At 34.7% G+C, this 72,089-nt stretch overlaps 5 protein-coding genes across 5 annotated transcripts; 4 read left to right on the top strand and 1 right to left on the bottom strand.

Moving 5' to 3' along the window:
• The first annotated feature begins 42,912 nt into the window (after positions 1 to 42,912).
• Positions 42,913 to 44,830, top strand: LOC141707273 (UDP-glucose iridoid glucosyltransferase-like). Its single transcript, XM_074510334.1, has 2 exons — positions 42,913 to 43,531; positions 43,875 to 44,830. Exons 1-2 carry the CDS (start codon positions 43,039 to 43,041, stop codon positions 44,741 to 44,743), a joined length of 1,362 nt encoding a protein of 453 aa, XP_074366435.1. The 5' UTR covers positions 42,913 to 43,038; the 3' UTR covers positions 44,744 to 44,830.
• A 1,506-nt stretch (positions 44,831 to 46,336) lies between these two features.
• Positions 46,337 to 48,229, top strand: LOC141707274 (UDP-glucose iridoid glucosyltransferase-like). Its single transcript, XM_074510335.1, has 2 exons — positions 46,337 to 46,931; positions 47,212 to 48,229. Exons 1-2 carry the CDS (start codon positions 46,445 to 46,447, stop codon positions 48,081 to 48,083), a joined length of 1,359 nt encoding a protein of 452 aa, XP_074366436.1. The 5' UTR covers positions 46,337 to 46,444; the 3' UTR covers positions 48,084 to 48,229.
• Positions 48,230 to 50,032: 1,803 nt separating this feature from the next.
• Positions 50,033 to 53,329, top strand: LOC141707272 (uncharacterized). The gene is made up of 2 exons (XM_074510333.1): positions 50,033 to 52,613; positions 52,736 to 53,329. Exons 1-2 carry the CDS (start codon positions 50,241 to 50,243, stop codon positions 52,910 to 52,912), a joined length of 2,550 nt encoding a protein of 849 aa, XP_074366434.1. The 5' UTR covers positions 50,033 to 50,240; the 3' UTR covers positions 52,913 to 53,329.
• Positions 53,330 to 54,362: 1,033 nt separating this feature from the next.
• Positions 54,363 to 57,137, top strand: LOC141707270 (serine/threonine-protein kinase BSK5-like). Its single transcript, XM_074510330.1, has 10 exons — positions 54,363 to 54,507; positions 54,585 to 54,799; positions 54,891 to 55,026; positions 55,395 to 55,528; positions 55,617 to 55,722; positions 55,807 to 55,892; positions 55,971 to 56,159; positions 56,228 to 56,392; positions 56,532 to 56,645; positions 56,747 to 57,137. The coding sequence occupies exons 1-10, from the start codon at positions 54,423 to 54,425 to the stop codon at positions 56,999 to 57,001; spliced, it is 1,485 nt and encodes a 494-aa protein (XP_074366431.1). The 5' UTR covers positions 54,363 to 54,422; the 3' UTR covers positions 57,002 to 57,137.
• Positions 57,138 to 57,500: 363 nt separating this feature from the next.
• LOC141707271 (pectin acetylesterase 8-like) lies at positions 57,501 to 62,353 on the bottom strand. Its single transcript, XM_074510331.1, has 13 exons — positions 62,196 to 62,353; positions 60,781 to 60,913; positions 60,589 to 60,671; positions 60,228 to 60,357; positions 60,063 to 60,142; positions 59,736 to 59,822; positions 59,535 to 59,659; positions 59,367 to 59,427; positions 59,163 to 59,216; positions 59,005 to 59,082; positions 58,501 to 58,606; positions 58,164 to 58,309; positions 57,501 to 57,883 (listed from the first exon to the last, which is right to left on the bottom strand). Exons 2-13 carry the CDS (start codon positions 60,899 to 60,901, stop codon positions 57,776 to 57,778), a joined length of 1,179 nt encoding a protein of 392 aa, XP_074366432.1. The 5' UTR covers positions 60,902 to 60,913; positions 62,196 to 62,353; the 3' UTR covers positions 57,501 to 57,775.
• Between the last annotated feature and the right edge of the window lie 9,736 nt (positions 62,354 to 72,089).

Here is a 72,089-nt window from a genome sequence, read left to right as displayed (position 1 = left end):
TTGCTTTGTAATTCAGGTGACAGAGTTTCTTGTGCCACAACTTGCTTTGCTCAATGGATGCCTTGGTATAGAAGTAGCAAATTCCATCCTTGTTTGCTGAACTTAGATCTGCAACAAACATTTTTCCTTTTCTTACTCATTTCAGAGCAGTTTCACCAGTCTTCTTGCTGATAATTGAGCAGTCTTCTTTTTCAAAATTCACCTTGAATCCCTTGTCAGTAAATTGGCTGACACTTAGAAGATTTACTTCAAGTCTAGCAACTAGTGCTATATCATCTATGACAACATGTCCTGAAACTAGCTTGCCATTTCCCATTGTGAATCATTTGGTGTTGTCTCCAAAAGTCACCAATGGGCCAGCCATTTCCTCAAATTGTGATAGCAGGTCTTATCACCTGTCATATGTCTGGAGCATCCAGTATCAATGATTTATATGACTCTCTTCATCTTGTCCTGCACACAATAAGGATTAAGTGTGTTTAGCAACCCAAGCAGTGTTGGGTACTTTCTTCTTTTTCACAGAAGTTGCAGAAGTAGAATTTGATGATTCAAAAAGAATAGTGTTTATTGATTTATTTGCATTTTCCTTTTTAGATGTAGATCCAAGATTAACTTCTTAGAGATATACTCTCAATTTATGACAGCTTGTCATTACTTCCATATTACAAGGAATGCAATCAAATTTATCACAGAATGAATAGGGGTCTTCAGTCAATGCCTCATTGTATTTGCAAGCTCCCAACTTCGGCTCACTAATAGCCTTTTTACAAAGGTGAGTTAGGTGATTTGTTGAGCCACATTTTTGACATAGCTTCCTGGGAGCATCTGCAACAAAAGCATAGTTGTTGATCTTGTTCACACCTATTTTTCCATTCCTGTTCTTTTTCTTTTTCCCAGCATTCTCAGTTTTGACCTCCTTGGTTGGTGTCTTGATAACTTGATTGACTATTGGCTTCTTTTCAATTTCATTTATTGTAGTGGTTTCTGCATCCTTTTTTCACTGTCTTCATTTGCAAGTTCTTGCTTGATGACCAACTCAACCTCACTGAAATTAATTTCGCATGCCTTGAACAAAGGTGCATTTACTTTTCTCAGCACAATTGGGACATCTTGATCTACAATTTGTTTTCCTTTGTCACCTTCATTTTTCTTGTTTTTGTTCAAGGCATTATAGTCCAAACCAATAGCTATATTAGCACTTGTTTTTCTTATTGTATTGTCCAACCAACTGAGATGCATTTTTAAAAGACTTCAATTTTACTTCATTCTTTTCCAATTTTTCCCTCAGCACTGCTTCAATTCCACTTGCACACTTGAGCTTGTTTTTCAGATATTCATTTTCTTGCTTGACTGTTTCAAGCTCAACAAGTTACAGCTCTAACTCTAACTTCTCAATCTCAAGCTTCTCATTGATTTTTGACAGTCTAATAACTTCCTCAGTAGCTTCCACCATGCTAGTGTGGATATGAAACATCTCTATACTCATCTTTTCAACAGTTTTTTTTATATTGGATTGTATTTAAATCAATTTTGGTTAGAGTTGGTACCTCTAATTTTGATATGGATGATTCTCCTTGATCTAAAACCATGAGTGCATAATTTCTAAATTTTTCATTATCATCATCTTCATCACCCAACTCTTACCTTCAGCTACGTACACCTTTCCCAGTTATTTTCTAAAGAGAGCTTCATACTTTCCTTCCAACTCCAAGTAGGCTTTATCTTTCTTCACTTTCTTTGGGTTCCTACACTCAGTTGGAAAGTGGCCCAACTCATCACAGTTTAGCACCTAATTTTTGATCTGTCAACAGATCCAGTTTTGTGTCCACCTTTGCCACCTGAGTTGTACTGAGTTTTTCTTTTACAATTGTTGTTATTTGAGGTTTTTCCCTTGCTCTTAAAGTACTTTAGCTTTTTCACCCTAATGTTAGAAAATTTTCTAGCAAGGTAAGCCATTGATTGATCCAATATGACTTATTTCTAGGGCTCCTTATTCTTTTGCTCAACAACATGAGTGACCGGAGTTTGAGCTTCTTGTTCATCTTCAAGCATTGTAGTGTCATTGACCATCAAGGCACTAGATCCATCAACCACATATCCTTGGTTTGCGTTCAATGACTTTCTCTGCAACATCTCAAGCTCATATACTTTTAAAATCCCATATAAGACCTTAAATATCATCCTGCTTAAGTCTCTTCCTTCTCTAATAGCAGATATCTTATGTTCAAGATAGTCAGGAAGGGTAAGAAAAAATTTTAGGTTAACCTCCTCAGCTTTAAAATATTTATCATGAAGTTGCAAGTCATTAATAAATTTGTTAAATCTTTCAAAAACTTCAGTATATCATTCTTTAGGTCTATCCATGAATACCTCATACTGAGACACCAGTATTCTCCTTTGATTTGATCTGACTTCCTCTGTACCCTCACACAAAATTTCAATTTTCTCCAAAATCTATTTGGTTGTGTCACAATTGACAATGTTGTTGTACATTATATTGTCAAAAACTCATTACATTGTATTAATTAAGTTTGTCTTGCTAAAAATCTGTGTTCTTAAGAAAATAAGAACTCGGCTTCTATCTTGAGAGAATACAAAAAAATGTAGATCTGTTTGTTACTTATAAACTAAGGACCCGTGCATGCTATATAGACTAGCAACACGGATTTACAAAACTTGCACTAAAATATACTAAACCAATTTCTAAAGCAACCTAATCTATTTCCTTTTCTGGTGTTAGCAAATCTGTGCAGAATCTTACAGGTCTGTGACCATCCTTTGTCCAGTAAATCTTGGCCCTTGATCTTATATTCTTCAAGCTGCTTTTGTAGACTTTCCAACTCAGTGAATGAATTATTTTTTGACTAATAATATTGAATCTTGAACTTGTCTGTATTCTGAATTTGAGATAGTATGTCGAGATGTCTTTTTGGTTCTGTAGAGAAGTGACATCTTGATAAGTAAAATGACTTATCGATATGTCTGAGTTCTCGACATATATAAATGACTTATCGATCTATCTGAGTTCTCAACATATGTAAATGACTTATCGAGGTCTCTAGTTCTCGACATGTAGAATAACGTCGACATCTTTCAGTTCTTGATATAAGCTTTTGACTTGTCGACATCTCGAGTTCTCTACATGAGGAATTTAACTTATCGATATCTCTGAGATCTCTACATGCAGAATTGACTTTTCAATATCTCCAGTTCTCTACATCTTCATTTGACTTGTCGATATCTCTGAGACTTCTCTATAGGTCATTTTGGACTTCTCTAAAAGTCATTTTGGACTTCTCGAATGACTTCTCGATAAACCTTGATATGTGCTTTGTTGATATTTTGACTTAGAACATTTTTTTATAAAACAACAATATTCAATTCCAAGCTTCTACATCTTTTCTCTGAGGCATGATCATGACTTGATCTTCTTTCAGAGTTTATTCCATAGCTTGAAACTGTTCATAGAAAAATTTCCCAGTCTAATCTACTAATCATTTTTACAGACTCAAGGAATACAATTACAGAATACAAATATTAATTATCATACAACTTAATCTTAGGGTTATCAATATGATTTAGTCTTATTATACAGGCATGTCTTGCACAACACACAACACCTAGACCAGTCAAAAACCAAGCAAAAACCTTGCAAAAACCTGTATTAAAATAGTGCGAACATAGTACCTAGACCAGCCAAATTCACCCAATAACTACAACACAATCACTTCAAATGGTTCCATTATACAATCACTTCACCCAAAATCACAACCAAATTAAATGTAAAATCCAAATTAAAATCCAAGTACATAATTCAACTACATAATCAAAATTTAAAATCCACCTACATAATCCAAATTCAAATCCAAGTACGTAATCTAACTACATAATCGAAATTTAAAATCCATCTACATAATCCAAATAAAAATCTTAGTATACAATCCAACTACATAAACAAAGTACCAGAAATTGGAAATGAAGTTAACTACTACAAGTTTCGTGACGTTTGCGCATACAAATCCTAGATACCCCCTTGCCTTCCCAAGTTTAAGCTCCCTCGCTATCTGGTACGTATAGGTGTCCACCTTCTCTTATGACCAATTCGCTACCAAGGCTAAGTAATATCCTTGTATGAAATAGTCCATGAATTTCATCACATAAATACCACAATCATTAAAGTTTCGCTGCTCCGGTCTAGATGGTAGAGGTATGACCTCAGCTAAAAAAGGGTCACGTCCATCGACTGGCTGTATCATATGCAATAGTCTCAGCAACAACCATGACTGCAATGGAATCATGATCAAAGCATTAAAAATATTATAGAATTATTTAGGACTGTATAAAAGACATTAAAAGGTTAAATGACCATACCATAACTCGTATTTCCTCTCGATATGGCGGCTCGTCATTCAATGAATCTATGATAATCCCTTCAAATTATCTAGTACTGAACATGAACAAAATCCAATACACATTTTCAACACAACATGGGAGGAATATGTAGTCCGCCTCGAGAATAGAAGGCCTAACAATCAACATTAGCAGTGGCAAAACCAGTAAAACTACGTTATGCTTTATCACATGCCTTCTTCAAGCTATCTCCACCAATCCTAGATGTTCTTCTAATTTTCTTTATATGTGATTTCCCAAGTACTATGAAGTAGGGATCCATAAAATAAACAAAAAAAACACAAGTTGTTCACATTATGTACACTCACCTATGATAACACATAATGACTTTTGTAATAACTCCAATTTTTGAGACTTTGTAAAACGCTTAATGAATAGTAACCCTGAGAGACGGGAAAAACTTTTTTTAGCCCACACTATGTTGTGCATGAGAAATTGAGTTTCGGAGTCGATAACATGATTATACGTACCAAATGAGTGTATGTAAACGCTATTAGTTTTCGAAGAAAACGAACTTTGAAAAATGACCATATCTACGAACCATCAAGGATTATGGGAATCACAATATAGTTACAAATTTAAAATCCTACAAATTCAAATCCAAGAACGATACTTCAAAACGTAAAGAACGTATACGAAAGGATTTACACCGCGAACCGTTTGCGAGAATTTATTACGAAAACGAATAAGCGACCGAGCGAACGCGTAAACGAATAAATAAATGTATCAAACCAAGATAACTAAACTAAATAACTATGATAAGAAACTAACCATGGTTAGGTTATCAAATAGTAACCTAAACTAGATAGCATGATGACCTAAAGGCTAGAATAGTAAACCTAGAATTTAAACCAGATAGATTAGCTTGTATACCTAGGAAGGTAGCTAAGATATGCATAGATTCTCTAGTAATAGGTTATATACTAAATCATATGTTCAAAATCTTCCAAGAGAAGCATTCAAGAAAGCAAGAAAATCTCTCTCTCTCCCCCCCCCCCCATTCTTCATTCCATTAGGCCAAAACAAAGAAAAGCAAGAAATCAAATTCAAAACCCTCACTTCTAACCATGGAAAAAATCCACCATTAATTCCCAAGATTCATACATCCTAAACTAAGGTAAGATAAATTTTTGAGCTCATTTTATTAAGGTTTGATGGGTGAAATAAATTTAAGAAAGGTGATAATGAATAGTAACTTTTCTTTGGTTTCGTGATTTTAATGGTTGATTAAGGTTCCAAAAACCCAACCAAGTATTGCCAAGACTCCACCATCATCAAGAAAACATCTCAAACTTTCAAGAAAGGAATAAATCTCTGACCCATCTTTATTTAAGGTTTAAGTTTCAAGAACATTTGAAATCCTAGATATAAACTTAGTTTTAGTGGTTGATTTGTTGTAATCTTGATGTTTAGTTAATTATTTCTAAGGTTGATGATTGTTGCCTAAAAAAAATGATTTTCTTGAGAGGAGTTAGTTTTGGGATGATGATTTGATGATTTTTGGTGGTGGTATAATGATTTAAGACGTAAACGAAACTCGGACCGTAATCGTAACCTCGCTAAAATGAACAAAACTCAACATAAAGTTTATACAGAAGTTCCCGAATGTAAAAACTATAGTTTCTTGAAAAGTATGATTATGATATAAAAGGTTATAAGGATCGTTTAGGCACTTGAATCGCTTGATTCCGATTTACGGATCAAAATTTATGACCGTTTTGGTAAAAGTGATTTACGCAACAAAAACTGCTACGAAATACGAACTTTGGGAATGGAAATGCTTGACTTATAAATATTTATAAATCATGAAATTTTTACAGAGAGTAATAAATAGAGTTCATTAAATTCTATCAAAATTTTAAGTGAAAATTGGGATTTTTCAATTTTATAAAAATATCGGAACCGAGACCACGCGATTAGAAAACCATTAGAAATCATAACCGGAGCCGACGATGGAAATGAAAATGGATATAAAGGATTTCGAAAAGAAAGAGACCGTGACATAAATGAGTACTTAAAGGGGTAATAAGAATAAAATGAGTTTCGGGAAAGATTAATAAGTAGCGCGTATGTACGAGTCTCCATAAATAAGAATGGGATCTAACGAAACGGTATTTGTTTATGATTATAGATTTCCGAGCGGACCCTAGAGCATCCTCCACCTCAAAGTACCTAGGCAAGTTTACGAACCCAACTTCATATACTGTTGTGCTGTGAAAGGATTGTTTTACTATCTTTTGCATAAATGTCATGCTTGTTATGATGCTAAGCATTTGAGTTTTCGCATAAATAGCGATTCTGTTACGATATATATAGATGTCGTAGAATATTTTAACTTCACCATGAGCGTGATGTATGATTATAAGATCGAGAGTCGGTCGGAGTTTTTAAATAAAAACCAAGGAGATATTCCGGAGATGTTTTTGACGATTAAAGTCCGCAATTATTTTATTCCAAAGGACTCGATGTCCACTTGTGAAGTATTAAATACCTCGAATTTATTTAAAACGATTTTCAAAGATCGTATTCCCTCAACTATATTTAATTACATGAACAACGAATATTATTTCGGTTATTCATTTAATATAGGAGAAGTATTCTCCAACGATTATTCATTTCAAACACGATTAATTATATTATTAAAGATTACTTTAATTATCTTGTTAGATATATTTGATAATGTCATGGCTAATATGTTTTATGTTTAGCTTTCAGATCTTACTGAACAGGATAAATCAGTACTTAACTGTTGATCAGTACTTATACTGGAAGTCAGGACTTAAGGATATCAGTACGTATGTTATCAGGAGATAATCATCAGAAGATAGATATCAGAACTTAAGTGCTGAAGGATAATCAGATAAGGACAGTAGCTGATTAAAGGAAAGAAGATTGAGATAAACATAAGAAGAGATATGCATGAAGAAGGAATTCCGTGAAGAATGGAATACTTGGAAGAAAAGATATCTGATTGATATATTTTAGGAAGCAGAATTATATTCCATATCAATTAGCGATTATCTTGTAACTGTGTAGTATATAAACACAGACATAGGGTTTACACTATAAGTGTTATCATTATTAGAGAAGATTATTCATTGTAACCCTAGCAGCTCTCGTGATATTTGTTCATCACTGAGAGGTAACAGTTTCATACTGTAACAGAGTTTATTGTTTCAATAAAGTTTGTTTTCTGTTACTTAAGTTCTTAAAGTTCGATTTGAGTGTACTATACACTGTATTCACCCCCTCTACAGTGTGTGTGTGACCTAACAATTGGTATCAGAGCCTATCTGTTAACATACATACAGTTAAAGATCCAAACACAATCATGTCGGACACAGAAACTCCAACTAAGCCTACCAAAACTGAGGAACCACCAAAGACACAAATTCAGAGTCGGTATGAGACCATCAGAGTTCCCATACTGAGACCATCTGAATATCCCATATGAAAGGTAAGGATGACCATGTTCCTGGAAGCAACAGATCCAGAATACCTTGATAGAATCAAGGAAGGCCCTCACAAACCAATCAAGCTCGCTGTTGCAGTTGTAGGTGAAGCAGCAAAGACCGTACCAAAGGAGAAGAGTGATTATACTGCTGAAGACATAGCATCAATTGCTAAGGATGCTAAGGTACGACACTTACTGCATAGTGCCATTGATAATGTAATGTCAAACAGGGTAATCAACTGCAAGACTGCTAAGGAGATATGGGATGCTCTGGAAACAAGGTGTCAGGGAACTGACACAATTAAGAAGAACAGGAAGACAATACTCACTCAAGAGTATGAACACTTTGACTCAAAGGCTAATGAGTCATTGAATGATTTATATGATAGATTTGTCAAACTTTTGAATGATTTGTCATTGGTTGATAAAGAGTATGATCTTGAAGATTCAAACCTTAAGTTCCTGTTAGCTCTTCCTGAATGCTGGGATTTGAAGGCAACGACAATAAGAGACAACTACAATCTTGATGAAACAACTCTTGACGAAATCTATGGAATGCTCAAGACTCATGAGCTGGAGATGGAACAAAGAAGCAAGAGGAAAGGAGGAAAGTCAAGGACAGTTGCTCTTAAGGCTGAAGAAGAATTCCCCAAAGCAGCTTCCTCAAAGAAAGGCAAGGGTAAAGCTCTTTTCATAAAGTCTGATACTGAGTCATCAAGTTTTGAGAGTAATGATGACTCATATTCTGAAAGCTTGCCTGAGACTGATGCTGATGAGGAGATAATGAAGTTGTGTGCTCTAATGGTGAAAGGAATCACAAAAATTGCATACAGGAAATTCAGGAAGGGAAAGAAGTTTTCCAGGAAAGGCATAAGTTCTGATAAGAAGAATTTCAGAAGATCTGAAGGCAGAGGAGGAAAATCTGACAGAGGAGATTACACCAATGTTAAATGCTATAACTGTGGTGAGAATGGCCACATATCTCCTGACTGCAAGAAGGTAAAGGGTGACAAAGGCAAGGCTCTTGTCACAAAGCAGAAAAGCTGGAAAGACACCTCAGACTCTGAAAGTGAGGAGAACTATGCATTGATGGCAAATGCTGATAAAGAAAGTGCTGAGAGCAGTTCTGAAGCTGCTGAAACAAAGGTACCTCAGACTACTTATGCTTTTCATACTGATGATATTAATGAGTTGAGAAGATATCTTAAAACCATGTTTGTTAGCTATAGAGATCAAACTTTAACATGTGAAAGATTAACTTCTGAAAATCTTGTATTTAAGAAAAGGAATGATTTCTTAGAAAAAGAGTTAGTCATGTTCCATCAAACTCAGAAGGATAGAGATGATGCTTTTTATGTTAGGAATGAAGTGCTAAAATTAAATGAATCTCTAAAAACTGAGTTAGAAAAGGAAAGAGAGATTATCAGGACTTGGACTAACTCTGGCAAAACAACTCAAAATTTGCTAAGTAGTGGAAAGTGGAAAGAGGGCTTAGGTTATGGAGAAGATAAGAAAGATAAAGGAACTGAAGAAATTAAGTCTGTTGATAAGCAAAAGCCAAAGTTAAAACCTGTTAAGTTTGTAACTGTAAAGTCTGAAAATGAAAAATCAGAAGTTACAAAGGAATCAACTTCTGACAAACTAAAACAGGAAAAGACAGCTGAAGTGAACATAGGCTTAATGACGAAGAAGCAGCTTAAACATAAGCTGAAAGATGTTAAGAATGCAAACAAGGTAAAATCACCTAGGAAAAATAGGAATGGAAAGGAAGGTGTGAATAAAAGCAATGATTATAAACCTGTTCCTGATGCTCCTAGGAAAACATGTCATAACTGTGGAAGTTCTAACCATCTGGCTTCTTTTTGCAGGAAGAATAAGAATATTAACTCCTTACCTTCAAAATCAGGAGTTAAGAGTCAGTCTGTTAGATACAAACCACAAAATCCTTGTTTTCATTGTGGTAGTTTATGGCATTCCATTTATACTTGTAAGGAATATCATAGTTTGTACTATGATTATTATCAAATAAAACCTTCTTTGAAGAAAGTTTCCATTGTTCATTCTAGTGTAAATTCTGATTCAAAGTCTGATAGTGTAAGTTCTGATAAGAAAAATGTTAACATAAACTATGAAGCTAAATCCGCTGCAAATGTTAACAAACTTAATAAGGCCAAAGGATCCAAGCAAGTCTGGGTCCTTAAAACTAATAATTAGTGGTCTTTGTGATTGCAGGGCAACAGGAAAAATATTCTAGTTCTGGACAGTGGATGTTCAGGACATATGACTGGAAATAAGGCCCTGCTATCAGACTTTGTGGAGAAAGTTGGCCCAAGTGTTTCTTATGGAGATGGCAACATTGGAAAAATATTGGGATATGGCAATATCAATCTTGGAAATGTCATAATTAAACAAGTAGCTCTGGTCTCAGGACTTAAACACAACCTACTGAGTATAAGTCAAATCTGTGACAGAGGTTATCATGTTGATTTCTTTGAAGAACACTGTGAAATTGTGAGTAAATCTAAAGGCGAAGTTGTTCTAAAAGGATACAGGCGTAGTAACATTTATGAAGCTAAACTTTCAACAAGTACTGATGGTTCTGCAATCTGTCTGATGAGTAGAGCATCAATTGAAGAAAGCTGGAATTGGCATAAGAAACTCTCTCATTTAAATTTCAACAATATAAATGAACTGGTCAAGAAAGATCTTGTGAGAGGATTGCCAAACACAGTATTTGCTCCTGATGGTCTTTGTGATTCATGTCAGAAAGCCAAACAAAGAAAATCTTCATTCAAGAGCAAGACTGAATCATCAATTCTTGAGCCTTATCATTTAATACATGTTGATCTATTTGGTCCAGTAAATGTCATGTCTATTGCAAAGAAGAAGTATGCGTTGGTCATAGTGGATGAGTTCACCAGATACACATGGGTGTATTTCTTGCACACAAAAAGTGAAACTGCATCTATCTTGATTGATCATATCAAACATCTGGATAAAATGGTCAAAGATTCTGTGAAAGTTTTAAGGAGTGATAATGGCACTGAGTTCAAGAATTTGATAATGGAAGAGTTCTGCAAAAGCCATGGAATAAAGCAGGAATTTTCTGCTCCTGGAACTCCACAGCAAAATGGAGTTGTTGAAAGGAAGAATAGAACTCTCATTGAAGCTGCACGTACAATGCTTGAAGAAGCAAAGCTTCCAACCTATTTCTGGGCTGAAGCTGTGCAGACTGCTTGTTTTACTCAAAATGCAACACTCATTAACAAGCATGGAAAAACACCATATGAGATGGTGAAGAAAAAGAAGCCAAATCTGAAATATTTTCATGTATTTGGATGCAAGTGTTTTGTTCTCAAGACTCATCCTGAACAGCTATCAAAGTTTGATCTAAAAGCTGATGAAGGAATCTTTGTTGCATATCCACTTTCCACAAAAGCCTTCAGAGTCTATAATTTGAGAACAAAAGTGGTCATGGAATCTATCAATGTCTCTTTTGATGACAAGAAGATTACTGGTCTTGAAGATTTCATTGACCATGATCAGCTGAGATTTGAAAATGAAGACTCAAATTCTGATACTGAAAATCCTGACAGTCTAAGTCCTAATACTGTAAACTCTGATGGATTAAACTCTGATGTTATTGAAACTGTGGTGACTACGTCAAAGGAAGATGCACCTATGCAGGGGGAGCATACTCAAGATCCTACCACATCTTAAGAAACATCAGAACATGCATCTGGCTCTTCAAGTTCTGATTCGTCAAGTTCTGATAAGCCAAGTTCTGATAGTGCTGAAAATCTAAATACTGAAGAATCCAACTCAGAGAGCATAGTTTCAGGGGGAGCATCAGAAAATGAAAATGAAGATAGCATGGATCATGGGGGAGCATCCAGTTCTAGAGAAAACCTTCCATCTGCAAGGAAGTGGACAAAATCACATACACCTGATTTGATAATTGGAAATCCTGATGCAGGTGTCAGAACTAGAACAGGTACTTCAAATGAATGTCTTTACAATTCTTTTCTCTCTCAGATTGAGCCAAAGAAAGTGGAAGAAGCTCTTCAAGATGCTGATTGGGTGCAAGCAATGCAGGAAGAGTTGAATGAATTTGAAAGAAACAAAGTCTGGACCCTAGTGCCAAGACCAAAGAATAGATCTGTTGTTGGTACAAAGTGGGTATTCAGAAACAAAACTGACAGTGATGGCATAATTACAAGGAATAAGGCAAGGCTGGTTGCAAAAGGATATTCTCAACAGGAGGGAATTGATTATGATGAAACATTTGCACCAGTTGCTAGGTTAGAAGCCATAAGGATATTTTTGGCTTATGTTGCTCACAAAAAGTTTACTATCTTTCAAATGGATGTGAAAAGTGCTTTTCTCAATGGAGAATTGGAGGAAGAGGTATATGTTGAACAACCTCCAGGTTTTGTAGATACCAAACATCCAGATTATGTCTACAGGCTTGATAAAGCACTTTATGGACTTAAGCAAGCTCCTAGAGCATGGTATGAGACTTTAGCTCAGTTTCTTCTGGAAAGTGGATTCAACAGAGGGACAATAGACAAAACACTGTTCTACCTCAACCATGGAAAGGACTTACTTCTGGTCCAGATTTATGTTGATGATATCATTTTTGGATCTACAAATGACAAACTTTGCAAGAAGTTTGCCAAACTAATGCAGTCAAGATATCAGATGAGTATGATGGGGGAACTTAGCTATTTTCTGGGCCTTCAAGTCAAGCAGAATGAGGAAGGCACTTTTATTTGTCAAACCAAGTACACCAGAAACTTGCTGAAGAAATTTGGAATGCAAGATTGTTCAAGTGCATCCACTCCAATGGCCACTGCTACAAAACTGGATAAAGATACCGGTAAATCAGTAGATATTACTGACTACAGAGGTATGATTGGCTCTCTACTCTATCTAACTGCTAGTAGACCTGATATCATGTATGCTACCTGTCTTTGTGCAAGATTTCAAGCAGATACAAGAGAACCTTACTTAACAGCTGTAAAAAGAATCTTTAAGTATCTTAAAGGAACAGCTGCTCTGGGATTATGGTATCCTAGAGAATCAGATTTTAAACTAATAGGTTACTCAGATGCAGATTTTGCATTGTGCAAAATTGACAGGAAAAGCACAAGTGGAAGCTGCCAATTTCTTGGAGGCAGATTGGTTTCTTGGTACAGCAAGAAACAAAAGTCAATTTCCACATCAACTGCAGAAGCAGAGTATATTGCTGCAGGAAGCTGTTGTGCACAGATTCTTTGGATGAAGAATCAGTTACTGGATTATGGGTTAACATATTTCAAAATCCCTATTTACTGTGATAATCAAAGTGCTATTGCTATGACAGGTAATCCAGTTCAACACTCTATGACAAAGCACATCAGCAGCAGGTACCACTTCATCAGGGAACATGTGGATGAAGGTACAGTGGAATTGCATTTTGTTCACATAGATCAACAACTGGCAGATATCTTCACAAAACCACTGTGTGAAGCTACTTTTACAAGATTGGTAAATGAACTTGGAATGGTTTCAGGTTCTTTCTCTAAATCTGCTTAGACTTGTTCTGTATTATCAGACTTTATACTCAGTATTTACTGAATTAATCTCATTGTATATTCTGTGCTTAATTGATAAATGTCTTTAAGTACTGACTGTTGTCTGATATATGTTTCTAAACTCTGATAAGTGATATATCTGTTCTAGTACCTATTCAATCCTATGAGGATAACTGTGCTAGATACTGACCTAGTAGTCTTCAATAAACAAATGATTCCATGTAAGAAGTAATTATTTCAGTGGAAATCTTATGACACTAGCAAATTCTGATAATTGAGCTTAGTTAAGTTTACTTTGTATATCTTATTACTAAGTCACAAATTAGAATAATGCTACTCATTTGTTAAGTTCTGATACTAGTAAAACTGCTGAATGTACTAAGTGCTGATAAACCTCACTTATCAAAAGAAAAAGCAAAAAGATCAAAGAATAAAATCAGGTACTCCTTTGAGATCTAGAGTAAAAATGTGCAAGGGACGACCCAAGTGCATTGCTGGTATTAAGTAAATATGCATTAGAAAAGCAAAATATTTTCTTGGTGACTTTTCACACTCTATGATTACTGGAGAAATACTCTGATAATAGCATAAATTCTGATAAACAGTCGTGACTCACTTACACTGAGAAGCCACTGTAAAATAGAATTTCAAAAGATGCATAAAATTAGCACAAAACAGTTGAGGTGGCCTCAAGCATAAACTCATTCATCAGTAGGTTTCAGGACAATGACAGCTCCTTAGCAAAATTTTAGTTATGCCTTATTTCTAAGATGTACTGAAGTGAATCAGACTTTACTCTTTGTCTGTTATTTAGCTTAATGCACACACTAATCACTCCATCTGAATGATGAAAATTTCTGTGGTGGTCTATGTTATTTTAGATAAACAGTCATTGTGTCACTTTGCACTAATTCTGAGGACAAGTTCTAGTTACATGTTCTAATGATTAAGTTCTGAAGTCTATAACTCAGAACTTGTATGAGTATTTACTAAGATGGGCATTCCTTTTTCGAGTTAAGAAATTATGTTCTGATGACTGTTAAGTTCTGGTATAGGTCTAAGTTCTGATTTCTCAGTTTAATCCTTTACTTGGCTTATCTGTGAATAAAATTTGATAACAGTCTCAGTTCGAACTAGAATATGTTGAAGTGGAAGATTAATAGTCACTATGATTAGGATTAATGGTATTCGTACTTGAACAGTCCACTGTTTCTTGTGTCTTGTGCGGTTTAAACCATGATTCCTCTTTCCAATGAATGTTATTCTTTTTCAAAGTCTAGGGAGACGAGGTAGAATTAATTCTACCTGTCAGCATTCAATTTCCTTGCGTCTCCTGGCATTCTCTTGTCTATATAAGCAACCACTTCACATCAGTCTTTCCATCACATTCTTCTCACACACTTATCCTCCTTTTTCTTTCAAAAACACAATGGTCAGATACAACATGTTTTTGAACTACCAAACCTTCAATATGGAGCTAAGTTGTGCCAAGTGGCAGCAGGAATGGCATGTCACAGCCATTCCTGAGGAGATATGGGACTCTGTCCCACAAGAGGTACTGACACGCCTCCTGTTCTTCTATATGGACTACCATCGCCATCTGGAGCGATTGGAGGAGGAAAGGCTGGAAGCTCTCCGCCAACAAGAGCGAATCATCAGACTCGCCATTCTGTTTGTCGAGAGTAGGAAGAAGAAGATGACTTAATCTCGTCTTCTTCCTGTTTTTCTTCATCATCAGCTTTGTCAGGCTTCTTAGCTAAGACTAAGGCTGTTGATGTTAGGATTAGAAGCTTAGGGAAAATCTTTTATAAGTACTGATGTAATTTCCATTTCATAAATGTATTGTCTTGATATATTAATGAAAATTGTTTTTACTTCAAGATTTTGTCTCTGAGTTATTTTATCTTGTGTTGATAAATCCTGATTGATATTCTGATGACCATATAACTTTTGTTTTATATTAAGTTCTGATTCATTTTCAGCACTTACTTATCTAATTTATCTTGGTCATTTTCATGTGATGTATTTTCAGAATTTCAATGATGCAGTGAAAAATAATTCAATCAGTGCTAACGGTTTAAATTTTGAATTAAAACTGTTTCTCTTGATAAATGGAACGGTTTTTCCGTGAAACTAGGCAACTGGGTAAGTAATGATTCCTGTTTTCTCGAGCCCAGTAACTGTCTGTTATTACTGCATGTCTGACAGGTGTCCAACGGTAACATTTTTGTTCAGAGTATAAGTACAACAGAGAGAAGATTTCTTTAATCTTTTATTTTCTTTATATTTTATCTCTCTCCTTTCTTTTACTCTCTTTCTCTTTCTTTCTCACGTTGGTTTTTCATACAGACATTATCTCAAACACCTAACAGGCATACTTGAATCTTATTTTTTTTACATGGCACCAAAGGATTTAATCATTGATGGAGCTAAGTTTGTTCCAAACAACTATGCTGCAATTCTTGATCATGCTGAAGCTCCATCTGAATTGCATTTTGTGCAAGATCTTCTTGCACACAGTGAGATTGGGTACGCATTAACACAGCCTGAAGTCTTTTCGAGTCAACAAGTTCTGACGTTTTGGCGGACTGGGCACTTTGATGATGGTGGTAAACATGGCACTCCCAGTATTGTTTTTGAAGTGGGTGATTCATCTTATGTAGTCACTCCTGGTACAATACGCAAAGCTCTACATCTCCCAGAAAATTGTACTTTTTCAACTCCAGAGGAATCGGCACTTCAGGAGTTAATGGCTGATTTGGGATATGAAAAGAGTTTGGCAAAGCTTGGGCAGTTAAAAAGGGCTAATATCAGAAGAGAATGGAGTTTCTTCTTTGACTGCATCACCAAAGCTTTTGGGAACAAATGTTCGAATTTTGATGCTATCCCAATTCTGAGTCAGCACATAGGGTATGCTATTATTCATCAAACTCATTTTGATTTTGCAACTGGAATAATTGGTTTTATTGGGGATAGGATGACAGAGAATAGAAATATTGTCTATTTTGCTAGATTCTGTCAACTTCTATATACTTTTTGTACTGATGAACCTCAATTAGTCAGTTCCTCAACCCCACCTTTTAGAGTTGCAAAACGATATTTTAATGATCTGGTAAATGCTGATACTAAGAAAAAAGTGGTTAGACCATTACAGATTCCTCAGTCTGTAAAACAGATCCTAGTAAATGCTGATCCTGATACTTATAGATCTATTTACTTTGATTTCCAACCAACCACAAACACCCAAAAACCATCATCCTCAGCACCTACCACTCATTCTACTCAACCTACCCTCAGGAATTATCTCAAATCCAATCTCTCTACTTCACAGACTGTTCAACCCTCATCCTCCAAGCCAAAGAGGACAAAAACTATTCCTTAAACATCTCAAAAGAGAAGGAGGATTGTATTGAGAGATGAATCTGATTCTGAGGAACAGGTTTCTTCTCGAGAGCCTGTTGTTTCTGAAGCTGAGAAAGAGGTTTCTCAGAAGGATTCTGAAATTGGGGGTTCTAGGCTTCTCAAGAGGCTTAGACGAATGATAGTTCCTGAAACTCCCAAGGAATCCACATCAACAAGGAAGTACAAGAAACAGAGGGCACAAAGGCCAGTTTCAGATGATGAAGAGGAACCAGCTAAGGAAGGGGATCAGGAATCTCTGATCTCACAAGACAAGGAATTTGCTCCAATCACTTCTTCTCCATCAACTCCATCTCAGGAAGCTGTATCTGACAAGGCTAACTCACCATCTTTGTCTCTTGTTGATCCAGGCACAAGTGCTGAAATTGATATTCAGAACCTGGTTGTGCCTGAAATACTTTTCTTAGAAGCTCCAACAGCAAATATTCCTTTCACAACACCTGTTACTGATGCTGTTCAAACTCCAGAGTTATCAACAACACCTTCTTTGCATCAAGATGCTGATGATCAGACTTTAGGTGAGCATCAGGATTTGGCTGTTGATCAGAACTTAGTATCAGATCAGCAATTAGAGGATGCTGAAGCCTCCATTGCTACTCACACTGTTGTCTTATCCGAAGATACTGATTCTTTAAGTTCTGATGCTGCAAATGCTGGAGATACTGGTGATGCTGCTCCAACTGTAGATGCTGATGAAGCAGGTCCTTCAGGACATACTCCTCAACAGACTCTTCCTAAGTCTGAACTGGTAGAGAAGTTTGTTACTAGGGCTGCACCAGCACCAGTACCTTGGAGTGAAACTCCTGCAGGTCAGGAGTGGACTAAGGAATGGAACTCAGTTTCATGTGTTCCAAATGCATTACATCTTGCTGAGCACTTGACTAAAGCTGATGAAATGTTAAATTCTGATGATTTTAAAACCCAGCTTAGAGTCACTGCATTGAGTACTAAACATCTACAAGGTCTTCATTCAACTACTCATGCAGAGCTACACAAGATTCAGGAGAACTTTATCAAACAAGAACAAGTTTGGAAAATTGATAAGAAAAAGTTCTTTCAACCTACCATTGACAGGATTGCTTATATTGAGAAAACTCAAGAGAAACAACAAGCTCAGATTGATGACATTCTGACAAATCAAGCTTCTCAGCAATCTCAACTTACTGAAATCCAATCCTCAGTGGAATTACTTATCTCTCTTTTACTACCTGCTGATGCCAAAAAGGGGGAGAAGGTAATTAAGTCCAAATGCAAAACTAACAAGACACTGCAAAGAAAGGATGATGGAAATGATGATCAAGGATACTTTGGAATGGGTAGCGGTCATAGTCAAGGTAGAAGGTTTACATCAAGACAAGCTAGTCACAGGACAAGTTCTGATACTGGGAAAAGAATAAGTTCTGCTGTTGGTAAAAGGATAAGTTCTGATGAACTTCTAGATCTTGATGAAGAAATGTCAAGACAGTTATTTCTTCAAGAAAATCCAGGAATGGACTTGGAAAGTTTAAAGGAAGAAGAAGCCAGACTTAAATCAGAGAAAGTCACATCTAAATCTGAAGCTTCTGGTAAAAAGTCACTTCCAAAACTTAAAGGCATTGTGATCAAAGAAAGGACACATACTGAAGCAACATTGGCTAGATCACAACCACAGATAGATCCAAGATCCAAGGGTAAAGAAAAGGTTGGTGAACCTATCAAGGTTTATGTACCTCCTGAGGAAGAAGAAATTGCTGATGAAAAAGATGATCTTGCTCTGACTTCAAGAAAAGTTCTTAAAACAACCTCTGACATGGCTCAAGTTGTTCAGAGTCAAGAAATTGTAAGTTCTGATATTCAGAAGAAGCAAGTAACCTCTGACAGAGCTCAAGTTAACTTGATATCAGAAAATAGATCAAAGACACTCCTACCAGGATTAACTAAAGCAAAACAGACTCAATCTTTGAAGACTACTGCAAGTGGTTTTGAAGCAAGAGTAGTTACTGGAAAGGAAGCTAGAGATAAAACTGGATTGGGAAGTGCTGATGAAAGAAGAGTACACAACACGACCAATGGTCCAACTTCCTTGAGTGAACCAGGTATTGGAGCAACTCCTGAGAGATTGAATCAACTGGAATCTGTACAGATGGTTTACCATAACTACTTGAAAGAATATATCATGTTGTATTTCATGACAGATGGTAGGGTTTATCATATAAGACAAAATGCCATTCCATTGAAGTATTTTGAAGAATTGGAGCATGTACTTTTCTTACTTCAAGTGGATGACAGAATAACAGGGACTGCTGCAAATTACTTAAAAGAACAGATTCAGAGACAAAAAAGGCTTTATTCTGTTAAGTCTGACAGCATATATGTTCCAAAGTACAGAGATCACAATGGTGATATTGTTGATATGAAGCCTAATACTGCACAAATCAGAACGTATCTTGGTATTAAGAGACTTGAATTCAATCTAGAGTCTGACAAAGCTTATGTTATAAGACTAGATCAGGAGTTGAGAAAAGCAAAGATCAATGATCTCAGAGCTGCAATCTTTCAAACTGGTGAAGATACTGCAGAGTTTAAGATGTTAAAAGGAGAATGATTGATGAACTAAGATATGCTGAGAAATGTTTGTTGAAGAACTATCTCAGAACAACTCCTGACATCAGAGAGATCAGAAAATGATGAAGCCAAGTCGAAGATTTACAACTGCTTAAATTCTGATATTTATACAGACTGAAGTTGTTATCAGAAGTTGAAATTGGTAAAAACTTTAAGGACTGTAAGTTGTAGTTATCTAGTCTAATTCTCATGCATTTGTACTTAATGTTTTTGACATCATCAAATATCTGTTAAACTTGTATATTATGTTAATTTACAAGTTGGGGGAGATTGTTAAATATATTTGATAATGTCATGGCTAATATATTTTATGTTTAGCTTTCAGATCTTACTGAACAGGATAAATCAGTACTTAACTGTTGATCAGTACTTATACTGGAAGTCAGGACTTAAGGATATCAGTACGTATGTTATCAGGAGATAATCATCAGAAGATAGATATCGGAACTTAAGTGTTGAAGGATAATCAGATAAGGACAGTAGCTGATTAAAGGAAAGAAGATTGAGATAAACATAAGAAGAGATATGCATGAAGAAGGAATTCCGTGAAGAATGGAATACTTGGAAGAAAAGATATCTGATTGATATATTTTAGGAAGCAGAATTATATTCCATATCAATTAGCGATTATCTTGTAACTGTGTAGTATATAAACACAGACATAGGGTTTACACTATAAGTGTTATCATTATTAGAGAAGATTATTCATTGTAACCCTAGCAGCTCTCGTGATATTTGTTCATCACTGAGAGGTAACAGTTCCATACTGTAACAGAGTTTATTGTTTCAATAAAGTTTGTTTTCTGTTACTTAAGTTCTTAAAGTTCGATTTGAGTGTACTATATACTGTATTCACCCCCTCTACAGTATGTGTGTGACCTAACATATCTAAACATAAATTAGTTGAGGAATATTATTTTAAATATTCTTTTAAAACATAATTATTCAAGGTTTAATTATTTAATAATTATTATTTAATAATTATTATTTAATAATTATTTATTTATTAAATAATTTAATATGATTTAAAAATCGTAAGACCTGATTTAAAATACTTCTAAATTTCAGAAAATTATTTGAATAATTTTAGACCGTCGAATAATATTATCTCGACATATTTTAAATATTTTGAATATAGTTTCAAAAGAAACTCCCCCCATTTAATTATTTGTTGACAACGGTCAACTCACATCCTTAGTACTTCCTCCGAAAATTCTCGAAAATACATATATATATATATATACACTGATAAGATAAATTGTTCCTATCAACAAGCAAAATGCTTGGGGAACTTCTATGTGGTTCGAGTTCTCGAGATATGATAGGATTCTTTAAAGGACTTGGAGGGGTAGACTCTAGTACTATGTGTACTAGGGAGACTACCAAAGGTACCGCAGGCGAAGGTACTCTGTGTACTCAGGAACTTGTGAAGTATGTGTAGACCCAAAATGGGACACGTAGCCCGAATGCAGCAAGGGTGATAACCGGGATACGAAGGTGTCATCCTTCTACTAGTAGAAAATATTACTATTTCCGTAGTACGATTGATCATCGTATCGGTGGCTCCAGTGAATGTCCTAAATTCTTCCAATTGGAATTGTGATGCAATACCGTAACCCAAGCCTCGGTGCTGGGTTTACCATTAAGGTATTCGCAGGATAATAAATCCACTAAAGAATTGTTTTCAAAAGAAGGTGTGTATCACCGAGGAAAAACTATTTTTGAATAAACATATCTATCGTATATGGACTTATACTTGAGTTTATCATACATTCATTTCATACTGTACATTATTATATTGGTCATTATAGCTCACACTTATTTTTCTTAAATTGACACAACACAACAGTGAATAAAGATGCCTATCATGAGACTCACAACCAGGAAACGGGTAGGAAACGGCCAACTGTTCCTTAGGATGTTTGGTGTTGTACCTTAGGTAGACCGAATAAACTGGATTGGTTTTTAGTTGTTTTTAGTCCGACTTATTTACAAGTATGACTTAGGTAAGGTAATAAATAAGAAACAGATATTTGGACGACGGACCAAACTTACTTAAAGGTTACTTCTGCGGTAGGACTTAATCACTTTTGGGATTGTAATAATTATCACCTTGTGGATTGATATACTTTAGTAATGAATGGTTCATTTCCAAGACAATAACCTATAAGTGTGTGTATGTTGATAAGTGTGGGGTCGTAAAGGTGTGAGTATTTATATATTGTGGTACGAGATAAGTGTTATACAAGATTCAATATGGCGTGGCCTCCTAGATCCCTGACCCCAGATTTTGGGGCGCTACAAAAATGGTATCAGAGCCTTAGGTTATTAAATATTAGAAATAATAGAAAATAAAATACGTAGATATAAGAATAATAATAATCAATTAGAACTCAAGTCAAGTTCACCGTCGGGCTACATGGGTAGTCTTGACAGTTTTACCCTCAAGGGAATTCCGACTCTAAGTTAGTAACACCTTGCCTATTGTGTCAGGTACCAGTGGAGCCTATGGGGGAGGTTGACCCTGTTGATAATGTTATGGCCCCTGAGCGTGATTCTACTCCCGAGCCAGAGGACCCACCTATTGATGACTCAGATGATGACCCTGCTGAGGACCCCACAGAGGAGGAGACTGACTTTCCTACCCTAGAGCTGATGATGTTGAGATGTCTCAGGGCGATGGCGTAGACTGGAAAAACATAGAGATGTACCCTCTCCCGACCGTTCACCCTCCTACACCTTACCCAGGGATGCTGAGCCCTTTGCCCTACACTAATGAGGACGAGGATGACGAGATGGATGCACTGACCTATGAGGTTTATGACATATCCTCAAGTGACCCAGACTCACCTCTACCACCCCCAACGACCATACATGTAGCAGTGCATGACTGGATAGTGGCTCAGCTTAACACTGAGATCACCGCGACATCTGCCCGTATTGTGGAGCTATGACAGGCGCTGACCGCCGAGAGAGCTATCAGGCTAGGATACCCGGGGGACTTTAGAGCTGCTTCCCCGACCATAGCTCACGGGGAGATTGATGGGATTGAGCTCCATACCCGAGTACAAATGAGGATGACAATGATGGGAGGATACATCCCGGTAGTTATTGCAGAGCTGATGTTGGCAGGAGCGATGAGGAGGGTTCAAGACCTCACACGCAGTGACAGTGACTGAAAGGACAGTGAATACTTATGGACCTTGTAAAGGGCTGGGTGACTTGTCACCAATTTTGTTAGGATATCTAGTAGTAGATAGCATTCCTAGCCATTCTGGGTACTCGGTGCATATATTTGTATTTCAGTATTCAGGACCAAGTAATTGATATATTATATTCAGGATCATGTATGAACTCGGATGGTTGTTTCGTCCCCAAAATATAATCTGGGAGACCCTATGGTATATATCTATCAGTTATTAAGAAATTGATGTCCATATTTATTGCACTTGATAAAGACATGCTAGATAATATATGGCATGATTATCTATGAATAAATTAATCCAAATGTAAAAATCTTACTACTGTATTGATATATTTTCATTATCAGAACAATGCCACCCCGTAGAAGAGGAACCAGGGCACGACCCGCAGAATCTGTCAACCAACAACAAAATGGACCTGACTACATAGTGAATGAGGAAAGTGAAGAAGACCTAGACTATAATGAGTATGATGAGGAAGAGTATGTAGAAGAAGAAGCTGATGATACCCATTAGGGAGGGAACCCCATGAATGAATTTATGGAACTTTTAAGGGCCAATCTGAACCAACAACCCATTCCATCACAGCCGCATTTTGCCCAACAGACTGCGGCCACTGCCTTCAGGGCATTCAAATCCCTCAAACCCCCATAGTTTCTAGGATCTGTCGACCCCGTTGAGGCACGGGCCTGGCTCAAAGAATAGAAAAGTCCTTCAAAATACTAGGTGTGGAAGAACGACACAAGACCATTTTCACCTCTTATATTCTGAAGGGGGAAGCTAACTACTGGTGGGAGTCCAAACGAAACCTCGAGACTGATGTTGTGATTCCATGGGATAGATTTACCCGATTGTTCTTAGACAAGTATTTCCCTAGGTTCATGGAGAATCATATGGAGATTAATTTTCTAGAGATGAAACAAGATAAGATGACTGTGGCGGAGTATGAGGCCAAGTTTACTGAGTTATCACGATTTGTGCATAAGTTTGTGAATACCGAGAAGAAGAAAGCGCGAAGGTTTCAACTTGGTCTGAAAGAGTGGATCCAGAACCGAGTAGCAGTACTTGAACTGACAGATTATGTCACCTTAGTACAGAAAGCCTCGATTGTTGAAGCGGGTAGTGAACAAAGTTTGAAGAAAAAGGAAAATATGAAAAGGAAGATAGGGAGTCAAGGCGGAGGAGGAGGAACCGGGAACATGAGCCTTCCAAGCAGGTTTTTCAGGGGAGTGGTATCCCAACCTGCGAGAGGCCCCGGATTTAGAAAGGCCCCAAGTGAGAGCGTTGACCAGGGCGGCGGATAATCTAGGGAAACATTTCATAGCCAATCCCGCTCCCCAATACCGGAATGTCAAACATGTGGAAAAGACACCTTGGAGTGTGCAACCAGGAGAGAGCCCCTCTGAAATGCTACAGTGTGACCAAATCGGACACCTTGCCAACAACTGCACCCTACCCAACGTGACGTATTTCCAATGTGGGAAGGTAGGGAACATGAGGAAGGATTGCCCGACATTAAGGCCCCAGCCTCAGGAATGAGTAGAGCTGCATCCAACCGGCCCCCAGCTGCTAGGACTTTTCAACATGACCGTTCAGGACGCTGTCTGAAACACTAACGTGATAGTAGGTACCTTTCTGTTTAATTCCAAATATGCAAATGTCCTATTTGATTCTGGAGCGACCAAGTCTTTTATATCTCAAAATTTTGCTAAAAAGTTAAAACTTAACGCCATATCCTTACGTGAGGTATTACAAGTGGAAATAACAAACCGAGAAATAATTCCTGTAAATTAAGTACACCCTAAATGCAAGTTGAGATTAGAAAGGAAAGTCTTGAAGGTTGACTTAATCCCATTTGCATTAGGAGAATTCGATATAATCTTAGGAATGGATTGGTTATCCAGTAATGGAGTGCAGATAGATTGTGAGCGAAAGAGGGTAAAGATAAGAGTGCAAAATGAAAAGGAAATAATGTTCAAAGGTCAACGACAGACCCGACCATACTTTAGGCGAAGAGATTGTTAAAGAAAGGTAACGAGGCCTACTTGACTTATGTGATGGTACTAAGATGGAAGTTCCCAACATACATGATATACCCGTAGTGAATAAATTCGAGGATGTGTTTCCAGAGAACTTACCAGGATTGCCACCCGATAGAGAAATAGAATTTGCTATAGAACTAGCACCAGGGACGGCACCAGTGTACAAGGCCCCTTATAGGCTATCCCCGGTTGAGATGAAGGAACTAGCTTCTCAACTGCAGGAGTTATTAGATAACAGGATGATAAGACCCAGTGTGTCACCATGGGGAGCACCAGTACTGTTCGTAAAGAAAAAGGATGGTAGTATGAGATTATGCATAGACTACCAGGAGTTGAATAAGCTGACTATCAAGAATAGGTACCCTCTCCATAGGATGGATGACCTATTCGACCAACTCAAGGGTGATGTACACTTTTCCAAAATAGATTTGAGAACAGGATATCACCAGTTGAAAATCAAAGCCGAGGATATACCAAAGACTTTCTTTCACACTAGGTATGGATATTATGAGTTCTTAGTCATGTCGTTTGGGCTAACCAATGCACCCGCAACCTTTATGGATTTGATGAACAGAGTGTTCAAAAAGTACCTAGATATATATGTGATAGTTTTCATAGATGATATTCTAATCTACTCAATGACAGAGCAAGAACATGCAAAATATTTGAGGATAGTCTTAGATATCTTGAGGAATGAGAAATTATATGCCAATTTCTCGAAATGCGAATTTTGGTTAAAGGAAGTTCAGTTCTTAGGATATGTGGTGAGTAGAAAAGGAGTTTTAGTCGACCCCGCCAAGATAGAGCCGGTATCCAATTGGGAAAGACCGACTACCCTAACCGAGGTTAGGAGTTTTATGGGTTTAACAGGATATTACCGGATATTCGTGCAAGACTTTGCCAAGAGCCGACCCATTAACTAGACATATCCGGAAAACGGAAAAGTTCGCGTGGACAGATAAATGTGAGGAAATCTTTCAGGAACTAAAAAGGAGACTGGTGTCAGCACCAGTGCTCGCTCTTCCCGATGGAAAGGGAGAGTTTGTGATACACAATGACGCCTCGCACAAGGGACTAGGATGTGTGCTTATGCAACACGGAAAGGTTATTGCGTATGCCTCTCGGCAGTTGAAAGAATATGAGATCAGATACCCAACCCATGATCTAGAGTTAGCAGCCATAGTGTTTGCCCTCAAAATTTGGAGGCACTACTTATACGGTGAGAAATGCGAGATTTACACAGACCATAAGAGCCTCAAGTATATTTTTACTCAAAAAGAATTGAACATGAGATAGAGGAGGTGGTTAGAATTGATTAAGGACTACGATTGTGAAATTTTATATCACTCGGGTAAAGCCAATGTGGTGGTTGACGCCCCCAGTAGGAAGGAGAGACTCAAAATGATAATGACATCCGAGGAGCTAGTTAAAGAATTTGAAAAGATGGAAATTGATGTGAGAATAACCGGTACAGGATCAGAAGGATTATTTGAGATACAAAAATGTAACATGACCTTAAGGAATATTATTGGTGGCTTAACATGAAAAGAGAAGTAGCAGAGTGGGTCAGCAAGTGCTTGACATGCCAGAGAGTAAAGGCTGAACATCAGTGACCGAGTGGACTATTACGGCCCCTGGAAATAACGGAATGGAAATGGGAGCATATAGCCATGCATTTTATGACAGGCCTACCAAGAACGAAAACCAATCACGATGCCATATGGGTTATCGTAGATAGACTAACCAAGTCCGCACACTTCCTGCCAATACTATAGACAAGCTAGTAGATATTTACTTGAAGGAAATTGTAGTGAGACATGGCGTTCATGTTGCTATAGTGTCAGATAGAGACCCAATGTTTAACTCCCAATTTTGGAAAAGCTTCCAGGAGTGTGTAGGAACTAGACTAAATATGAGTACCGCTTACCACCCCCAAACAGATGGGAAAAACGAAAGGACTATTCAGACCCTAGAGGACATGCTGCGAGTGTGTGCCATCGACAAGGGAATTGGAATGACCACTTACCCCTGATTGAATTTGGCTACAAAAATAACTATCATGCTAGCATAGGAATGCCTCCGTATAAAGCTCTTTATGGAAGAAGACGTCGTTCTCCCTTATATTGGGATGAGGTTGGAGAACATAAAATAATAGGACCCGAGTTAGTCCAGCAAACCAGAGAGATCGTGGGACTCATTAGGAAGAGACATGTAGCAGCTCAAGACAAACAAAAGAAGTATGCCGACCAGACCAGGAAAGATAGAGAATATGAAGTAGGAGATTTAGTTCTATTGAAGGTATCTCCATGAAAAGGAGTGATGCGATTTGGAAAGAAAGGAAAACTGAGTCCCAGATTTATAGGACCCTTTGAGATTTTGAGGAGAATAATACCTCTAGCTTACGAGCTCGCCTTGCCTCCTAATCTACAACAAGTGCACAACGTGTTCCACGTGTCAATGTTAAGAAAATACCATGCCGATGCACGACATGTGATAGAGTATGAGCAGGTAGATTTACAACCAGACCCGATCTATGTTGAGCAACCAGTAAGGTTGAGGAACAAGACTGTGAAGCTGGTTAGAATCTTGTGGAGAAATCAGAATGTTGAAGAGTCAACTTGGGAACTAGAAGACACAATGAGGAATAGATATCCCCACCTATTTTCTAATTGATTTCGGGATGGAATCCTTTTTAAAGGGGAAGACTGTAATAACATAGAGCACCCAGACCAGTCAAAAACCAAGCAAAAACCTTGCAAAAACCTGTATTAAAATGGTGCAAACACAGTACTTAGACCAGCCAAATTCACCAAATAACTACAACACAATCACTTCAAATGGTGCCATCATACAATCGCTTCACCCATAATTACAACCAAATTAAATGTAAAATCCAAATTAAAATACAAGTACATAATTCAACTACATAATCGAAATTTAAAATCCACCTACATAATCCAAATTCAAATCGAAGTATGTAATCCAACTACATAATCGAAATTTAAAATCCACATACATAATCCAAATTAAAATCTTAGTATATAAGCCAACTACATAAACAAAGTACCAGGAATTGGAAATGAAGTTAACTACTACAATATTCTTGACGTTTGCGCATACAAACACAGATATCCCCCTAGCCTTCCCAAGTTTAAGCTCTCTCGCTATCCGGTGCGTATAGGTGTCCACTTTCTCTTGTGACCAATTCGCTACCGAGTCTAAGTAATATCTTTGTGTGAAATAGTCCATGAATTTTATCACATAAATATCGCAATCATTGAAGTTTCGCTGCTCCGGTCTAGATGGTAGAGGTATCACCTCAGCTGAAAAAGGGTCACGTCCATCGAATGGTTGTGTCATATGCAATAGTCTCAGCAACAACCATGACTGCAATAGAATCATGATCAAAGCATTAAAAAAATTATAGAATTGTTTAGGACTGTATAAAAGATATTAAAAGGTTAAATGACCAAACCATAACTCATATTTCCTCCCGATATGGCGGCTCATCATTCAATGAATCTATGATAAGCCCTTCAAATTATCTAGTACTGAACATGAACAAAATCCAATACACATCTTCAACACAACATGGGAGGAATATGTAGTCCGCCTCGAGAATAGAAGGCCCAGCAATCAACATTAGCAGTGGCAAAACCAGTAAAACTACGTAATGCTTTATCACATGCCTTCTTCAAGCTATCTCCACCAATCCTAGAGGTTCTTCTAATTTTCTTCATATGTGATTTCCCAAGTACTATGAAGTAGGGATCCATGAAGTAAACAAAAAAACACAAGTTGTGCACATTATGTACGCTTACCTATGATAACACATAATGACTTTTGTAATAACTCAAATTTTTAGGACTTTGTAAAATGCTTAATGAATAGTAACCCTGACAGAAGGGAAAAACGTTTTTTTGCCCACACTATGTTATGTATGAGAAATTGAGTTTCGGAGTCGATAACGTGATTATACGTACCAAATGAGTGTATGTATACGCTATTAGTTTTTGAAGAAAACAAACTTTAAAAAATGACCGTATCTACGAACCATCAAAGATTACGGGAATCACAATATAATCAAAAATTTAAAATCCTACAAATTCAAATCCAAGAACGATACTTCAAAACATAAAGAACGTATACGAAAGGATTTACACCGCGAACCGTTTGCGAGAATTTATTACGAAAAGGAATAAGCGACCGAGCGAACGCATAAACGAATAAATAAATGCATCGAACCAAGCTAACTAAACTAACTAACAATGGTAAGAAATTAACCATGGTTAGGTTATCAAATAGTAACCTAAACTAGATAGCATGATGACCTAAAGACTAGAATAGTAAACCTAGAATCTAAACTAGATAGATTAACTTGTATACCTAGGAAGCTAGCTAAGATATGCATAGATTTTCTACTAAATTATATCTTTAAAATATTCCAAGAGAAGCATTCATGAAAGCAAGAAATCTCTCTTTCCCCCCCCCCCCATTCTTCATTCTATTCGGCCAAAACAAATAAAAATAAGAAATCAAATTCAAAACCCTCACTTCTAGCCATGGCAAAAATCCACCATTAATTCCCCAGCTTCATACATACTAAACTAAGGTAAGATAAATTTTTGAGCTCATTTTATTAAGGTTTGATGGGTGAAATAAATTAAAGAAAAGTGATAATGAATAGTTACTTTTCTTTGGTTTCTTGATTTCAATGGTTGATTTAGGTTCCAAAAACCCAACCAAGTATTCCCAAGACTCCACCATCATCAAGAACACATCTCAAGATTTCAAGAAAGGTATAAATATTTGACTCATCTTTATTTAAGGTTTAGGTTTCAAGAACCTTTGAAATCCTATATATAAACTTAGTTTTAGTGGTTGATTTGTTATAATCTTGATGTTTAGTTAATTAGTTCTAAGTTTGATGATTGTTGCCTCAAGAACATGATATTCTTGAGATAATTTAGTATTGGGATGATGATTTGATGATTGTTGGTGGTAGTATCATGATTTAAGACGTAAACGAAACTCATATCGTAATCTCGCTAAAATGAACAAAACTCAACATAAAGTTTCTGCAGAAGTTTCTGAATATAAAAACTGTAGTTTCTTGAAAATGAATACTTTATTATGATATACAAGGTTATAAGGATCATTTAGGCGCTTGAATCTCTTGATTCCGATTTACGGATCAAAAGTTATGACCGTTTTAGTAAAAGTGATTTACGCGACAAAAACTGCTACGAATTATGAACTTTGGGAATAGAAATGCTCGACTTATAAATATTCATAAATCATGAAATTTTTACAGAGAGTAATAAATAGAGTTCATTAACTGATATAAAATTTTATGTAAAAATAAGAATTTTTCAATTTTATAAAAATATCGGAACCGAGACCGCGCGATTTGAAAACCATTAGAAATCATAAGCGGAGCCGACGATGAAAATGAAAACGAATATAAAGGACTTTGAAAAGAAAGCGACCGTGACATAAATGAGTACTTAAAGGGGTAATAAGAACAATTCAAAAAAAGGAAAAAAAACATATTTGAGGGAAATATTAATAAGTAGCGCGTATGTACGAGTCGTCATAAATAAGAACTGGATCTAGCGAAACGATATATGTTTATGATTATAGATTTCCGAGTAGACCCTAGAGCATCCTCCACCTCAAAGTACCCGGGCAAGTTTACGAACCCAACTCCATATACTGTTGTGTTGTAAAAGGATTGTTTTACTATCTTTTGCATAAATGTCATGTTTGTTATGATGCTAAGCATTTGAGTTTTCGCATAAATAGCGATTGTGTTACGATATATATAGATGTCGTAGAATATTTTAACGCCACCATGAGCGTGATGTATGATTATAAGACCGAGAGTCGGTCGGAGTTTTAAAATGAAAACTCGGGAGACATTCCGGAGATGTTTTAGACGATTAAAGTCCGTACTTATTTTATTCCAAGGGACTCCATGTCCACTTGCTAAGTATTAAATACCTCGAATTTATTTAAAACGATTTTCAAAGATCGTATTCCCTCAACTATATTTAATTACTTGAACAACGAATATTATTTTGGTTATTCATTTAATATAGGAGAAGTATTCTCCAACGATTATTCATTTCAAACTCAATTAATTATATTATTAAAGATTACATTAATTATCTAAACATAAATTAGTTGAGAATTATTATTTCAAATATTCTTTTAAAATATAATTATTCAAGGTTTAATTATTTAATAATTATTATTTAATTATTTATTATTTATTAAATGATTTAATATAATTTAAAAATCATAAAACCTAATTTAAAATACTTCTGAATTTCAGAAAATCATTCGAATAATTTCAGACCGTCGAATACTATTATCTCGACATATTTTAAATATTTTGAATATAGTTTTAAAAGAAACTCCCCCTTATTTAATTATCTGTTGACAACGGTTAACTCATATCATTAGTACCTCCTCCGAAAATTCTCGAAAGTACATATATATATACACACTGATAAGATAAGTTGTTTATATCAACAAGCAAAATGCTTGGGGAACTTCGATGTGGTTCGAGTTCTCGAGATATGATAGGATTATCTTAAGGACTTGAAGGGGTTGACTCTAGTACTATGTGTACAAGGGAAACTACCAAAGGTACCGAGGCGAAGGTACTCTGTGTACTCAGGAACTTGTGAAGTATGTGTATACCCAAAATGGGACACGTAGCCCGAATGCGGCAAGGGTGATAACCGGGATACGAAGATGTCGTCCTTCTACTAGTGGAAAAGGTTACTATTTCCGGAGTACGACTGATCATTGTATGCGGTGGCTCCAGTGAATGTCCTAAATTCTTCCAATTAGAATTGTGATGCAATATTGTAACCCAAGCCTCGGTGCTGGGTTTACCATTAAGGTATTCGCAAGATAATAAATCCACTAAAGAATTGTTTTCAAAAGAAGGTGTGTATCACCGAGGAAAAACTATTTTTGAATAAACATATCTATCGTATATGGGCTTATACTTGAGTTTATCATACAGTCATTTCATACTGTACATTATTATGTTGGGCATTATAGCTCACACTTGTTTTTCTTAAACTAACACAACACAACAGTGAATCAAGATGCCTATCATGAGACTCACAGCCAGGAAACGGGTAGGAAACGACCAGCTATTCTGTAGGATGTTTGGTGTTGTACCTCAGGTAGACCGAATAAGCTGGACTGGATTTCAGTTGTTTTTAGTCCGGCTTATTTACAAGTATGACTTAGGTAAGATAATAAATAAAAAACGGATATTTGGCCGACGGACCAACCTTACTTAAAGATTACTTCCGCGGTAAGACTTAATCACTTTTGGGATTGTAATAATTATCACCTTGTGGATTGATATACTCTAGTAATGAATGGTTCGTTTTCAAGACAATAACCTATAAGTGTGTGTGTGTGTGTGTGTTGATAAGTGTGGGGTTGTAAATGTGTGAGTATTTATATATTGTGGTACGAGATAAGTTTTATACATGATTCAAGATGGCGTGGCCTCCTAGATCCCTGACCCCGTATTTTGGGGCGCTACAACTTTCGCACGGACTCTCAATCTCACCGCTCAAGAATCCTACATGGTTTTCTCTAGGCTACCGATATCAGAAATCCCCACAATCATCCCACCAAATTTTATCCACTTTCGGGTAAACTTCCTGACTAGGATTATTTATCTATCTGATTAGTATACATGTTAATAAGCTCAATCTAAAGTTTCAATTGATGTTTGAACTCATCGATATTGCAATTCTCGGTTTATATATGTTTGATTTTTATCTAGAATAAATAGTCTGACCATAATGCTTACATATGTTTTTATTTAATCATGTCCTAAAGTGATGGTCTTTTTTTGTTATCTTGATGTTTTAATTATCTGTTTCAGTTGTTCTTTATTTAATTTTGCTAATTTATTCTTTCTGAGATTTGATATAGCTACCTATGAGTATATGCATATTAGGTTTATATCGAAATTGTGAGTTAAATCTTATGCTAGGTATTGGAATCATTTAAAATAATAATATACAGAGTAGACCGAGAATAATGATGAATTAAGTATCAACCCCCAGTTCTAAGCCTTAAACTTTCGAATGAGGCAGAGTGTTGACATGATAAATGGTAAAACCTTTTCACTAACAAGATGGGGTTTATTTAGAAAATATGATGATAACTTAATTATCAATATGAGCTCACATATGCATTGTGTATTACAAAATATATGTCGGTTGAAGAGTTAACTAATATTAAGTAAATAAACTATGAATATTTAATATTCATTTTCGAAATAATTTTTGAGAGCTAGAGTTCTCCTGACTCAGTAAACTTAAACCTTTCTCAGACCATATACGAAATTGATTCAATACGATAACAATTAATTATTCAACAACAATGAGGTAGTAGTTAAATTAAGTATGTAATAGGTTTAATCGCTTTACAATAAAATATCACTCTATAGTCTATATACTCCATAAAGTTGTCAAATAATGTTAGTAATATTATACATTTTTGTACTATTGCAGTCAAAAAGTTTATCAACTGTCAACTACAAGCACGGTGAGTGAAAAACCTGTTTTTATGTGACTCTTTTAATTCAGGAATTTATCAATTTGAAAGTAAATTTATAATCAAAGGGTGATAATGATATATTAGCAATTTAGAAGAATTGGTTTTATGTGTTTTGTAATCTGCATTCTAATCGTGCTTATTGTCCAATCACTATTTGAAAATTTGAATATTTTGTGACACACTTGCAATTTAATATGTGGTTGTAGAATAAGCTACAAAATATTGGTATGCTAGGGCTATCAATGTTAATAAATGGGTTTTAGATCATCTTCACCAGTGTCGTAATGTAGGAAAACATGATTAAAAATTACATATTAAAAGTTGGTATTAAAGCAAATAATTTGCAATTTAAATCCTGATGGGTCTCAAACGGTTTTCGTATTTGTTAATGGTTCAGTTTCGGTTTGGCTTGATGTGGAATGGATATATAAGTTTAATGGAATAAAATTATAAAAACAGGTCATTGTGGGCCATATTTGGGTTGATCGGGTCATGTTCATTTAATTTTTAAGATTCTTCTGTAAATCATGTAGGGTGAATTAGACTGGTTCAAGTCGTGTTATTTATTGTCATCCTTAAGTTTTATAGTAGGGTTACATGGGAGAAAGTCAATAGTTCTCAGCAACAATCTACCAACAATCTATATGACTAGACCATTTTGGCCCCAACTGTTTCTTAAAATAAAAGGGTATGGCTCATTTTTTTCAGTTTATTGTTTTTTATTTATGTATGTGTTTTATTAAGTGCTGAATGAGATGGTTAATATATAGGCTCCAGCAGTAAATGCTTCTCCTTCTCGAGTACAGTCTGTATCATCTCAGGCACCCTCCTTAACTGTTTCGCCGCGAGTTATTCATCATTGTTTGCATTATTATGTTAGTAATGCATTTAGAAATAATTTGACGGTCATTGTGTGTATGCCAGCCCACAGTCTGGATCAGAATCTACTCCAATTTCTACAATACCATTTGCTCAAACAACTCTTTTGTTCCATTCAACATCCTGAAAATTCCACTTACTAACATGTTAGTTTTCAACTTTGCGTTGATATGGAGTTTCATAATTTAATTGATTTGATATCAAATCCATACACATATATAAAAACGATTATATAAATGTGATTATATAGATGTTCATATTCATCTTCGCTCTCCACATGTTTTTTTGTTATACTTTTGCAATATTTAAGATCATGAATAAAAAATGAGAAAAACTTGAATTCATTATTTTTGATAACATTTTACTATTTTTGGTTTGTGTTTATAGGCTTATAAAGAGAAACAGGAGATGAGTGATACTCTTCTAGCACTTAAATGAGGATTCATTTGTTATAATATCACACCCAAAACTGAACTAAATTCATGTAATATAAAAATCAAATTTATGTTTTGTTATAAGTATAATGTCAACAACAGAAACTTGGGTCCAATGGGTTATGGGAAAGGTTTCAGAGCTTGAAAATTCAAAGGACCTTGAGGAACTTAAGTTGAATAGGAAAAAACTCCAAGGAATTGTTCCCGGTAATAATGGTTCGTGAGTTGCATCGAACATGAATGGAATCTGAGTGGAACATAAATTTAAATTAAGTTGTTAGTACATTTTATTTATTCAACATAAAATTGTCACTTTCACATATTTGCATATTACATCAGCTAATCCAAGCTTAAGATTATAGATTATCGAACCTTTTGAACCCTGCCTTGGCTATACAAGAGGGTTTCCAGTTTCCTTATATATTGAGGTTCTAATTTGCTTCTCTTTTGGTAAATAAAAAAAGCTACATGTATGTCTCAAGTGAGAATCCTGCTGGTTTATGTCGCTCTTCTCAAAAGTTGCAGATTTTTCATACCACTTCCTTGCTGGTAGTATGCCAAAGTGCTTGAAATACCTTTCAAAGTATAATTTTTACTCTTTCTGGATGATTTGAATTTCTTGGTGTTTTTTTACTGAATTAGTTTTGTTATGCAGCTCCCGTTTTCAAGGGATCTGCCTTCTAGACAGAGACCCCAACAGCGCCTTACGCATCAATTTGGTAAATTTTTGTGTTCATCTCTCCCTTTATGGATTAGCTACTTAGTTAATTTAAAAGCAATGGAGTTCTTGGAAATTTAAACGAAGGATGTCATTAAACTTAAGGTTTCATCCTGAATTATTTCATTTCAATAATTATGGTTACAGAGGATATAACTGTATATCGTGAATGCTCTAATGGTTATACTTTAAAAATTTGATATAATTGTATAAGATATTTAAAGTTTAAACCATTTTGTAGTATATTGTGACTTTCAAATTTCATTATACCAGACTGAACTTTAGTATTGTGGGTAGAAGTGACATATATATGTACATGCAGTACTCCTCCTCCTAAAAGCCATCCAGGGTCCCGGTTAAACATCGGCCAGGTAAAGACACATCCAATCATCACAATGATTCAAAGCCTTCTTGAGTTAAAGCTGTTGAAATAGTTACCAGCGTATTGTTTTTTGTCAGGATTATAGGCGTATTGTTTGTTCTCTTTCTCTTGTGGCATGGTGCTACGAAGATGCAAATAATACCCTGGAAAAAGTCAACTACTTACATGGATCAAATAACTATGTACTTAGATCAAGTCCAATGGTGGTTCCATACTTGGTACTATTGTGTTATAATTGACACATAAGCATGCAAGTAGTAGAATGAATTAATAATGTAATAGTGACAAACATAGTTGTGTACTTTAATATTATATAATTGATATATATCGTTATTTGGATATGGTTGGTTCTATTTTACATCTAACCAATGGAGCATGAGTTCTATATTAGCATCAAAAATTACTTTTTGGTTTCAAATTATAGCAATACGTATACGCATAATAGCACCACCATTGGACTTGCTCTTAGGTAGGCTTGAGATATTCAGATATATCTCACATTGAATTCAGAATATCCTTCCATTTGATAATTTAATTATTTTTCATCTAGTGACTGCACAATTGAAGGATGTAGTAAAATACAAAGACAAGACCTTGAAGTAGCCTATGAAGATTTTAGCAGCATAATTGGGTCCTCCTCCGATATTATTGTCTAAAAAGGCATCATTAAGGCTGTGTTCCCGAATCTAGGGTAGAAAAGAAAATAATAGAAAATAACCAATTTTCCTTTCTCTCCTAATCTTTCCAAAAGTGGGAAGAAGATTTTGGAGACAAAAATAAAGAAAATTTCTTCCCAAATCTGTAACTTTCTTTTCCTTTCTTTCATAAAAGTTGTTTGGGAACAAGTTAAAGAAATATATTTTTTACATTTCTTTTCTTTTCTCTCCAAAAAAAGTTTCTGGAACACAGCATAAAGGTGGCCTGAAGATTGTTGTTATATCTCTTTGCATCAAAGAATATGGAAAGGTTATCTTGAGCTTTATTTTTTGTAAGAGGTAGACCGGCTTTAACTGAATGCAACGTAAGAGTAGGTTGTACTCTTGAAACCTAAGATACTAAATTGGACTGGGAAATATTCACACAAAAACTTGTGACAGTTTTATACATTTCTACGTTGTGATTAAGAAAATTGACCTATATTTTAAGTAATATTGATGAAAAATAGAAATTATGTCCGGCCAGTAGGATTACAAGAGATTGAAGAGTGGAGTTTATTTTATAATCTATTACTAATTTTAAAATAGTCAATAACATGTTTTATGCATCTTGTTGTTGAATGAAAGAATAAAAATTCAGCAGTCTCTGTCTCTCTCTGATCACATTTTATATATGTTAGTTTCCGTTTAGGTTTTTATGGCTTTCCTTCAAAATATCTGGAAAATTGCTACATTATCTATTAATTTTATGGTGTTTACTAGGGGAGAAGAATCTTTAAAGTTCGTAAAATTTTAGTCCAACAATTGATAGTGTGGATGTTATGGCTGCCTAAGCTTATAAAAGTGGTCCATGTGTGACAATTTAGACTAAATGTATTGAGAGTCCTGGTGATGCTAATAAGTTCTCTGTTTGTTGATCTATATTCGGGTATTTTGAGTTTATGTACGTACTTTGACAGGCTTAGAAATATTTTAGGTAGCTAGCTGGACTTTGAAAAACACATTACGATCATAAACATTAAATAATGACAAACCAAAATAATACTCACATGATTACAAGCTGTATATATATATATATATGAACATACACACACATTATAGAACATGTATGTTTTATACATTAAGTTCCATAAATTTGACCTGTATATTGTTCTGAAAATAGTGAAAAAAACATTTTTGTAATGTTAAAACAAAAAACTTTTTCGCACCACGGAAAAACACAAAATAGTAGGTTTTCTTGTGATGGAATCATCACAAGCCATGTGAGTACAGGAGTGATGGATATATTCGGGTATGTTCTTTTCATATGCTTATAGTGAATGATGTAGTGAAAAGTTTTTCTTGCATCCTGCTTATCACTGTCTATATCTGCAGTTTTGTTTCACCGGGCTATGCAAGTACATGAATGCTTAACGAAGAAAGTGATGTCCATAATTTTGGAGTTCTGCTCCTGGAAATAATTATTAGAATAAACCTAAACGATTATTCTAGACCACCCAGAGAGGTAAGTAACAAATATTTTAGATGTTTTTAGCTCTTTTAATTTTTCAGACAAGGGTTTAATTATCATTTAGCTGTGCTAAACAGGAATGGACTTATATTCAGTCGTGTTAAACCACTTAACTAACTAATTTTCTCTCTGTTTTATATGTTAATGTTTCTAGGATCTTTAATTGTCTTCTCATAACAACTCAGAAGACTATCATTATATACATATATATTGGTTTCTATCATATATGTAAAAGAGTTCCAAGTTTAAAATATATCCAAGTGTAGTAAGATTGAAAGAATTCTTTAGCAGAAGTACTACCATTTAATAGCTTTTATGATGTTTTTACCTGCCATATTATCTTATAGTTAATATAATTACATTTTAACATTGTTCATTGTTGCCAAAATTTCTCAAATTACCATTCGGTGCCTCTTTGGCGTCTTTTCTTACATTATAAGTTATTCGGGTAAGCTTCTCGGTGAATTTGAATATTATCGTATTCTTCAGTAGCCCTATATTTCTTACATTTTTACAACCACATTATTAAGTACTTTATATAGAGCTGAGATGTGTTGATATTCCTAAGTTCATTTTTGTATATCAGTTCAATTTACTCGATAATATTTCATAAATGTTTGTTTTTAGTTCCTCAATTTGGTTTTTTACAGTGCAGATGTGTTTATTTTCATGTCGAATATTTAGGTGCGTGTCACTATGGTTTTTGATGTTTATTATCAACCATTTTAGATCACAAGGCTTACAACAATATCAATCACTCATCTATGACGAAGGTCTTCATGATGTTGTGAAGTAGTGCAGAGGAAAGATTCTTATTTTCAGCAGTGACATGGAAAAACATCATTTATCTGAGGCTGATATAGTGTTTGTGAGTGTCAACAGCCTAACAAAAACTTGGGGTTTAATTGGAGGGTGTTGGTCGCATGATAGCTCATGTATCTAAATCGAAAAAGATTAAAATTGAGAAATCCACTTTACTTGTCAAAACAACTAAAGCCGTTGAGAAGTCCTGAGTCTTGACCCATAACAGCAAGGGAATCACTACCAAAGTCTTTCGAAAATAAAATTATTCCTCTTCTACAATGTGTTCTCTTTTTTATGGTTAGCTTCTTAGAGAGTTTGCATATATGATAATTTTAAATTTCCATGTTTAACCATGATCAAAGAATTCTAATACACTCATGTCGTATTCTCAATACAATACACTCAGAAACATTTATGTAATGTCGGTTCTTCAAAAATAGTAAAACTATAATAAAAATTATATGTATTTTAAAATTTGGAGTTTATAAGTAAAATTTAAAACTTTTTGAAAAAAATATTAGTATTATTAAAAGTAAATTAAAATCACAAGACAATTAACAATATTTTATATAAAAGTTATTAATGATAGAATTATTTTGCCTCATAGATGTTCAAAACATATCTACGTTAAGAAATAAAAAAATAATAAATTATCAAGCTAAAATCAGTCTCAAAGTTAGTTTTACATAAAATAATCTGTATATAATTTTAATAAATGTTAGCACGTGCTTTGCACGAGTTATAGGCTAGTACGAATAATACCATATAGGTGTATGATCACGTCATCAACTCATGTTCCTGGAGCCAGGCTCTGCATCGCAGACGCATGTACATGATAGCCCTGAACAGTAAGACCATCCGGAATCTTTGGTTCCATGCCAAAGCCCCATCCTCAATCCACATATATCTCATTCTTCTTTGTCATGCTTAAACTTTTCTTGATACTCCACTTTTCTTCTTTTATCCTACAGGATGCAAGCTTCGCAGGTCTATTAGATAAAGCAGTAGTCTGGGGAGGCTGAGACACATGCTGGGATGGCTGTGTCATGTCAATGACATCCTGAGGAAGAATGACTGCAATGTCAATATCGTCAGTGGAAGGTACAATGGAATCTGCTTTGATGTTCTCAAATGTGGGAGCTCTATAGGATGGTCCTTTAATCTTCTTTATCAACCGTGTGAAAGGTGTAAGGAAGGTAGCAGAAATCCTCCCAAACTCTTCCACAAACTCTGGAGGAACCCTAGTATCCAACTGCTTCAACATATTAAGCTCGGAAACCATATACAAACAAAAACATACACTTTATCAGTAATTCCACAAGGATAATATGTGTGAAGGTGTTAATCTGTGTGAAAGATGAAATACGTGTGAAGGATGAAATGTGATAAGGTGTTGCGTAAAATGTGTAATGTAAAATATGAAAATTTATAGAACACTTACAACTTCATATCCCTTGAGGCTATCATACAACTCATTTTTCGTGTACTGTTGTTAAGGGTGTGGATATGTCTTCCCTATTCGCATACGAGATACATCTGCATACCACACCATGTAATCAGTCTCAGAAGCAATGTCAACTGTGTCATCAACAAGTCCATCTAAATCTGAATAGATTTTGACCCATCTGTCAATGTCAATGAACCACCGAACAAGCCAATTCTCTCCTGAAAACGTGGCCTCCTTAGGCCCTCTGTAACCATCCATGTTCACTGGCGCTCGTGGAATCTAGGGACTAGCACCAAACTGCCTGTTCACCCTGTCCGGATTCTGCCACTCAACAAAATCATAACATACGAGGGGAACTCGACCACACCCAGCTACCTGTGCCTGTATCATTTCGCAGCCCATAATATCCTCGAATCTAGCATATGACCTCCAAACCACCTCATCACTAGTAACACCATCAAACTCACTCCTGTAAAATAGTAAACTGTGGTGAGGACCTCCCTTCCTACGCTTCTTTGTAATACCCTGATAAGTCGAATAAGCCCATCCATCAGCAACCAGATAATCCTTCTGATCGGGGTCTCGTACAGGCACGCTAATGCGAGGAAATCTCTCGTAAGACCAAATATGTAACAACCACATACAACAATTAATGGTCTTACTACATTTCTTTGCAGCATTCTCCAATCCTCTGTATAAATGAGCTAACACAACTGCACCTCAACCATAGTAAGGAATCTCCCGCATATTAATCAGAGGGTGGATGCACCGAACATGAACGAAAGACCTATTATTCGTAGGAAAGAGGATACAACCCATCACGAATATCACATACGTCTCCGTATATATAACTGTGGCCAACATATTATTTTTCTTGGGCTTCTCTCTACCATATCTATCAAACAACCAAGATAGCTTGATATTATTCTGATACAAAGTTAACTCCACATCCTCTTTAATCAAAGGTTCAAATCAATTATTAACAAAATACTGAGTCTTGTTCTCTATCACCCCACATGTCAATGCATCACCCTGAACAGGCAATCCTAGAATGAAGCCCACATTCTCCAACATAACAGTCATCTCCCCCTGCCTCATAAAGAAAGTGTTGGTCTCCGGTCTCCAACGCTTTACCAATGCGGATATCAATATAGTATCAGTAGCCAACATAACATGAGGGTTTGCAAATATCCCAAACCCGAGCATGTGTAACAAATCCCTCTGCGGTCTTCTTAGCTTTCAATCGCGCAACGACTTATTTCTAGAATAGCTCTCTAACTCCTATCTTCCTACACCGTCCCAAACATCCTTACTAACATGATAACGGTTATCCCAAATAATGTTATGCACATTCGGACCAGGCAACATATTCCCAAAATTATCATACCTGAAAGAATTGTAAATAAAATTCAATCACCACGTATTCAACATTACACGAAAAATAAGTATTAAAATACTATCACAACACAAAAAAATTGTATTTAATTTAAATTATCAAAAATCAATTTCTCGCAACTCCAATTATGCACAATTCATACGTGCAATTAAAAAAAATATTATCATTAACAAATACATAATAAGCACCAATTTCGGAATCCTAAATCAACAAAATTTAAAAGTGTAATTTTCGATTACATGTAAAATCAACATAAAAAATATATGAATCAACCCTAATTCTAACAAAAGCAAAACAAATGCATATAATCATATATAACGAACTAAGAGGGAGTTAATAAAACAAAACTACCATTTAATCATGAAAATAATCATGAATTTGCTTAAATTAAATCACATCCAATAGAATATAAAGGGTACAAATCGATAAAAAAAAGATTTAAATCGAATATATACCCATAATTAGAAAGAAAAAAGCTCTCAAATCTTGCTTTTGGTACAACTTGCCCCTTATTTCCCTCCTCTACTTTCCTCAACCTTTCTCCTAAGCTGCCTCTTGTGTTTGTTTTGGGTTTTATACATTTTGCTACAATAAAAAAACAGATACAAACCGCGGATATCCGTATACGGGGATAATATAAAAATGTAATTAGCCCGTATCGTAAATAATGTCGGTCCATGAGAGTTGTTATTTTAATCTCAGCTATTTTTTGCTTGATCCAACGATGAATAGAGCGTTTGTTACTACGGTCGTAAGAAAAAATTACTAGTGTTGAAGGGGGCCCGAGGGCGTGTTTTCTTTCTTGGAAATATATTAAATTGTTAGATCACGCCTTATAATTATAAATTAGACTGCTTTTGAAAATTTGCAGCAAGTACTTTCCCCATGTGAGGGGCACTTTAACTGAAAAAAATATGCTGGAGGGGACTGAGCACTGAGAGTACTATTTTGACAAATTTGTTCATAAAAATTTATTATTGATATTCCAATTTAAGCAGGGATCACGAGATGATATCGTACCCCTGCTTAGGACTAGAAAAAAGTTGTAATAAATTTTTATAATCAGCATGGTACTTCTAGCATTAAGAAAAAAACTTATATCGATATCACAAATTTGGCAGATTTTTTATTTTTTATTAGTTTCATCCCCGCTAAAAATAGTAATAACACACGATCGTAAAGATAAGCTCATTAATTTTGTAATAAGCATATAAGCCTAATTACATTATTGGATCTAAGTAATAAAGCAGGCGTGGATATCGTTTCACATTACAATATTACATAGTTGTAAATGACAGTGATGTATTCCAAATAAATAAGTAGTACTTTATGTTTTTTATTTGGAAGGTAAGATTGTATATTGATGACAGTGATCTGTATAAGATGATCTGTAGCATTAGATGCCTTTAAACGTCTAAACAATTGCTACTAGATTTATTGTGCATAAGTTTGAACAATTTATGAGGCTGAAACTACAGAGTATCAATTAGAAACTAGACATGGAGACAAAAGTAGTGAAGCAGGTACAAAAAAGGCTAGTGCTGGTGCCATTTCCATTCCAGGGTCACATGACTCCAATGTTTCAGCTAGGAACTGCCCTTCAGCAGAAAGGCCTGTCTGTTACTATTGCTCACACCCGTTACAATGCTCCTGATCCTTCTCTCTATCCTCATCTCCATTTTCAACCCTTGACGGATAACTTAACCAGCAATGAAACACCGACAAATATTGGATTTTTTAATTTCTTTAAGAAAATCAACAAGAATTGTGAGTCAGAGATGCGGGAGTTTTTGGTTCAAAAGATCCAACAAGAACAGGAAGCCTGTGGTCATGTCGTCGGAATCATTTATGATACACTCATGTATTTTGCTGAAGCTGTGGCTGATGATCTTAAGATTCCTAGCATGGTTATTCGTACAAGTTTTGCTACATATGTGCTTGCTACACTTTCCATGTCACGCCTGCACGCAGAAGGCTACCTCCCGTTGCAAGGTATAAGAAATGGCAATTTTTTTTTATTAGTAGATGTGTTAACGCATAAACATAATTGATTCTGGATCTTGCTGCTTGAAGTTTGATTTAGAGACTATTTGGCTAAAAAAAATTAGTCATGACTTATAGTAATTTATTATTCAGAAAGAGTAGCTCATAGGTAATTTCTGATTTTGATACTAGTTGATCAAACTAAACAAGATAATCTTGTTTGCACAACTCTGTATTAAAGATCCTCATTTCCCTAAAAAAATCAGAACTTCAGAAGATAGTGATGATTTCTTCTATTAATATTACTGTTTATATACATTATAACACAAATAAGTAGTGATCATTCTATCAGATTCAATGTTGGAGGAGCAAGTGCCAGAGCTTTACCCTCTCAGATTCAAAGATCTGCCATTTACCGGGGAAGGCATAGAAGAATCACTAGCACTATATGCAATTACATGTAACTTAAGGAGTTCTTCGGGCATTATTTGGAATGCTATCGACTTTCTTGAGAATTTGTCACTCCCAAAGCTTCAACAACATTACAAAGTTCCATTTTTCACAGTAGGCCCTTTGCATAAAATATCGTTAATGTCATCTTCTACTAGCTTACTTGAAGAAGATAAAACTTGCATGACATGGCTAGACAAACAGGCTACAAACACAGTGATTTACGTAAGCTTAGGAAGTTTAGCTTCAATTAACGCAGAGGAGCTAGCAGAAACAGCCTGGGGATTAGCCAACAGCGGTCAACCATTCTTATGGGTGATTCGACCAGGCTCAGTCATCGGCTCCGAATGGATTGAGCTTTTACCAGAAGGGTACATAGAAAATACTGGAGAAAGATGCCATATAGTAAAATGGGCACCTCAGAAGCTCGTGTTGGCACATAGTGCAGTGGGAGGATTTTGGAGTCATTGTGGTTGGAATTCGACATTAGAGAGTATATGTGAAGGAAAACCAATGATATGTAGACCCTTTTATGTAGACCAAAAGGTTATTTCAAGGTACTTAAGTTATGTGTGGAAGATAGGCTTGGAATTAGAGTGGAGATTAGATAGAAAGAACATAGAAAGTGTAATAAGAAGACTTTTTGGAGATAAAGAAGGCGATGAAATGAGGGGAAGAGCAACTGAAATCAAGGAAAAGATAGAAAGTTGTATGTCTGCAGGGGGTTCTTCTTCTGATTCCCTAAACAATTTGGTAGAGTTCTTTCTTTAGTTTTAAGTGATCATATAATGTTGCTGTTTAAAGAAAAATACTCTTTCATCAATGTCATTTCCTTTTAATGAATGATTTGAATCTGTCCCTTTCATCTCTAATTGTCATTACATGAAGAATTTGTGTTGGAAATAAACCATAATATTATGTTTCGTTCGTAATAAGAATTGCCAGGGTTATGGATACAACTGATACACTCAATGATGAAACGAAATACAGTACTACATTCTAGTTTTACTCAGGAAGTAAGGATGGATAACCTAATGTGTTTTTAATTAGGTCCTGATCAAACGTACATGCTTGCACTGTTTCACCTTAGTTTGGGTTAAAACTAAGCAGAAAATAGTGCTAACGTCTGCACTCTTTGACAACATTGATGAATGACATGTGTGCATGATCTCAAGACAAGAACTTGGCATGTTACTGATGACCCCAAGTAACATTAAAGTTGTAGATCCTTGTCCCCGGGAATAGTACAGAACTTACAATTGAAAAATAAGAAACATATCATAATCTATTACACTCTCTACTGATAATGATAATGATAATGATGCCTCAGTTCTCTGGCCTAAAAATTTCCCTTGTTCTATGCACTTAAGACTGTAAACTAGTGATATTTTTTCAAAAAATAAATAAATAATAACTCTACTTATGTAAACACCACCAAAGAGTTACATTGATTCTTGAAGATGTGAGACAACGGTTAGGCCAACAAGTTGCTGAAAATAACATTCTATGACTCATGAGTCATCATCCTACACCACAGACAGGTCCAACATTGCATCTGGAGAGTTGACAGAGGCAGACAACAAATATTAGACCATTTTGGCACAAACAGGTCAAAGATTGCAACTGGAGAGTTAAGCTTAACGGCCTATTTCCGGTTTAAACCACTGCCTAGCCCTTACTGTTAATGATAAATAATGCTATAGCCAATAATTAAATATCCTAATGTTCCACTGCAAATACTGTCAGCTACTGATATTATAGAAAGATATTACATATATAAAAGGAGATGGGGGATAATAATTCCACCAGCAAATTGAAATTGACATACTATACTAATCCCGCAATAGAAAAGAATGCTAGACCAGTGACCACAAACAGGACGTACAAGAGCGGACGATAAACAGGTCAAGCAGGATGGACTCACCAGTCACGGTCAAATCACGAAAAAGAAGCACAACACGGGATAGCGGTCGCTGGCCTATACTACAATTTCAACTGATTTTCGAAAATTAGTGAAAACAATATTCTCATAGGACAATAGCTGGATTTTAAAGATTTTCCCCGTAAATTTTTGCGTTTTAGGTCAGAAACCTTTAAAATTCTGATTGTGTCACCACCGAATGGGACTAGGGGGGCTAAGGACACTGTGAGTCTGTGAGCATAGTGTCGGCGCTCGTCATCCCACGAGGTCAAACCATATATTGCAGCTGGAGATTCATCAGCAAAGCAAATCAAGACTTGTACACCATCCCTTGCCCAGCAAGTTCTGATTATCTCTCACAATATTTTACAGAAACAATCTTATCTTCTTGCACGGCAAGTATCTTCACACGTGTCTATAAATAATTCATCAAACTTACTCAATGCACACAAAAAAACTAGATGGTCCAAATGTACATACAACTTGCAACTTCCAAGAGCTCTATATAAAGATAACAAACACAATTCAGTTATAAACAAACACACACATAGATGGAGAATCAGAAACTACCAAGACGCCCTTCTGTAGTAATTGTCTCATTTCCCTTCCAAGGGCATCTGAGTCCAATGCTCCAGTTAGGTACTGCTCTCCATTCCAGGGGCATTTCCATCATTATAGCACACACTATCTTCAATTCTCCCGACCCTTCCAATCATCCTCACTTTATCTTCCTGCCTATAGTTGATAATCTTCCAGATCATCCTGATACCTCCATTGAAAAGCGTTTAGATCTCGTAAAGACTATCAATACCAACTGTGAAGAGCCACTACGTGACGGCTTGGCTGAGTTCATCAAACAACAGGACACAAAAGATCAAGTTGTATGCATCATCTATGACACTATTATGTACTGTGCCGAAGCTGTTGCTGGTCATTTGAAGCTTCCGTGTTTAAACTTTCGTACTGTCCCTGCTTCGGTTGCTTTACTATATGATTCCCTTCCGATGCTTGCAGCAGAGGGTCACATTCCTTATCCAGGTATGTCTTCCATTTTTAACTTCTTAGTGAAAGTACAATGTTTAATTAAACGAGTAGACAGTGCATAAGGGTGACCTTAGGTAACTACCTGACCTTATAAGGTTTACTAGTACAAAATTTCATGAATATATAGTTGATATTACAAGTACAACCCAGAAAAACGTATAAACTCGTGTAGTTAGCTAAAATCACCCTCAGATAGTCGAATCTATTATTCTCACTAAATTTACTATGGTAAATAATCTGTTAAAATATATCATTGACTGTTATTGCTTTGCAGATTCCAGGTTGGGGGATCTGGTTCCAGGATTTCCTGCTCTGAGGTTCAAGGATATATCAACATCTGATATGGGCAGTTTTAAAGATGTCCTAGAGGATAGGATTTTCTCAAATGCATCAAGCAAATATTCAGCCAATGTATGGAACACTACCGACCATCTCGAGCATACAGCATTGGCCGAGTTCCAGAAGAGATATCCGGTTCCATCCTTCACGGTAGGCCCTTTGCATATGATATCCCCGAGTTCATCAACTAGCTTACGAGAAGCTGATGTCACTTGCATTTCATGGCTTAATAAGCGAGCTCCTGGGTCTGTTATCTATGTAAGCGTAGGAAGTTTAGCAGTCATGGAAAAGAAAGTGATACATGAGATGGCTTGGGGTCTGGCAAATAGTAAGCAACCGTTCTTGTGGGTGGTTAGAACCGACTCGGCCAGTGAATCTGAATGCAATCTTTTGCCAGATAAATTTAGCCAAACAGTTGGTGAAAGAGGGTGCATAGTTAAATGGGCACCTCAAAGCGAGGTGCTGGCACATAATGCGGTGGGAGGATTTTGGAGTCACTGTGGTTGGAATTCAACCTTGGAAAGTTTAAGCCAGGGAGTCCCTATGATTTGCCAGCCTTGTAATGGAGATCAATACATAAACGCTAGGTACTTGAGTCATGTGTGGAAGCTTGGGCTGCATTTCGAGAATGCATTGGAGAAAGAGCCTATCAAGCAAGCTATATTAAGACTTATGGCCGACGAAGAGGGGAAGCAAATGAGACAGAATGCAATTAGGATGAAGGAAAAGATGAGGTTCAGCGTGACTGAGGGAGGTCCCTCGTATAACTCGATGAATGCTTTAACAGAGCTAATCTTGTCATTTTGATTGACATATTAGCGGCAGATTCAATAAGTAAAGTTTCTAGTAAGAATTTAATCATGGAGAACCACTTTCAAGGATTTTACCTAAGTATTTAAAGTGTGATTTTATCATAAACGGCATTGACACATAATTATGAGTTATTGGCGATATGATTTGATGTCCGCATTGCAGAAATATGTATAAGAAGTTATTGGCGATATGCTTGGATCTAAATAAAAAGGTATCAGAAAAAGCTTTGCATCAGCTGGCACTATAACGTGCCTCTGAATAGAATTCAATCACATTTTTTACCCCAATGCAACAATAACTGTTCCATACCCATAACCAAGTTTTATGGAAACAAAATGGTTAAAGAGGGCAAAAATGAGCAAATTTTGGAGCCGGGAAACAGAGGAAACAACATAGCTACATAATGATCACAACCTTGTAAAAACAATCTTACTGTTAATCTATATCACCAAAACTTACTTTATGACTGCTATAATAATCATTATAAACACTATCTGGAACATTGTCTACCGTCTCGTCAAGGTATTTGCTACTCAAACTATTCTCCTAATTCTAATGTTTAATTTTTGTGGGTGCACTTATATTCTTGCAAAACTTTGAATGGTGAAAATATGCCAACACTAACCGAAGGGACACGTGTCTCCACGCAACTTCCTAGATCCGTCCCTGATTTTAACTTTCTATTCTTTCCTGTCAGAGTTGTTAATTATTTTAATTTACACATATCCTGATGATAGTGTTTTTACATACTATTTAGGTGAAGTTAGGCCACAGAGGGTGAATTTGTATCAAAGTATCTAACTGAGAATTTGAGCAAACATGGATATATCACAGAAGTGAATATTCCTAAAAGTAATTCAAATGAAGTAATTTTATAACAAGAGTCAAACTGAGACTCTACGTGCAACAAATGTGCATGTGAGTATTTAAATTTGGGGTAGTTAAATTTACCGTATTTAACGTTTGTAGAGCTTGAGTCATGTATGGAAGGTATGAGTGGCATTTGGGAGAGAACTGGAGAAACAAACAGAAGATGAGGAAGCCATTAGATTATTGGTAACAACAACACCAAGATGACAAAAAAAGATGAGGAGGGTCAGTGTCAAGTCTCGTTTGTAATTTTACCATCTCCTCCTTTTTAAATGGTGGCGGCACCAAAATGCCTGTATCAACGTTGACATGTTTATTTCAACACCAAAACTCAATTTTGGTGTCAAGAAAAGAATGTAGAAATGATAAGTTATGGTAACCAAAGAAAATCTAGATGAACTTGGTCAATAGGGGCCAAAAAGCCGTACAAGATTGTGCTGTGTATGTAAATATTGTGTTGTAATTTTGAATAAATCCTAGTTAAAAAAACAAAGTATCGGCACCAAATATATGATTACAAAGTATATAACGGTGAAAAAGGTGCAGGGAAGTGGGAGCCACTCCTATTCCAGTTTAAGCATCCAGCCCGCCCTAACAATAATATATATTAAGGTCCTTATTTCTACAGACTCTATACACTTTCTTGAGTTTTGAAGAAAAGCTTGGACCTGCAGAAAACATAAAAGGTAACTTTAACATTTGAATTTTTCTTCTTCCTCTTTTCTCAAAGTAACACGGTGCATGTTCTATGTGTGTTCCTTTTGCATGTGATTTCTATATGTTCTTCTCTCAATGCTATTGATTATTGTTCCTCATCTTGTTTTTTATTTTTTTTTTATCTGTACCATGTTTTTAGTTTGATTTCTTCATTCCACTATAATAATCATTTGTCAATTTCTTGCATTAAAATTACATTTCATCTGAGAATAGGTATCCCAGAGGTTATCATGAGCGTCCACTGTACTCGTGTTCGATCTTTATACCAAATTATCTATAAACAACAATCACTGCATTTTTTCTGGTATGTAGGAACAAACAGGGTTGAGTTTTTATCTGATTTACGATATGTCTTGTGTGTCATTTAGTTGTACTAGTTTAAGAGCTTATCAGTTGTCTGCATCTTTCTTTACATAAAGCTTCTGTACTATCAAATCCTCAGTTGCAGTTTAGGTTGTGGATTCATCTTTTATATTTTTACTATGTCATTATGTCTCAGCTGTGGGTGAAATCATAATCTGAGTAAAAATAAATCTAAAGCAATTCAAAGTCGAACTTAGATAGATGGGAAGTCCTTCACTTGGTGCAAGTCGTGGTGGTGCGAAGCTACAAAACAGGCTTAAACTAGACAAGTCTAATTTATCATATGCCGATCTTCATTCAGAAGTAGTGAATGACGTTAAATATATGCATCCGACGCCTCCAAGTTCTAATCGAAGGCAACAAGCTAAAGTGGAGGCAACCAAAAGAGAAGCGTTTGTTAAACCTGTGTCAAGATCTCCGACTAATCTAAACAAGGAAATACAAGTCGTAGACAAACCTTTGGATATCAGTGTACTTGACTGGCGTAGTTTAGAAGATACTCAGTATTATCGTCGTTCGAGAACTCCTGTCAGAGGTACTAGGTACTCAACACCCCGCAGCATTACCCCAAATTCTTTTGATGGTTCATCTAACCGTCAACGAAGAGGTCATAGTAGCTCTCCTCTTGGTCGCAAAGGACGCAGGCCTACGCTACAATCTTATTTAGACTTATCTACCAGTGAAGGTCAGTTGGAATTCGTGAAGTCCTCTTGGAAAAATACTAATAAGTTTCAAGATATCAAAACTGTACCAACCAACTCTTCGGATGGACACGGAAATATTCTGAAAGAGTTTCAGTTTTTTAACAAAAAACCCCCTGAAGTTGAGTTGAAAGACTGTAATAAGAAGATGTTAGACCACAATAACATCCCGAGTCTTCCCAAGACAAAAACAACCAGAAATGTTGATGGCCCCAAAACACCTTCACATTCAAAAGGGAGATTTGAGGCCAAATATGATGAATATATGAAGATGTCTAAGAAACTTCTAGATCAAAGCGATGAAATGCCTTACCCTGTATCCCCTGACAGGCACAAAAAAATTGTTCTGCTTTTGCCACGAGATAGCCCTGGGAATACAGGTGCTGCATTATCCCCCTCTTCTGAAACAAATGGTCAAAAAAGTACAGAACATTCTCGAATGAGCTTAGAGGGATTTCATTTTGAAAAGCTATACCATGCTGACCTTTGTTCCAACATCTCGCATAGCCTGCCTCCTAAAGATATCGATGGCATTGAAGGCTCACAGAAGAAACACCATGTTTCTTCTGATACAAATCAGTTTAAGTTCTTCCCCTCACCCCCGTCAAAAATAAAATCAGTTAGTCCACCTAAAACCAAGTTTGAGGAAGTAAAGACAGCCGTGATGCCAAAAGCTTTAACTGTAACCGGTGCTTCTAGGGGATCAGATATGAACATAGGATCTGCCCCAACGACTAAGATCAGAAGCGCTTCACCAAAACGTCTATTAGGTATTGGCTTGAGCAAAATAGGCATAACTGCCAATTCCAAAAACAGTGCAGTTGTACCTCAATGTGGCTCTGAAGTTATTACAGCTAATTCTAGTGTAGAGGGGGGCAATAATTCATCTTGCTCGAAAAGTCCAACTAGCCATATACCGGATACTATAAGAAAAGACAGATCTAGTCCTTTGAGAAGAATACTTGACCCATTGCTAAAGCCAAAGGCAGCCAAACCCCTTTCTCTTCCTGATCAATACAACGATTATCCAACATCATCTAATAAGGTCTCCACATCTTTTCATGTAGAAAAGGAACCTTCCTCGGTGCATTCAACGAATGTAAACTCAGATTTGACGAGTTTGAGGGCTGCCAGCGTGGATGTTGTACATCACCGTGAAACAAGAGGATCGTCAACAATACAAGCTTATGTGAAAGTTGCAGTCAAGAATAATCTTCCCTTATTTACATTTACAGTTGACAACAACACTGTTGTTTTAGCAGCAAGTGTCAAAAAGTTTTCACTAAGAAAAGATGACACCGTCTGGATTTATACATTCTTCAAAATTCATGAAACGAAGAAGAGTGTAGGTTGGTTGAATTATGGACCGAAGAACAAAGAGTTTATTCCTAATGTCATTGCGCAAATGAAGGTTTCTAACTTGCAACAACTAGATTCAGGTGGAAAGCATTTGGCTGATAGATTGATCTCAAGGGAGTATATTTTATTTGCGGCAGACTTGAGAGTGTTTGATAAGAAACCATCAGAATTCCAGCCAAACGATGAGCTTGCAGCCATTGTTGTCAAGCCTACAATAAAGTCCACTGCAAGTTTAACAGATTCACTTCCAGATTGTGGAAGCTCTTCTAGTGCAAGGGGTCGTCCTATGAATAAATTATCTGTTAGAAGTCATAAAGTTCAAAGCATGACTGTCATACTACCAGGTGGAGCTCATGGCATGCCAAGTGAAGGAGAACCATCATCTCTGATTGAACGATGGTTATCAGGCGGCTTATGTGATTGTGGAGGTTGGGATCTTGGTTGCATGGTAAAAGTTCTTGGGAATCAGTCTCACAATTCTGCAGGGCAGTTTGAACTCTTTTCTCAATCTCAGGTATGACATTTCCATGGACCATCAATTCATCATCCATTAATCTTTTATATGGTAGTAAAGCTATGAATTATTCCTAGAATTTTTGCTTCCTAGTTTTTTCTAATCAAATTTTTTACATGCAGGATGAAGTCTCTAAGCGTACACCATTCTTTGCGCTGTCTTCAATAAATAGTGGGATCTTCGTAGTCAAGTTTGATTCATCTATTTCACTTCTACAAGCATTCTCCATTAGTATTGCAGCAATAGACAGCAGAAAACCCTCTGAGCTTCAAGAACCAAGTGGCTTGTTTAGAGAATAATTAGCTGAAAAACAACATCACTAAACAATTATAAAGAGAGTCTTCTAACAAGTCAGGTGACATTCCTGCAATTCTGCAACATGTCACAAATCCACCTCATTTCATTGTCCAATGGGTCTAAAATAGGCAACTACTATTACTCTCGAAGTTGGGCATATAAGTTTTATCGTCCTGATTATCTTATTATGGTGGTACTTGAACCTGCAATACTGTGATGTTCTCTAGGTGGTGAAAGAAAATATCATAACTGGAAAATGAACTTATGTGAGTAACAAAAATCATTAGAGCGCATCTCAGAACTTGCAAGCTTAGTGATAGCCCTGGTGGAGGAGCTGGAAGATAATGATGTAAAACTACTGATATTACACATCAAATGTCTACTTGTTTTTTACAATGTCATTGGTTCAAATTCTTGGAAACAGTCACTGTATGAATGAATAATAGTTAAAAAAAAATACATCCATAAATTTCCCCAGACAACTTGTTGATGCGAGTGATTTGTACACTGGATAAGACCGACCAATTATACTTCTGATGATTAGTCTTAGTTAACGAGTGCATCTGTAGCCGTTGCATAACTAGAATATTGGGCAATCGAGGTTTATAAAATTAGAACCCCTAACATTATGTCATCGAATACTAACTCTCGCGTTGGATTGCAATTCAGTTCCTAACCCATTTTGTTCAACCTCCATAAACATAAACTATTCTACTTAAATACCAACCTCGCCTTAAACGGTCCACTACTAAATGTACCCAACTTAGAAAAGGGTATACAGATAAATAAATTAACCCAGGCAGCGGCGCTGCCATGTGATTCAATGATGCAGCTAAGCAATCAACCCCTATACCATTCCAATGGAAATTGCAAAAAGAAACCTGCAAGTAGACAGAATTGGAAGGAGGAAAACTTATAGCAGAAAGTATGTAAAGAATTACTATTGAAAGATTCTCATTATCTATAATGGATTTTGTGACACATAATTGGGGACAAGAAAACTCCTAGCATCACATGCCACCCTCAAACCAACCCAACTCATAAAATGATCAATGTAATTATTTTATAAGTCTCTTGCGTATCTTCATGTTACAATACTGGTTTCATATCTAACATGATCTTCATTATCATCAACCCCGCAACTATCATATTAGCCTAGTGTAATTACAAAATCAATGCATCTACTTTAATCTATTCATGATATAAATAATGAACTTATCTTAGTACACTTTTTTTCTTTTTTATGTTTTGGTATCTTAAAAATACTGAAAAAACTGAAACACAGACACAAAGTGCCTCAAGAATAAAAGCAAATATGGAGTGGGATGGTATGATGAGTTTCTGCATACATACATATAGAAAAGGAAAACTGTTGGACCCAAAAGTGTATTTTTCTCTGTCAGTCTTTTTAAGTGTCACTTATTTCCATTTCAAACTTTCCTATAAATTTCCTTTGCTATTCTTTCCAATAAAAACAAGAGATATCAAAAACACTCTCATTGAAACCTTGAAATGGGTGCTGGTTGCTCAAAAGTTTCTCTATGTTTTTGGCCTTCCAACCTAAGAAACCACATGATAACCAGTTCTTCTGAAATAGGTAACATTTGTTTTTTTTATCTTATTTCTTTGATCCAAGAAACTAAGCAATATTATTGCTGAATTTTTTTAATGCAGAGTCTGCAGAGTTAGCTGCATTGCCTTCTTTTAGAGTTTACAGTCTCGATGAACTTAGAGCAGCAACCTCTGGATTCTCAAAAGAAAACATTGTGTCAGAACATGGTGCAAAGGCTCCTAATGTTGTTTACAAAGGACAGCTTGAAGATGATGATCGTTGGATCGCGGTTAAGCGTTTTAATAGATCTGCATGGCCAGATACTCGTCAATTCCTCGTTTGTGCTACTCTACATTAATTTGGTTTTGTACGAAGATATGCTTTTTAGTATATTCATGACAATTACATTGTGTTTTTGGTATATTTAGGATGAAGCTAAATCAGTGGGGATGCTTAGAAGTGAGCGGCTGGCGAATTTAATTGGATGTTGCTTTGAAGGAAATGAGAGATTGCTTGTGGCACAGTTTATGCCTCATGATACACTTTCAAAGCATTTATTCCATTGTTAGTCTCACTCACTCTTTTAAAATGTGCTACCGGAAGTCTTGGTTAGTGTTAGATGTCTAATGTCTGCGTACATCTACTTGGTAACGATTACAAATTGCGTACTTCTTTCTCTCCCCATAGCCTTTTGAATGAGAATCGAGGGGGATACACTTGGTAAATATGGTTTGGTTTGATTGATATGTTTTTCTTTCTTAGCAAGCTTGAGATATTCAAATATTTAAGAATAATAAACTATCAGGACAGTTACAGAACAAGAATAAAACTTATATGCAACTATATATCTGACCTTTCAATTTCGAAATGAGAGACCTAAAGTGTGTTTGCTATAACTTTTTAAGGTATATCTACTGTTTTATATTATTCAGGGGAGAAGCAACCGTTAAAATGGGCGTTTAGGTTGAGAGTGGCTTTGTATCTTGCACAAGCCTTGGATTATTGTAGCAGTAAAGGAAGGGCGTTGTATCATGACCTCCACGCTTACAGAGTTCTGTTTGATCAGGTTTTTCATTTTTTTTTTAATCTGGTATCTACATCATTTATTGAGTAACTATTTGGTAGTCGTGTTCTTAGACTATGATACTTTACAGGATGGCAATCCAAGGCTCTCATGCTTTGGCCTCATGAAAAATAGCAGGGATGGAAAAAGCTACAGTACAAACTTAGCTTTCACCCCACCAGAATATCTGAGAACAGGTATACCAGAGACGGTGTAGTTGATCTACAAGCACAACATGAATGTACACATTTTTAACTCACATTAAAGTTTCTATGTTGCAGGCAGAGTGACAGCAGAGAGTGTGGTTTACAGTTTTGGCACCATATTGCTTGATCTTCTCAGTGGCAAACACATTCCACCAAGTCATGTAAATGTCATTTTTAGACTACAAAGTCATATGTTTAGCATTTTTAATATGTAAACTTCTGTTGTCAATCTCTTGCAGGCGCTTGACTTAATACGTGGGAAGAATTATGCAATGCTAACAGACTCATGCTTAGAAGGTCATTTCTCAAATGATGATGGGACTGAGTTAGTACGGATAGCTACACGATGTCTACAGTATGAGGCTCGAGATAGGCCAAGTGCTAAATCTCTTGTCACTGCTCTCGCTTCTCTACAAAAAGAAACAGAGGTCTAACTCTATCACAGCTCAACTATTTGAGTATTATGCAACAGTGTCTGATACAGAGTTCTTGACAGGTTGCGTCTTATATTTTGCTCGGTGTTGATAAGGAAACTAATTCCTCTATGCAAATTACAAAATTATCTCCTCTCGGAGAAGCTTGCTCAAGAGTGGATCTAACTGCCATTTATGACATATTGGAAAAGCTTGGGTACAATGATCACGCAAGGATTTCACAAGGGGTCTCTCTCTCCCTCTCTCTCTCTCTCTCTCTCCAAGTTCATAGTTTATTCTATAAACAAAATGAATCAGCCTAATGTCTGATCTATAATATTTAAGTGCATTTACATTTGAAATGATAACTCTTGTTGGCCTTTGCAGCTTTCATTTCAAATGTGGACCAACCACATGCAGGAAACTATAAATTGTAGAAAGCGTGGGGACAGTGCTTTTCGAGCTAAAGATTTCACTACGGCCATCCATTACTACACACAGGTTAGCATTATCAGGAAGTAGTATCTGCATACAGAACACTCTATGTTACTGTTTAAAGGTATTACGAGTATGATACTCACCGCTGATCGCCACTTATATAGTTCATTGAGGCCGGAGCATTGGCGTGTCCTATCGTGTTCCTCAGGCGTTGTTTGTGCTACTTGATGAATAACAAGTCTCAAGAAGCTCTCGGAGACGCAATGCAAGCACAAGTAATATCTCCAGACTGGTGCTCTACCTTGTATCTTCAAGCAGCTGCTTTATACAGCCTGGGGATGGACAAGGATGCACGGGAAACACTTGAAGATGGTTTCTTAATAGAAGCCAAAACAAACCAAGAGGAAATCAAAATGTAAAATTGCATATTCTCCTTATAACAACAAACTCTTATTTCTGTAGTTTTTGTCTTGTATTATCTGGTGAGCAGTTGATTTTTGACTTGTAAGCAAGGCCTGAGAATTTGTTGATTTATGATTGCAGCATTTTTGTGTTTTTAAGTGCATTTTATATAACATTCCATGAACAAACAACATTCATTCAGTGACCTTTTTCGACATCTCGAAAATTTTGAAAGAGTTTGTCAGCTAAGAACTACAACTTGTAAACTGTAATGCGTCTTCTAAAATTTATATCTGAAAATTAAAGAATTTTGTATTGGAACTGCATTTCGGTTGTAGTTCTTGCACAGAGAAATCACTGGTATCATGTGAAATGTCAGAATCCGAAAAAATAAAGATCATTGGCACGGTTATTGCACATTTCTACGGCATAAGCTAATTACATTATGAAAACTGAAAATAATTCGACTGAACTTAGCAAAATAAAGAAAAAAATTCCAACCGAGATCATAAACAGTTAAGGTAAACAAATAGTTGATGCACATTTGTAACGAATAAGATAATTGTGTTATATAAGTTGAAAATGATAGCAATTGAGGTATTATACATTAATTATCAGAGTCATTGCTCTGATTTACAATAATACAAGCACCAGAACGCGGCTTGTGATCGAACATTTGTAAGGAACTTAATAGATCATAAACTTATCTTCCCATTTCGCCTTTTATTTTAAGATGAATTGAATCATTGATAGACAGGTAATTTTAGTACCCAATATCGCAATGTGAGTGCTCATTCAAAAATCCTGTTGTGACATGTTTTATCACAGGGGTATGGACAATCTATCTTCTGAAATGGACTCCGATCGAAGTACCAGTCCCCAATTGCCTTTGCAATTGTCTGCAGAACATATTTTGAACAGAAACCTCAACCAGTTAGTATTACTGAAAGTTATCCTGTCCAGCACAGAATGCCACTTTATAAAGATTATTTTTGGCAGACTTGTGGAGTACACCTAATCAATTGAACCACAAAAACTGTGCTTTCTTGTGTGCCAAATTTTCTAATTTGTGTAAATTGAAATAACACATATTGTTTGCCTTAGGTACTTGTTAATCGTGATAATATAGCAATGGTATGGAAACGAACTGAAAGGAGCAAGAGAAGAAGAGATCATCACCTTATTATCTAACAGTGGAGAGTCAGCCCTTAGCCAAGTTTCCTGTGTTCCAGTTTGGCAGTGGGCATAGCAAGAGTTTAAAAACATCCCTCTAGATTTAGAGGTATCCACTGCAGGTGCAGCACTCAAAAACTGCGTCCTAAATTCTGAAACAAAAAAAATTCAAGCAATCGGTTCAAGTACAATTGTGTAACCTTGTAGGAAAATGTGGACAGATACATTTACATAGAGAAAAATGAGACTCTGTACTAGAAGTTTGGCCAGAAAATACACTCTGGATAAATCTTGTTCTATGCAAAAAAGTAAATTCAAGTAAGAGGAGTTTCTAGGAATTTACCTTGCAAGGTTTTAAGTTGGCTTGCTGAGCACTTTGTTATATCAAGCTTGCAGTTGCGCCAGGTGCCATGGGGATCAGCAACACCAGGAGCCAAAATGTTCTTTACCTAAAATGATTGAGATGAAAGCAAGAACTAAGTATTATTGATGAATAAACAACGTTCACCTGGCTAACATATTGTAGAAGAAAATAAGAACACTTCATATATTGAAAAATACAACTTTAGAAACCATTTCCAAATGGAACTCTGAGTGTACTAGTTCATTCACACCAATACCAATTACTTCAAAAATTAGCAACAATTAAATGGTCATAAGAAACTCCCTGTATTTATCATACCTAAAAGGGAAAGGCTGCACTGGAAAAATTTATTTGTACAGAGTTGATATAATGCCTACATAATACATGTCCCCCGTCTCGATATTGTTTGTGCTTTTGTGTGTGTGTGTGAATAATATCATAAAGAAGTTAGCATTTGTCGATCATAGTTATAAGGTGGCTAACCTGCCATGAATCATAGGCGGCATTGAGCAGGAAAATTGGTGTTTGGATTTGTTGCACAACATTTTGAGGGAAAAAGCACTGCAATTTTAATTTGATAAGATTTCTAAGCAATATTAACAGGCAAGAGGGGACGAACATACAATATTGACCACTCTTACCAAACCCGGTTTTAGTCGTGAAGTACAAGATGAAGGTAAGTTCTTTGCTGATCCCTACAACAAAGACATATAAATTCAATATCGGACCACATAAAGTAATTAAGTCCTGTAACACATAAGGAAGAGGATAAAGATTGTGGAAGTTTACAGGTTTTATAGAATGAATGAGTAGCTGAATGAAGAAGCAAAGAGAAGAGAACATACATGTGTCCTGACAACGTCATCATATATACCTTCAATATGTGCTGATCCAGAAACAGACTTGCTATACAGATTACCAAATGTTAATAAATGGGCAAACTAAGAAGAGGTGAAAAATAATCTGCATCAAGATATAAAAGGATATATGCAAGTCTCTCAAATAAATCTTACACATTAATGAAGTAGCCCGCATCAGCAATGCATTTCACTTTTGTACTCGCGGGTAGAAGAGATCTAAATTTATCACAATGCAATATGGAAGCTAATCCACCAGCCGAACAGCCAGAAATTATTGCCTACAATTATAAACCTTAGAGAATTAGTAAGACACAAAAGAATGAGAGCAAGCATTAATAACTAATTGGCACATACATTTTTAGCATTTTTCATTCCTTTTGCTAATAAGTCCTCAATAACAGCAAGAAAAATCCTTTGTCCTCTATAGTGAAGATTAGTAGCCTGGAAAATTGTTAGCACATCATCAAAATTCAGGGTAAGAAAATATGTACAGACAAGAGAACTAATATAAGACCTACATTTACGGAATTCAAGTTATCATCTATCTAACATATGCAATGCTGCAAAGGATATGCACAGAATGTGCATGCATTTTATACTTTTCTGTTACAAACTTGTCAGTTCCTTATCACTCTTCACATGGAGAAAAAATGTAAATGTGATGGAATTAGCCAGACTTACAGGATTAACTGCTTCCACATCCCCGGTGAATGATGCTCCATCGCAATACCTAACCTTGATTGTGTTCCAGTTGTAGAAATCTAGACACAAATGAAGAGTTTATCAGCGAGAATGTTAAAGTCAGGTAGAATATTTAATCAAAAATTAATGAATAGAAGTACTGACCTGGATTAAACTTAGCTTTATTGCTAAACATCCCTGAGAACGATAGTACTTTAGTCATTTGCTTTGAAGAACCCAAGCGTGTATTTATGCGATCAAGACAAGTAGTCGCATTGTTGCACCATCCTCCTCCCTGGAAAACTCCACACACATTTACACTTTTCTTCTTTTTAGGTGTGTAAATGTTTGCGTTTGCGTTTTGTATACAACTTGAAACCACATTTATCATTTCTCCAAGTAAATTTATCATATTAAAATAGTGTTGATCTTTATGTTGAAGGTGTTCATCAAGCGTGCATCAAGTGTGCAGTACTTTCATTGCAATACAAAATAAATTGAAAATTGTCAAGAAAAATTTACCAACCTCGAAATGGACCAACCAATTGTTAATTCCAGCGTCGAACCCCTTGGACATATGATAAGCTGGAGGGCTCCCATCCAGACATACTGTAATTACATATATGATTGGAAAATATTGTGATCAACAACCATTTTCATATCAGAAGAGAAACAAAAAAGAGTATGCAACAAAAAGAAATTCATTTTGTTTTTTCACCTGCTCCTTTTGCTACAGCACTCTGGAGATAAGTTATACCAACATCAAAACTATCAACTTTGAGAAGAACTAGTGCAACGGCTAGTGTTTGTAACCACAGGCATAATCTTGTGTTCACCATACTCCTCAGCAACTAAAAAAGTGTCGTCCGAAATATAAAAATTACGAGAGATGATAATAATAAACGAGTCGTGTGAAGCTATTTATGTTCGAATTTGAAGAACATAGCAGACTGTATTAGACTAACTAATTTATTACTAGATTACTAAAACATGCTTAACATATTTAACTCAAATAACTAGTTGAACTAGACTAGTATCAGTCTTTTGACTCAACAACAGATTAAAAGCCGATTAAGAAGCCAAATGGTCATTTCTCTGATACTCAGACTTGATCAATATTAAATTCAGCAGATACATGACTACACTCAATCAGGCTGGCCAGCCAACCAAGCAAAAAACAGCATGGATCATTACTAAATATCCTAATTCCTACCTAATTTAATATTTAAAAGATAAAATTATTAGACCATTATATAACCTTAAGACTGCGCATGTACTATTTATGTCCTGTTTTTACACTTTTCTGCAGTTCGATAAAGTTTTAACAGTATAAAAATTACTTGTCCCGTGGCAATGTTTTTCAGAAAGGATATATATATATATATATCGGATTTTTGACACCGAAAAAACTTGAAAAAATAACACTAGAAAAAAAAAAATTATTGAGAGATATACATAATTTATAGATTTTATCTTTTGCTATATAGTTAAATACACTCACACGCGCGGTTGAGGCCTGAGGGTTCAACATCTTTACTTCCATTACTTTAAACCCAGGTCCCTTGTGACTTGAAAAGATGGTAACTTGCCAAAATACATACTACATGTCTACATCACAGCAATATAATATGTGTACCAATTTAACCCCTGGATAAGGATGTTTACTATGGAAAACTAGGACAGTTAATTTAAGGGCAGTATTTCAATTTCACCATACACCATTAACAGCATTACCGTTACATACTCACATACTTCTACTTGGAGTATAGTTTGCCTAAATATGGAACTCTAATAATTTATACAGTAGCTAATACTGGAAAAAGCATCTTGAAAATCTTGGGGGCTAAAACGCATAAGTTGAACAAAAACACTTAATTTTTTCCATTTTTCGATATAGATTTAACTAGAGAAAATGTATCAACTTTATTTTACGAGATCAGCCGGAACTTGAGCCTATTTCTTCCCCTAGCTAAAGCCAGTAGGGTGATGGTGTCTATGCTTATGCATGTATCACACAAAAGAAAAGTTATGAGCTAATAAAATAAAAGTTTATAAAACAAGTAAAAGTTTAAGGAAGAAAAGGAGAAGTGAAGAATACACATATTTATGTATGAAAGTGAATAGAAGAAGAACCTGAAAGGAGAAATGGGAAAGCAAAGAGGCCCCAAAGAAAGAAGCTTAGTTAAGCTCAACTTGGAGAGATGATACAGAGTGCAGAGTATTCAGATTTCAGGTTAAGATCTTAGATGGGATTATATGTGCATAATAATTGCATAAAAGGATGGAAATATATAGTGTGTCTGTGTGTGTACATGTCACATATACTGTGTCTAAAATGTAAGATGCACCTTATCTTTCTTACATGTTCTGTAGTAAACAGCTGCACTACCAAATTTTGCCTAAATAAAGTGGAATCTAATTGGTTGGTATGCGAAATTAATTTCAACCAAATTATAATTTAAAATAAGAAGAGTAAACATTAAATAGGAAAATTGTTTCAAATAATTTTGTAGAAAAAGCAGGAAGAGTAGTTTGTCACAAATAAATAATGAAATAGTAAAATGAGGTGAGAACTGACAAGGTTCTAGCTCCCCGAATCCAAGTCTGACATTATCATATTTAGGGGCGAGTATTGCCTGATCGAACTAGAAATCAAATCGAACTGATAAAATAAATGTTAGATTAACTTTTTTTTCTTTTTTCGAATCTTGTTTAATGGGATTATCTCAATTTCAGTTCAGTTCTGTTCGGTTCCTATTATTTTAGCACCTAATATTTCAACAATTGAATTAAGTAATAAAATAAGATGTTAATGGGTCATGTTTTGCAATTAGATGTTAGTGGTGTATAAAATAATTGTTTTGACTAGGTTATTAAATGAGTTGTTTTGGTTAGCTGATTGAATTTAACTGTTTCGAATGAAATTATTTGCTAAATAACCGTTTTAATTAGCTTTCTATATTAAACTCCTTCAATGTCCAATAAACTTTTTCAAAATTAGCTTTTTGAGACAAAAAATTATTTCAAAAAATTAACTACCAAATACTAATATCAAAGGTTTCATTTTGGTCAAATCTTTAACTTGATTAAAAGAGTTAATTTTATGTGAAAAAACTAACTTCCAAATAGGATCAATATATTTTTTTTGTTTTGTGCAAAATGTTTTTTATAAAATAATATCCATGTATAAATACATTAGAATTTCATTTATTTGTTTAAAATTGAAGCGAAAATTAAGGAGATATTTTCGTGTTACACTTATAATATAATATTTTATAAAAATCTTTTCTCTACCTGATTTAAAAAAATGGTTGGGGACCAACAGTCATGCCTGCTTTTCTTTTAAATGTGTGGCGTTTTGAAATTCAGCGTAACCTTTCTTTTAATCTGTATAGGCAATTACAATACAGTGTACATTTATTCTGTGAGTGAGTTTAATATTATAGTAGTTTCTTCACCAAATATTTGATAGTCCTACCTCCTCATCTTGCCGTCCTCCCAGACGCGGTAGTTTGACCTTTGTTGTCCATTTGTAACTACAGCGCCAGCATCTAACACATTTTTAATTCCCAGAACCAGTTCGCTACTTATTACTATTTTTAACTACTATATCAATAATTATGGATCATTCATTAAATTACGATTTATATCAACAAATGTATCAAAATTAAATATTTCTTTTTCTTTTCCGAAAAAGCAGAAATCAAACGTTCTATGAAAGTGTACAAGGTGACCTACATAAAATAATGAAGGGGAATTATAGAGTGTTAATTGAAGTAGATTATACCTGTACATTACCATAAATATATGATCCTTTTCATACACACATGGCGCACCAGAAATGTGCGAAGAGTACAAATTGAATTTAGTGACTTGCTAGAACCGAGCCCGCCGTCACCGACACCCACTTTTTTATTTTCACTAAATTACACTCCTACCTGCCAATGGGTATGGAATTCAAGAACGGAACCCAACTCAAATTTTATGTGAACCGAATATAATTTCAGGTATTGAATTTGATGTAAATCCTTAACTGTAAATTATCTAATAATTTAAATTTATCTAATATTTTAAACAGATCTACTATTGATATTAGAATATAAATAATCATTCTTAACTACTCACGTAGTGTTTTTTATTACAATCTAGATAAATTACAGTATTGACTTGTTCAAATAATGTAAATCATCATGTATGCTATACTTTCTTATTTTAAAAAAAAAATTAAAAAATATAACTTTTTAAATAATTATATAAAATAAAGTAATAAGAATGTCAAAAAAAATGTCAGAAATTTTATTGCAAATATAAATTTTTTATTATATAATCCTGGTAAAATTTATTTATAAATAATATTTTTCAAACAAAATTATGCATACATTTCATGAAATAAAATATCTCTTTCACTTGTCCTTTTATCATATTATAGGAAATCAAAATTGGAGAGATACATTTTTCAAAGAGCAATGCCCACAAAATAAATTTCAAAAATTGTTCAGGAATTACACTTTGACATGTTTTTAATTGATGGAGTTTATACCAATACACATTAGAAGCAATCAATTTATAATAGAATGACTAATTATTAGTTGACACACGTGGAAATCATCTCGGGAACGGTTTTGAAAACTCTAAAGATTCTCCTTTTTTAAAAAAAATTACTGGTTATTTACTTTACATGATATTACATAAATTTTAAATATACTTTAACACTTTTTGTAAAATAATTTATATAAGTATATTGATTGTTTCAATTCAAAAGAAATTATTTTATTGTAGTGTAAAACATGCCCAACATTAATTAAAGCCAAAACAAAATTTGCTCTGAATAAGTAAAAGTCCAAAAAGATCTGAAAGTGGATAATAATCTGAAATTAAAATCCACCTTATCTGAACCTAAACATATTAAAATTATGTTTAATCAAATTTAGATCCGAACCAAATCATATCTCCTCTGATCTGGACTTAATCGAAATATATAATAATCAAAAGTAGATCTTATTCGAAATCGAAAGTAGATTTTATTCGAAACCGATCCAATTACCCGATTTGCCAGATCTACACTAATGCACTAGCATACCATACACCCTTCTCCTCCATGTCTAATTTTATATAATAATAAAAATTATTATTATTATTATTGTTTTAAATTATAATTATAATAATAATTATTATTATTTATCAATAATATTATATACATAACAAGGTTATGTTATATTTTCATAAATAAATTTTTATATATGATAATATATTACTCTCGGGGTGCATTTGCAATATTATCGATATAGTTAATTAAGTAAGAATCTCATGTACCACCATCTATAATAACATGCATCTCATATTTATTTCGAATTATATTATGATATAAACTAATTAACTCTTAATTTAATTAATATTTTTTTTAAATAATTGTAAATTTGGCAAAAAAAAATTATTGAATAAAACTAAGGTGTTTAGAGCGTATCCAATGGATAAAAACTATGAGCTAAAAACTGATAAAAAATAACATAAATAAATATCATAGCTATTATGTAAAAAATAATCTACTCATGTTTGCTAAAATTTTAGTCAACATAAGTGAATTACACATCATCGATTATCATATCAAAATAATTGACTTTAAATAATAATAAAATATTATTTTTAAAATCTAACCAATTGTTATACGCAACTATATCGGAGTAAATAAATACAAGTTCCCCAAATTTTGTATAACATTACTTTATATTATTTTAGCCAACTATTTTAAATCACACCATTGAAGATATTCTTAGTTTTAAAATAATTGTGTGTATATTTTATAAGAAATACATTTTAATTTAGCATTATTTGTTCATCAAGACTAGAGTTACACAAAAATGCCCATCGGGTCGGACTTTAAAAAACCCGATTTTTTTAGAAACGGATCAGACCGGACTTTTTAATAAATCGGGTGGGGTCAGATCGGGCCGAACTGTGCTTTATCCCGGTTTTTTATTTATATATGAAATATTATTTTTATATTTTATAACTCGAACTATGAGCAGTTTAAATACCAGTGAAAATAATATCTTTTATATCAATAGTAGTTTAGACATCGAAATAAATAATAAATTTTTAATATAATTTATATAATTATAATAATATAATTATGTACAACAATTTTTATTGTCCGAAATCTGATATGGTGAGCTAGTTATTAATGTCAAACACAAACTTGTTAGTTGTTATTACTCTATATGCATTCTTGATGCATTAGACTGCATAATTTATACATTATGTATAGTCACACACTATATAATTTAAAATCATAAATTTAAATAAGACATCATTTACGATTATAATAATAAAATTTGGTTACAATTACAACTAATTTAGTAATTATCTTTAATACATTTTAATTTGATGAAAAGATATAACATTTTAACGAAATAAATTAGCAAATAATCACATATACATTAATTGCTTCTTATATATTATAATATATTTTTTTTAAAATTACAAAGAGTATTGTAAATTTTCAAATTTTATATAAAATATTCAATTTTTTAATCGGATTTTTTAAAATATCCGAATTTTTACTAGGCTGAACAGAGCTTTTATCCTGGATTTGTTAAATCCTGATTTTTTGAGTTTCAGGACGGGCCGAATTTCGATAAAAAAGAAGGTCTGTTTAAGGCCCGAAAGTCGGGCCGAATCGGAAAGATTTTTTTCCAAATCGGTTTTTGCAGATTTTTTTCCAGATCGAATTTCGGATTCCGGAGTTTTTGAAAATCTTCGATCAAGACTCGAGCGCTAAGATGTCCAAGGTTAACATCTAAAATTGTTAGTTAAAACATGGTTACCTGGAAATTTATTAAAACTGTAAGCATTTTTACTGCAGGGGCATTAGCTATAACCATTAGCTATATTCATAATATTATTCTTTTTGTTAATTTTAAATATATAAATAAAAAAGTTTAATTATTTCTTTTTTTTTGAAAAGGAGTTTAATTAATTATATTTTATATTAGTAGAAATAAAATAATATATTTAATGAAAATATATTTATTATGATATTATAAAATTTTATATTTATATCAATATTTTTAAGTAAACATTATAAAATAAAAATGAGTAATTATTATGAACATTATTTACATATAAAATAAAATATATGACTATAACATATATTAATATATTAGAATTTTTATAAATTTAGTTAACAATAAATTATTTATCACACTTAATATTACATAATTTTTTTTTATAAATAAAAATACATCTATACATCTTTACATATAATAAATATGAAGATATATACATCATTTTGATGATAATATATACATCATTTTCATATTATAATATTATATATTTAAATCTTAAACATGTTATAAAAAATTATAAATAATAAAATTTAGAATAAAATTTAGGCTAGATTAAGGTTAATATAGGCAGGAGATGACGTGGAGTATTATAGATGATGGGTGAACAATCAATAAATGTGGCGTGCTTGTTTTTCGTTATCTAAAATTATACTTAACAACTATTTCTGTTGGAGTGTTCCATTTTTTACATGTTAGGTATAATAGGGTGACAAGTAGATATTATATCTAACAGGTGAAGAGCGTTGGAGATGTTCTAATTGGAATTTTTGGCATTTGTATAAAGCAGGTGAAATGCGGTATCCATAAATTAATTAGATTTATCTTAATGAAAAAAATTATGTTGACATTTTTTGTGAATCTATACTATATTATAATAGCCGGAATATAGATAATTTGGTTCAACGGTTTGGTTCAACGATAATTCCCTAATTTTGATTATTATAAAAATAGATAAATAGTGTTATATATCTAATAAACTATTAAATTATTAAACTGGTACTAAATATTAAACTTATCATACTAAACTATAAATACAACTTATCATATTATTAAAAGATATAAATAATAGTGTTACATATCTGTTAAACTACTAAATTGTTAAACTACTAGAAATAATCTATTTATTCCACTAAATTACGATCACATATTATTCTATTATTTTTATTATAAATTTATAATCATTATATATTTATATTAATATTTTAAAAATATAATATAACTTGATAAATAAAAATTTAAAATATTAATGAAAACCCGTGCATCGTACTGGATTTATGCTAGTAATCGTAATATAGGTGGTGGTTTATTATGTGCTCAACCTGTTGTTGGTTCTTTAAACTAATAGCAGCGTCTAACAACCTTCATAAATAAAATTAATATATAAAAAAATGAAAACGAAATTGAAGGCGAGCAGCTGAAACCTGAAAGACGCGGCTTGATAAGGAATAAAATTTGAGAAATAATAATGGGGAACTTCCAAAAAAGTAAGTGCGCTTCCACATGCAAAAAAGCGACTTCTAACTGTTGATGTTTACGCGCTTTTTCTATCAGATGCCATCAAGTTTGTTCATGGACGCTGGACTCTCTAACTGTGACGGTGTTAATCTTCTGATTTCTAAATGTTACCGTACATTCAAAAGAAATACTCAAAACATTCATTTAAAATGAAAATGAAACAGTAATACATTGTTTCAGGCTGTCAGTTCCAGATTCGCGGGGATCGTTTTTTATATCTGATAACCCTAAAGAGGGAAGGCACACAGATATATAATAAACAATTATATACATGATTATATCCAAATATCAGCATATTTCATTTAAATGTCTACAACCTCATAACAATACTCATATTGTGATCTGTTCCATAAACATTCTACTAATATCATAATTTAGCAATCATAAATTCAGAATAATACCTTATAAGTATCCTAGATCACCTATGGCTGTCAACCTGTCTTGGCTCTCCTTCCCTTCTCGCTTCCTTGCTTTGGGATTTAGCCTGACCTTGGGATCGCCTGGGATATCCTCTAAAATACTTAATAAAATATTATATCTGTCTTAACAATTACTAAACATAGACATAGTATAATATTTACTTCGATCTCACAATATTTTCTTGTATAGAGATTGTAGAGAGAAAGGTTTAGCTACTCATAGAAAATTTATAAACAACTATTTTCATTGATGAAAATTTTTGATATCTCTTAATGATTTACAAGATGGCTTTTATAGAGTTTTTCAATCTCTGTTGATTCTACTAATTTCTATTTCTAAGATTCCCTTTTAATTTCCTCCGTTCTTTTTCTTTCCTCTTTTTCAAAAGCTGAATCCACTTTCTGTAATTTGTCTGCCATTCCACCTTCTTTTTGACTTTAGAGTCCTTGTCTTTTCTGCTGCTGTCTTTTTCTTCTAGTAACCTTTCTTCTTTGTTGCTGCTGTCTTTTTTTTTTTCCTGAATTATTATTATTATTATTATTATTATTATTATTATTATTATTATTATTTTTTACAGTCACCAATATAATTTGGGCCGTAACGTCATTTGTAATATGTTTTCAGTCACCAATTCTTATTGGGCCGAAATATCATTTGTAATATGCTCTCAGTCACCAATTCTCATTGGGCCGAAATATCATTTGTAATATGCTTTCAGTCACCAATTCTCATTAGGCCGAAATATCATTTGTAATATCCATAGGTCACCAATTCTCATTGGGCCTATCAATTCATCGTTATTATTACATTGTTAGGTCACCAAATTCTATTGGGCCTAACTTTCATCAAATAGTATTACATTGTATTATATGGTTAGGTCACCCTTTCAGGGCCTAACAAATATTTATGCAAAGGGATCAGAACATCCTTCTTCTTTTGTTGCTATATTCTTTAGAGTTGCCACTGGTCTCCGTCTTTGGCCTGATAATAAATTCTGATAAATTTCCTTTGTCTTCTGAGCATGATTGTGCTTTAAATCTGATAATCTTGCATGCATTTCGTTCAAAGCTGTAGTATCCCTGCTAATTATATCATTATTATAATAAATGGTTAGTATTTCTTCTGCTAATCCACCTTTACTTGTGCCAATGACACATGCCTTTCCTCCTCGTATCATATCTTCAAGTTTAGACTTCAATGTTGCTATGCCGATTGCTCTCTTGTTACACAACCAGTCGCCAAATTGCTCTATTGTACATGCCATGTCCGTCTTTAGGCTAGTATTTTCACATTCTATAGTAGTATTCCTGCCATACTTAAATATTTGACAGAGTAATATGGGTTTTCCTGTTAAGTCAGTACAGGCATCAAAAACCTGTATACCATAAATTCCTCCTGGTCCGTATGAATTCATGTAAGATTGAAGGCTTTGTGTTATAGTTGATGGTAGTTGTGCTATACTTGATAAGGTTTCATCTACCATTATTTTGTCAATAAATCCTAAGAGTAATAGGTTTTTTACTACAGTTGAATCTGCGTTTTCCCTACAGATATACCTTGGGTATTTTCCAAATTTCCCATTTCTCAGGATTGTAGTATTGGTTTTATAATCATAGTACTTTTGTATTTTTTCAAAGGACTCGGTATATTCTTTGGTAAAGGTTACACGATCTTTTAGGGTAATGGTGTTGATAGTATTTTCTGGTATGGTTATTGTTTTGATAGTAGGAGTATTGGCTAATCTTGATACAAAGGTTTCTGGGGTTTTTTGTAGGTTGTTTAATATTCTGAGTTTTCCTTCTAAAGTAGTAGTGAGTTGGCTGATTTCCTCGTTAATAAAGTTTATCTGGTCATTCTTTTCCTTTATCTTCTGAATTACTTCTCCCACCTGTATCATAATACTGCTAATACTTTCCATTTTCCCTGCTAAGATAGTCTGCAAGAATATTTTTAGTACCTGATATGTTTTTTACAATAAAATCATAATAACTAAAAAATGCTTGCCAATTTCTTCTTTTATTTAATTCTGGTAAAGGGTCAATTTTATTGAATATAAATGATCTTACTTGAGTATTATCTGTTCTAACAACAAATTTTACAGGTAGTAAATGATAATGAAATCTTTTAATCCCTAATTTTACAGCTAATAGTTCCTTTTCATTAATATGATAATTCTTTTCATTGGGTTTCCATGTTCCAGCTGCATATCCACATATTAAAGGGTTTTCTTTATCAATATCATCTTTTTCAAAAGCTACTAATACTGCTCCCCATCCTATATCACTAGCATCTGTAAATAGTTCTAACTGATCACTATCTTTGGGTAATCGTAGTTTAGGTAAATTTTCTACCTTTGTTTTTAATGCTCTTATTGCATTTGTATGATCTTCCTTCCACTCAAAAGTTTTATTTTTCTTTATTAAATCTTGTAGTGGTTTTCTTAATTTTGGTAAATCTTTTATATAATCTGAAGCGTAATTTACTATTCCTAAGAATTGTTGTACTTCTTTTTTATTTTCTAAAATTTCTTTAAAATTCTTTATTTTTGTTGATATATGTTCTTGTAATTGAATTCCTTCAGAGTCTATAATATATCCTAAGTATTCTATTTTGTGTTTAAATATTTCTGATTTCTTTTCTGATAATAATATTCCATGTTTTCTAATAGTCTGAATAAATATATCTAGATGTTTTGAATGATCTGTTAAATTATCACTAAATATTAATATATCATCTATATATACTAGAATAAAATCATTCATTTCTCTAAATATTTTATCCATTCTTCTTTGGAATATTTGTGGAGCTGTTCTTAATCCAAATGGTAGTACTATCCATTCATAATGTCCTTGTGGAACGCTAAATGCTGTTAAACATCTAGATTCCTTAGTTAATTTTATTTGCCAGTATCCACTTTTACAATCAAATTTACTAAACCATTTTTTATTACTTGTTTGGTTGATTAAATTTCTTTTATATGGTAAAAAATATCCATCAAATATAGTCTTTTTATTTAGTTCCCGATAGTCTATTACCATTCTAGCTTTTCCTCTTTTTACTTCATTATGATTTCTTACTAAAAACGCTGGGCTACTATGCGGACTTTTACTTTCTTGTATTAGTCCTAAGTCTAATAATTCTTTTATTTGAACTCCTAACTCCTTTTGATCTGTTGGACTATATCTTATTGGTCTGTTTCTAATTATATCATTAGGGTTTATTAGTTTTATTTCAGCATATATTTTTT

This window comes from Apium graveolens, chromosome 2 (genome assembly GCF_009905375.1).
Source record: "Apium graveolens cultivar Ventura chromosome 2, ASM990537v1, whole genome shotgun sequence".
In the NCBI taxonomy this organism is placed as follows: domain Eukaryota; kingdom Viridiplantae; phylum Streptophyta; class Magnoliopsida; order Apiales; family Apiaceae; genus Apium; species Apium graveolens.
The sequence above is the reverse complement of the archived record's forward strand: the minus strand, read 5'-3'. Positions and strand labels throughout refer to the sequence as shown.

Coding starts and splice junctions, on each gene's coding strand:
- LOC141707272 (XM_074510333.1), top strand. CDS start 50,241: ATGGGAAGTCCTTCACTTGGTGCAAGTCGTGGTGGTGCGAAGCTACAA. Junction 52,614..52,735: donor AACTCTTTTCTCAATCTCAG/GTATGACATTTC, acceptor TTTTACATGCAG/GATGAAGTCTCTAAGCGTAC.
- LOC141707270 (XM_074510330.1), top strand. CDS start 54,423: ATGGGTGCTGGTTGCTCAAAAGTTTCTCTATGTTTTTGGCCTTCCAAC. Junction 55,027..55,394: donor TTCAAAGCATTTATTCCATT/GTTAGTCTCACT, acceptor TATATTATTCAG/GGGAGAAGCAACCGTTAAAA. Junction 55,723..55,806: donor ACCAGAATATCTGAGAACAG/GTATACCAGAGA, acceptor TCTATGTTGCAG/GCAGAGTGACAGCAGAGAGT.
- LOC141707273 (XM_074510334.1), top strand. CDS start 43,039: ATGGAGACAAAAGTAGTGAAGCAGGTACAAAAAAGGCTAGTGCTGGTG. Junction 43,532..43,874: donor AGGCTACCTCCCGTTGCAAG/GTATAAGAAATG, acceptor TCATTCTATCAG/ATTCAATGTTGGAGGAGCAA.
- LOC141707274 (XM_074510335.1), top strand. CDS start 46,445: ATGGAGAATCAGAAACTACCAAGACGCCCTTCTGTAGTAATTGTCTCA. Junction 46,932..47,211: donor GGGTCACATTCCTTATCCAG/GTATGTCTTCCA, acceptor ATTGCTTTGCAG/ATTCCAGGTTGGGGGATCTG.
- LOC141707271 (XM_074510331.1), bottom strand. CDS start 60,901: ATGGTGAACACAAGATTATGCCTGTGGTTACAAACACTAGCCGTTGCA. Junction 60,672..60,780: donor TGCTGTAGCAAAAGGAGCAG/GTGAAAAAACAA, acceptor ATGTAATTACAG/TATGTCTGGATGGGAGCCCT. Junction 59,083..59,162: donor CACGACTAAAACCGGGTTTG/GTAAGAGTGGTC, acceptor TTAAAATTGCAG/TGCTTTTTCCCTCAAAATGT.